Source organism: Alligator mississippiensis, chromosome 4, assembly GCF_030867095.1.
Source record: "Alligator mississippiensis isolate rAllMis1 chromosome 4, rAllMis1, whole genome shotgun sequence".
Classification (NCBI taxonomy): Eukaryota; Metazoa; Chordata; order Crocodylia; family Alligatoridae; genus Alligator; species Alligator mississippiensis.
In genome coordinates, this window is record NC_081827.1 from 30,816,501 (window position 1) to 30,888,589 (window position 72,089).

The 72,089-nt window shown below is 45.5% G+C and overlaps 1 protein-coding gene across 2 annotated transcripts; it reads right to left on the reverse strand.

Moving 5' to 3' along the window:
• Positions 1-9,409: 9,409 nt before the first annotated feature.
• On the reverse strand, positions 9,410-43,535 carry LOC132249976 (uncharacterized). 2 transcript variants are annotated; one of them, XM_059725894.1, is made up of 5 exons: positions 38,532-43,535; positions 37,853-37,979; positions 37,692-37,761; positions 37,275-37,433; positions 9,410-9,935 (listed from the first exon to the last, which is right to left on the reverse strand). In XM_059725894.1, exon 1 carries the CDS (start codon positions 42,441-42,443, stop codon positions 39,783-39,785), a length of 2,661 nt encoding a protein of 886 aa, XP_059581877.1. In that variant the 5' UTR covers positions 42,444-43,535; the 3' UTR covers positions 9,410-9,935; positions 37,275-37,433; positions 37,692-37,761; positions 37,853-37,979; positions 38,532-39,782. The 2 variants fall into 2 exon arrangements, with proteins under 2 accessions (XP_059581877.1, XP_059581876.1); XM_059725893.1 differs by lacking the exon at positions 9,410-9,935 and adding an exon at positions 27,105-30,366.
• Between the last annotated feature and the right edge of the window lie 28,554 nt (positions 43,536-72,089).

Consider the following 72,089-nt stretch of genomic DNA (forward strand, 5'->3'; position numbering starts at 1 on the left):
ACCCCAATACTGAAGCCCTTGGCCCACATTGGCAGTGGCTGGCATGGAGGAGACTGACTGGTGCTGGGAGTTCTGGCACGGGAAAGTGGATCCCCCTCTTCCACATCACCTCGTCTCTGTCCTTCTGCCTCCCTGACTCTGTTGACCACCACCTGCATCCATTGATCAAGGGTTTTGGTGCTGCCAGTGCACATGCTCCCCTTCACCCTTGTGTCACACATGCCCGCCAGCATGTGGACTGGACTGCAAAGGAACCAGTCGTTTCCTGATGCCCTCCTTCAGCCGCCTTACCAGTGCCTGCATGTCTGGTGACAGTGGCTTGCCTCAGCCAGGAACATCTTCCCCCTCCCCCCCGGAACTTCTCAAGTTCCCTCATTACAGGGATTACCTGGTTAAGGAGGGCGTCACCAGCGCTAAGGGTCTTGGTGGCCTTGAGGAAGGGCTTGAAGACCACCAAGATCTGGGAGATGGTTTCCCACTCAGTTCTGTTAAGGGAACTGCTGACCCAATCTCCCCAAGCAAGGTCATCTCATGGATGGCTTTCTGTTGTTCCATCAGCCTTTGGAGCATCAGGTATGTCGAGTTTCACTGAGTCTCCACATCCTGCATGATTTTGTGCTACAGAATGCTCAACTCTGCCTTTTTCTCCCACAGCATCTTGCCCCCGCTTGACGCTGCAGTGGAAGTAGCCTACCACCTTCCTGCATTTGGAAATGAGCTAGGTGGTACTGACGGTGCCATCACCGGTAGCCCTGTCCCCCTCCAAGGCATCCGCAACTATGAGGTGCAGCTTGTGTGCCACACAGTGGATGCCAACAAAGTTACCATCATGGATGGCCTTGACCATATTGGCCCTGTTGTTGGTGACCATGAACCTATGGGTGAGTTTGCCTTGCCCAATAAGCCATCCCTGTACCATGTGGTTCATGACCACAATGATCTCCCTTGCTGTGTGGGACTCATCCATCACCTCGGCTTGAAGGAGAGCCCACCGATGGCCTAACTGATCACACCAGTGCCCTGTGAGGGAGAGGTAGGTGTGATCTCCACTCCGGCTGCTCCAGATGTCAAAAGTGAAGTTCAAGGCTACCTGCAGCCCTGCCTTACACAGCTCCTCCCTCAAATACTCCCTGCATGCCTCATACAGGGAGGACATCACCGTCCTGCTAAAGGTGGTGCATGCAGGCACTTGGTAGGATGGGGCCACAAGCACCATGAGATGCTTGAACCCTGGCCACTCAGCTAAGGAGGAGGGCTGGCCATCCAGAGACAACATCTCCCCAATGCTCTGGGTGACCTTGCTCACCCTTGCAATGTGCCCCCTCTTTGTCTGAGGCTTTCCACCACTGCTCCAGGGTGGCCTGCCTCTGCTTTGGGGGGATGGGGACTTTGGAGTGAGCGGGGGACTTCCCTTTGGGCACACTCCCATTGGTGCCAGGCTGAGAAGGAAGAAGGGCAAGGGGGTGCTGCTTCCTGAGATGCAGCAGCATTAACATGGTGGTGAAGTGTTTCACCTCCTTTCCCTGGCTGATCTGCCTTCGGCAGTGCTGGCAGATAGCATACTTGGGATCATCTGCCACCTCAAAATGATCCTATACTACACTATTCTCCCGCTTCTGGTTTGAGGGTTGTGATTCTGCATTATCCCCCTCCTCAGAAGGCAGAGGCACAACAAGAGGAGGAGCTGACTCAGCTGAGCTACTTGCCTCCACAACCTCCTTTGCGATGTCTTCCTGACAAGATGTCCTGGGTCTAGGGGAACTTTGACTTTGAGGGGTGTGGAGCACAAACTTAGATTCCCCCTCAGTCCCCAGAATTTCTTCAGCTAGGGTGCTCAGGTCCCCTGGTTCTAAATGCAGGTCTTCCTCTAGCAGTGGGAGGCTTATGCTGGGAGATGAAATTGGGGTGGAGGAGACTGGTCATTCTGTTGCTGGTGCCTATTTCTGGGGTTAGGGGAGGTGGTGCAGGTGCAGGGACAGGTACTGCTCCCACCTCCTTGCTTCCACTGGTAGCAGAAGACTCATGGCTGCCAGGAATGAGGATGCATCTATGTTTGTGTGGAAGGGGGAACTTCTAGCTCTAACTCTCCCCCTACCCCCTCTAGCCCCTCTCCCTCCCCTGCCAGAAGACCTGGCACATGCCTTTCCAGCACACTTCATATTAATTTTTCCTGTGCTAGAAAATGTGTCTGTGTGTGTAACTAACTAATAATATAATATATGTTGTTGTATTTTTCTCTGATGTACGGCTGTGTCTGACTTCTTGTTCTGTGTTGCGTGTGTAACTAAAATAATATCTCTTCTCCTATGACTCTGACTTCTGTGTTGTGTTAATCTGAATCTCTGTCTGACTTCTGTGTTATCTTTAGTCTGTATGTAACTAACTATACCCAATAATATTAATAACTATATATAATATCTTCTTTTTCTATGAAAGTTTGACTTCTCCTGTGTTGTAATAATAATCTAATTTCTTCTGTGATGTGTGTGCAATGTATGCGCTTCCCTGCACAGTGAAAGGAAAACACAGATTTCTTTTTAAAAAGTGTTGGGGAAAAAAAAGCAAGAACAAATACAAATTGAAAGAAATGGATTGGATACAGATAAGTAGAGGGATTCTAGTTAGTAAGCTGTATCCAGTCCTTTCAAAGAACAGAAACTGGCAGGAGACTGACTAGGTAGGAAGCCAAGCGAGTCCAGTGCCTTTCAGATGCTGTTGCTCAGGCAGACAGCTCACGAAAGGCACAGAAAGCCTGCAGACAGAGGCTTATAATGCTGTTTCTACGTCACTCCCCCAGAGCACTGTGATTGGAAGGGGACTTAGGGAAAGATCACAGTCACTGGCCAACTAGAGATGTCAGTCTTTCCTCCTCTGCTCCCCATCCCTCTTCTCAGTTTCTGTGCCCCTGAAAGACTGCCTTCCAAATCACTGAATCTTTTCTGAATCAATTCAGACTCTTTTTTCCTTCTCCTGATTTGATTCATATTTGGTGATTTTGGCCTCCAAATTGGGCTGAATCTTCTGCAAATTGAATCGTGGACCGAAGCTTTGCACATCCCTAGTGTTCGTGCCCAATAGAGGCTTGCAAAGTGTGATCAGGTGCTGAGCATAAGTCCAGAGTTTTATAAAATGTGCAGAAATGTTACCTTGCAGTGACATAGCCTAGGAATTTCTATTCAAACATGCAGGGCAGCAGCACAGACCAAACTCTGCAGCAAGAACTTGCACAGGCATTAGAATGACAACATGTGGGCACAAGAAGTGGCCATATTTATTCACATGTTTAAATTTAAAGCACTAAAGCAGTGGTTTCTAGACTGCTCCATGGGCCATGAGGCTATGCTGAGTAATTTCCTGCTGGTAACAGATCTTGCCAGTCCCCTACTTTTTTCAATAAAAAAAACTTTAGGGTCAAGGGTGCACAGTGGTCTGTGAGAAATTCTGAGTTAATAGAGGTCCATTGGTCAAAAACCTTCAGGAACCACTGCACTAAATTAATTTGGTCTCTGCAATAACCTTTGAGTTACTATAGCAGAACTCAGAATAGCTAAATGAGGTGCAAATAAATAGACCCTGCCCTTGATCCACTCATCCTGTAGTTTCCTGAGGGAAAAAATAGGGTCACACATCAAGCTAAGGGCAGAACACCCCCTAGACTCATTACAATATTCTAAATGGTTCAACACATCCTGTATCTGTAGCATTTGAGCTTCTTTGCCACACTAGTGAAACCTCTTTGTATGTCAAAAGTGACTTTTCCAAAATGTTTCCATTTTGAAGTTAGAGAGACCCTCTTGAGCATGCTCAGTGGGGAAATGAAGATGGTGTACCACTGAGGCTGAGGGAAGTACCCCTATCCTAGCAAACAGGTTGGTGTATGTCTGACAGTTGAGGCCCAGAGGGGCGTTCTGAGAAGTCTCTGTGAACACGTGCAGGGTCTGGCTGATTGAAACAGACCCTCCTTCTCAAAACACTGACTGGTCAGGGTTGCATGGGCCCTTGCTCCTGCTGGCTAACAGGTGGAAAATCTGTCCAGCATCCTAGGAACTGGAGGAGGTTGAAGTGAATTTGGATGTTTTCTCATCCAAAGAAACACATGGCCTACTCTGAGCACCTGCTGGGAAGAAGAAATAACACAGTTGCACTGGATCCATCCAGAGGCTCCAGAGCAGATGGATTCAATTGGTGGCTAACTGGACTGAGAATATGAGGAGGATTAGGAACAGTGAGGCTGGTTAGCAGCTTATTCACCACTGAGGAGTAATATTAAGTATATGTATATATTTATACAGATGCACCCATATATAGTGATGTTCAGAGTTTTCTTTGTAAGGTTTTCATTTGTTGTTTGTTTGTTATCCATTTATAATTGTACCTGTTACTGTAGTAAAAAAAATTGGACTTTTTTATTCTTTACTATTCACTGAGATAAATTTAAATTTTATACACATACACGGCCGTGTGTGTGTATACGTGTGTACATATACACGTGTGTAGAGAGAGAACCCAGAGAGATTTGTTCACTTAATGCATAATTCTTACAATAGTGTAGTGGAGCTGTCAAAGCTTTCCCATGAGCTCTAACATCTGTAGAAGAAATATTCTCCGCAATATTCTTTTCCTGTCCTAGTTGCATAAGCCTCCTGCACTGCTGTGTAACCCTCACTAAAATATTATTTTCCACTTCTATAGCTTCTCCACCCTAAGATCTCAAAGTCTTTTACATACATGAGAGAATTAAGCATCTCAGTACCTCATGCACGCCATTGCTATCAAGTCCCATTTTATAGATGATGAAACTGAGACTCAGGCTGGCCAAGTCACACATGAATTTTATAAAAGAGCTAAGAATACAGTCCAAATATCTTGACATGCTTTCACCATGGGATCCTCCTTCCTCTGTATACAGACAAAGGAGAGTGTGGTAGGTCCCTGCCATGGAGTATCATGCTTAGTGGAGTTACCTTGCAAACCTCTCTACAGCTGAGAAGCTTAAAGAAAATAAATTGATGGTTAAAAATCTTCCCTTTCTCATGGTGCGATAACAGCAGAGACAGAGAACTTGGAGCAGAGAATTGACTGCCGTCTGACTACATTGGTTAAACTAGCGACTTGCTGACTTATTTTCTAGAGTCCAGATCCTTAAAGAAGGGTTTCTTAGTGGCCCACTGAGTAACTTAGGGATTTCTGACCCATTTCCTAAGACCTCTATGAAAGTGCCTGACTCCAGTACTCAGAGGAGTCTGAGGCCAGGGCGGGAACTGATGACTCATGATACAATAAGTAAAACGAGCATCAGATTAGTCCAGGAGACAGAATCTCCTGCCTGCCGGGTTTCTTTTGGGGGTTCTTGTCATTTTTTATGAAAGCTATAAACAATGCTGACAGCAGTGACACAGATTCTGTTCCTGTGGGCTCCCCTCCAGAGCTGCTTTTCTCCACTGAAATATAAAGTCATTTTAAATAACTCCCTAGCAGCAATAGTACACAAGTTATGTGATTAGGGCCCAGACTTACCCAACTATATTGCTTCATATTACATTTCAGATGGCAAATGCATTCTCTCTCTTGGAATCACCCGTCTTAGCTGCTCCAGGTGCCTAGGCCTTTTATAGTACTATATGAATCCATCACTGAGCCACTATAGCAACAACTTCACTCATTCGTGTCCCCCCTGTGCCACTAGCAAAAGAGATCCCTTAAGATATGCACGTCTCTGGGGAAAAAAATATGTGGCCATTTGTATGAAGATTTGTTGTTTCAGTCACAGAAATAACTTCCCAGACACCTGCATCCTTATTTTAAAAATGTGCTTAAGCCACAAGCAGTGATCAAGGAGATACTGCAAAATGGAAATGAGTCTTCAGTAGGGAACAACTGCAGCTAAGAGAGGCTCCATGCCAGTTACAGAAATCAGCCTTTGATATGAATAATGCTGAGTGGAGACTAAAACAATTAGGTCACATGTTCTGTTTGTCACTACGGACAATTTTTTCACAGTCAATAAATACTCTGGACTTAGTGGCAGTTGCGAAACAGAAATTTGCCTTTTAATCCGTACATATTGGCACTGGTGGTTTCAAGTAATCCATCTAAAGTAAACTTTAAACAAAGCCCCCCTGAGAACTGGTCAAACCTTTTGCCCTTACAGGATGATTGATTGTGTTTCTTTCTGCAGTGAAACGGACCTTAAACTGGTGCCTGTTCAGCTCAAGAGACTGTGCTCTTTTCCAATATTGCTGGGAAGAAACCAGCCTCATCCTTGCAACACTTGTCCTTCCTACAAGAGATCCTGTATAGTTCTATGCGGTCTTCATTAATAATCTGAAAGCCCTTTTAAGCAAACTGATGCCACAAAAATGAGATTACTAAAGACTGCACATTTGCTGTTCAACCATAATCTGTGCTTGAAGTGGTTTGACTCTGCATCAATGACTGCATTTTTTGTTAAGTAAAAGAAATAGGTAGTATAGCAAACTGCTTGTGGAGGTTTTCTGACTGTTGTGCTATTTGCTGATGCCTGGGCTCTTACTTACACACATTTACAGGAGAGGGTCTTTTTTTTTTTCCTCTTTCTCCTAGCTACAGCTTGTTAGCATAATTAAGATAACCTTAAATGTGCTACATTGTCCTTTTCAGGATAACAATTCCATGTGCGTTAATGATTATTTGATTGTCTTGAACAATTGTTTCCCTCTGTTAAACATGAAAATTATAAGGTAACATGAACATTTTTCACGAACTGATGAAATTTTTTATGCCGTACATAATGATGCCAGTGGGTCTCTTCCAATTGGATGTTGATGATAATGGATTGATTAATTATTTGGCTATGCAGGAACCGTCCTTATATTTTATTGCCTGATTTAAAGGTCTATGGTGTGACTTCCACATAACTCTTGTGATAGCAAGTGACATGTATGGATTTTATGGAGGAAAGTCTTTTCAATTCACCACCATGTATAATTTTCCCTAAAAGTTTGATGCCCGTTGACACTTACAGTAAATAAGGAAGAGTAGCACTGTTTGCAAGGAGGTAGAATGAGTTATTTAGAATTGCAATTTTTTGTAAGCTTTGTGATGTAAAAACAATGTTCCCCCTTCTGGTGATGTTATTCTGTGAGCCTAAACAAATTTTAGTTTTATTAATATGCCAATCTCATAGTATCTGTATGCCAGACAAAAATAAAAAATTCTAGCAGGCAGATGAAAAGACATTTTTCTCTATTATATTTTGGTTACTGTTGTCTAATAGGTAGCTGTGAGTTTATCCTTTTATTCCTACAATAACATGGGAAACCAAAGAGGGGCAGTTACCTCCCTAGGGGAGATTGTCTCCACTTACAAATGACATACAGGTTATGTTCCTTCCTCTTACAATTGTAAGGAAATAATATAATTTCTGCTACTTTCCTCCAAAGGCCTTCACCCAGAGCTACCTTAGTGAAGACCTAAAATCTGAGTCGATCTTCTGCTCACTCCTAGAGAAATCATGCAAGATAATGGTTTAGAACTGGCCCCAACTACAACTTTTGGCACATCACCCATCTGAGGATTCAGATAGAAGAGGAATCTGATTCAGACCACCCCTGGTTTGGGCTTCATAAACTAATCCCAGGCCTAAGTGTCATCCCTCTGCAGTTGTTGTTCTGGGCACTAAAATGTTAACTGGTATTTCAGGGGACTGTATTTGCTGAGAGTAATCAGATATTACCATTGTATATTTTTTTTTATCATGGTACTTAGGAGTCTGAGTCATGGACTAGGACTCCTGAGCACATGATGCTATATACATATAGGACAACAGCCAGTCACTGCCCCAAATGGCTTACTGTGGAAAAGTGGGGGCTCTCTGACTAGCCACAGTACTAGTTTCCCCACTTGCTTTTGGGCATGCCACCCACCTGACTTTCCTGCCATGCCTTGTTCTTAATTAATTACAATGTTAATTAAGGCGGGAGGCTGCCCATTCTTGCCCCAATGCCAGGGGGCACTATCTGTGGCTCCGATCCTCCCCTACACCACAGCCCAAGTCTCGCAGATGGCATCCAGATGACAGAGTGCTCCCAGCCTAGAGCCAGCCCAAGTTTAGGCTTTGTTTCAGGCCTCAGACACACTCACATTCATACCGCCTTCCTCTCACGAGGGCCTCACACTCCACCCTCTCTCACAGGGTCTCTTTCCCACATCGACGACTTATGCTACCTTGCTCCCTCTTGGAGCAGACCCCTTAGGCCATAGGCTTAGCTAGTTCATACCTTGGGTGGTGGACATACTGTCTTTTGGGCCTCTTCCATGACCCTCACCGGGGTAGTGGCCAGCCAATTACCCAACCAGGTCTAAGTTTGCTCTGGCCCCTTCTGGGATCAACTCTCTCTATACATATACATATAGCTCTCAGCCCTCTGGTTTCCCCCCCTCTTCACTGGGGCTCCTCATCTCTGCCCCCCTCTCTGCAGCTACCCCCTCTCTTGGGTCCTCATTTCCGCCCCCTCACTTGGGGCCACAGGGCTTCCCTCCCTGGTGGGCTCAGGTGGCCATAGCCATGCCTGGCCCCAACTACCTTTCCTCAGGGTCCTACACCCCACAGGGCTCAGGTGGCTGCAGCCTTGCCTAACCCAACTCTCACTCCTCAGGGTCTTGTACCCCAGAGGGCTCAGGTGGCCACACCTATGCCTGGTCCCCACTACCTCCAATGTTATTAGACCCACCTGAAGGTGAGGGCTAAGGTTAAGGCACCCCTACCTGCCTTTCACCAGGGTGATAACTGGCCTAGCATTTCCTGGGGGCTCCCGCACCACTGAGAGCCCCACCAGGTCACCCACTCCCAGCAGGGTGCAGTTTTAGGTCATGCCCAGGACCAGGAACCTCAAAACCATCCCCTACAGCTCCTGCCCTTACCTCCAGGATGATACATGAAGCCTTGCAACCAGACGGTGTTACTAACTGGCTCGCCAGCAGCGAACTGCCCTATTTATATGGGCGACCAGAGATCTAAAATGGCTGTCACAATCAAGCACCTGCTGGCTGGTTGGCTCCAGTCTTAAAGTGGCAGGCACCAACAGTGCCCTACCACACTTACCATCCAGGCAGGTGATTTCATTTTTTTAGCAAATGACTGTGAGCCATAGCTCTGCATATTTGGGAGAGTAAAAGAGTAGATACTTTCTACAGAATACTAAGGTTTCCATTTCCTGCAATAAAGAAGTGTAACCCTGGGCGTGACACTACATGCGCCCTCACCTGAATAATGGGATCCTGGGGTACCCAGTAGCCAGTCGCCCTGCCCAGCCCCCCTGGGAAGCTGCTGCAGTGCCCCGATGGGAGAGCCTCCCCTTACAATCAAGCACCCTCGCAGACAGTTCTCAAACTATTTACAAGATTTAATTATTTACATCATAATAAACAATCATTAAATAAGCACGTGGATATACTGTCTAATAAACCCTCAAGAACTTATTTACACAGTCTCTCACTTGCACACAGTGTACTGGGGATCCCATGTGCACTGCCCCTGGCGGGGTGTCTCAGGAAGCGAGACTGTCTGTGTCCCTGCACGTGGTCTGTGGACACTCCCTGGCGCTGGTGTCCGTCTCCGTGCTCCTGGGGTCTCTGGACAGCAAGCAGCGACTCCTCTGCAGTTCCTGCAAGACAGCCTTCCCCTGCCTTTGACCCCCTTCCCTGGCTCTGCTGGGAGCAGTGTCTGGGCTGCAGGCTGTAGCAACCCTCCTGCCCCACACAGCCTCACAGCCCTGGCAAATGCTTTGCCTGCCCCTGGGGCCCCTCACCCACCAGGGAAACTAGGGCAGACTCTGGCAGTCCCCGCCCCGCCCGGCTCTGCTGTGCTCACCCGGCCACCTCGGCTGCAGTCAGGTCTCTCCAGACTTGGATTCTCCACACCAGCAGTCCCTGCCTGCTCCTGCCACCGCAGTCTCCTGGGCGGAGAGAAGAACTGTTACTCCAGTTGCAGCTTCTCCACTGCTTCTCCTGCAGGCCTCTCTCAGGGGCTCTTCGAAGGACCACTGCACTGAGACTCTGAATCTTGTTCCCTCCCGCTGGAAAAACTGCTCCCCCTTTTATCCAAGCCTTTCAGCCAATCCCAGCTCAGGGCCCTTCCTGGGCTTTTGCTAATGGCTCTCTTTCAAAACTTTGCTGGGGTTACATCACCCCTCCCACTCCCAACAGGGCTGCTCCCAAAACAGCTTCACTTGCCCTCAGAGCCTACAGTGTCCCCTCTGGGACAAACTCTCTCTCTGCCAAGCAGCCCTTCCCATTCTGTTCAGGTGGGTCCATTTTTTAAAGGTTGCTACAGAAGGTTGCTTTTTTAAGGCAAACATTTTTTTCCAGAGCTTTATGCTCCATAAGGGAGGAAAGATTTATTCCTAATCATTACAATTTTTATACCAGAACCAGTTCCAGTAGGAAGTTAGCTTAAAGCAGTACATCTCAATCTCTTTTTCATAGAAAGACCCCTCTTTAAGCAACAGTAAGCTTGATTGCAAGCCTGTGACACCCATTTTGGACTTTCAAGTTGATGCTTTTAGGAACAAAGTTGGATTGATGGTTTGAGCAAGCGTCTTCATCTGTGAACCACTACTTGTATTTTTACTTTTTACTGTGTACCATAACATTTAAAGAAACTTGTAGTTGGCTGCTGATCACAGTTTAATACTGTATTTATTTTGTGGTTGCAATGGGAACATGAAGTTATTAATTCATTCCCTTTACTTAATTGTCCAAACATTTAAGGACAGTAGCCAAGGAAATATAAAATGAATATCTGTGTTCAGGCCTTTCCTGAATCTTTAGTTGCTCATTGGCTAGCAACAAAGTTAAAAGTTCACCTCATTCAAGAAAGCAGTCATGATGAGTCTAGACAGATGGAAACCAGAGTCATTTCAGAGAGAAATGAGTTATGTTTAATTTGTGCATTTGGGGCATTATGGGTGTGATAAGTGTTCCAATGCACATTTTACAATGCTGTAATTCAAAGTACTTCTTATAGCACTATAAAGTTACAGCTGTCTTAAACATGACAGAAGTGCAGTGTTTGGTGGGGTGAACTTTCCAGGCTAGGAGGCAGGAGGCATTCTGCCGCCTCCTGGGCCTTCTCCACTGGTTAGAAATTTGACCAGCGTACGTAAGTCATTTAAAGTGCTGTAGGTTGCTAAACTGTTGTAAGATACAGCACTTCAAATTTAATAGCTCATTTAACAAGGATTACAGTGCTGTACCCATTTTTAAAGTGCTGTAAAGCTGTGCGCTTCTCTTAAGTCTCTGCAATAAAATGTTTAAATGGTGAAAAAAGCACTTCTGTGCACACCTTATTACTATAGTGCAGGGGAGGGCAATTATTTCAGATGGAGGGCCACTTACGGAGTTTTAGCAAGCTGTTGAGGGCCACATGGGTAGCTCCACCCCTTCACAGGTGCCCCGCCCCCTGGTCATCACCTTGTGACTGGAAGTCCTGCCCCCTAACCCCTGACCTTTGCTTCCGGAAGTCCCTCCCTTTGCCCCCAGAAGTACTCCTTTCAACAAGGGGTTTTGCCATCTTGGAACCAAAAAAATACCAAATTATATTCTAAAAAATGAACATCTACAACACCCTGCAACATCTACAACATACATTCATTTGATTTCAAAAAATATTTTTGTCCTTATTTACATGTCTTTGTGCAGTGCAAATAGAGTTCATTGCACAATAGCTTAAAATTAAGTCTTACTCTTGTATATTGTGAGGGGGTGGGTATAGGTTTGTGGGGGGGCTGTGGGTATGTGGGGTGAGGAAGCATGTGGATGTGTGTGTGGATATGTGGAGTGTGGGTGGGCATGGGGTTTGTAGGGGGCTGTGTGTGGGGGAAAAGGGTGTGTGGGGGGCCTGGGGTGTGTGAGGAGGTGTGGGGGTCTGCATGTATGGCAGTGCAGAGGGGGTGTCAGTGTATGTATATGGTGGGGTGTGAGTATGGGACTCACCCTAAACACACACACACACACACACACACACACGTACTGGCGGGGCCCCGTGCTCCCTGGTCCAGCAATGTAGCCAGGGGCCATGTGGTGCTGGAGCAGGGTGGGGGCAGGAAGCAGGGAAATGGCTGGAGGCGGGATGGGGCTGGGCTCCTGTCTCCTGCTGCCAGCTCCCCCTGGGTCCTAATGCCCCTGGCTCCTGTCATCTTTGACAGGCAGCCAGGAGCAAGTAAATATGAATTAACTAAATTTTTAAGGTGCGCCGTGGGTTGGATAGAACGGCTTGGTGGGCCGGGTACAGCCCAAGGGGTGTATTTTGCCTGCCTCAGATATAGTGGCAAATACAATGAAAAATGCTTTGATGGGGTTGTTTTTTCCCCCTAAATACATCAAATGGATCACAGTAAGCTTGGAAAGTTACAAAGAGAATACAGGGTCACAGAAACTAGACAGAGAGGAGATATAATACTAGGACATATAGTTGAGCCCTCTGCATCTGTAGGAACAATTCCTGAGCAGTCTTCCCTTCACTACATCTAAAAATAGAAAATATAAGTGGAGAAATACAACACTTGATTTTGCTTTGCTGTGTGAATGTGTGGGATGCAGTTGGCTTTCAGAGTGGAAATATTAAGAGCAATGATTTTGCCAGTGGTAAGCTTCTATTGACTGGTCAAAATGATTAGCCAGAGGGGGAAGACAGGAAGCACTGGCTCCCTCATTAAAATTGATCAGTTAGTTTAGTGCAGGGAAATGACAGAAAGGTAGCAGACTGTCCCTTACACTTTAAAGTTTCTTGATATTAAATGTTTACCATTCAAGCCTAGTGGCTCACATTTGATATACAAATGTTTTTTCATCCATTAGAGTATAGCAGCTTCCTTTCCATTGCCTTTTAAGAAAGCATGCATTTGCCTGACTCTCCTGAAATCCCAACATGAGCCATTCTATTCAGCTCTTGCCAGCAGACCACCCTGGTGGGGATGTGCCTTTGACAGTGAGCTGTCAAATGGGTTTCCCTACAGGCAAACTCTCTTTTTAAAATTCCTGACAGAAATGGTTTCTGAACACTTTCATTTTGTAAGTGTGTTTCATTTGCTCCCACACTGAAACCTTATGAAAGCTGGATTAGCCTCCTCTCAACGCCTCCGGTGGGTGTTCTTACACCCAAAAAGGGACTCTGGTTCTACAATCTGATTAGATGCATAATTGAAATTCAGCAGACATCTGGTAAACATGTCTGCAGATCTACAGTACGTGACATCTCAAAATAGCTGGAGTAGACTCCTCAGTGTTAATTAGGAATTACGTACATGTCCAAAAAATATGTAAATAAAGTACAACAAGCTAAGAACACTAAAGATCACAAAGACTGAAGGTACTCAGCACAGCCTAATTAAAAATGTGAGGAGACTGCCAGTGTATCTAATTAATGAATCTTCCGTTTCAAGACGATCCTTTCAATAGACAGGGCTTTAAAATGTGAGTTATTCACATTTGATGGAGATCACGTGCCAAAGAAGCTCTTTCAGTTTGGGGAATGAAATAAATAGAACTTACATTGTGAACAAGCCTAGCCTGGTTAGCTGGAACAAAGCTATTGAAGGGTCACAGCCTGCCTTTCACTAGTACAGTGAACTAGTGCCCATACCGAAGCTGGCCCTGAAATGTGCTGTACAGCTGTTTCCTTAAAGCTTACAAAGCTAACATAGATTCTGTCCTAAATAGGTGCTTTGAAGTGGCCAAGCACCTTTGGCCTTTCCTTGTCTGTCTTGCTGGGATTTCGGTTCTTTTATTTTTTTAACAAAAAGAATCAACTGCAAACAACACAAGGCTTGGTAGAATATCTCTGTAAGGCAGACCCAGAACTGTAATAAAGTGCAGTTGAGGTGCCCTGTCTGTTGAATGCTTCAAACAGCCTCCGAACTGACTCTCAATTTCCTGAACAAATCACCGACACAAGAGCAGGAGGCAGCCTTGAGAATGTCTGTAAAGACCCTCACTTAGGAAGAAAAAGATGTGGCACATCATCCACTGGCCATCATTACTGGAACACAAATGGCTTTGAAGGCATATCTTCTGTAAGTGGGGCCTGTGGGACCAGGCAGCATTTTTTTCAAGTGTACAAGAGTATTCAGAGGCAGGAGAAGATCCCAGAATGAGATGCATTTACTTCATTTAAAAATGATGAACATATGCCCGTGACTTCAACATATGAAAGGGTGCATGAGTATGTATGAGAAGATCCAATCCTGTACATGCCACCCCCCCACTCCCCTCCTCCAGCAAACACCTAATTTCAGGATCAGTCCTTTAATTTGTTGTGCTTTAAACTGAAAGAGGATTGCAGGGATCAGTGCAGTCTGCACACAAGAATACACCAGATCAAGCCTAACATACTGCTATATAAATCCAAAACATTTGCTGCAAGAAACTTTCCTCAGTGAAAGCTATTTGCAAGCTGATTTATAGAGAAATTTCTTTTTGGAAGCAAGGGAAGGGAAATGATGTTCTGCAGGGTTGTTTTTTTTATTAGATAAAAATGTTAGTGCTGAGATTTGTGTGCAGCATCCTGTGTGTGTGGCTCATTGTACAATCAGTTGCTAAATCTTGTTCATGGCTTTGCCAGTGAGTGGTGCTAGCTACACAGTTTTGTAGGTCTTCTATGTAAGTTGCTGTGCTATATACGCAGTGGATCCCATTTTAAAGGGTTACATTTTTAGGTAAAAATATGTGAATATGAACTGTTTGAACTCTAACATGGGAAAGCATCCTTTGATTAGTTTAGGGCTAAGGAAGCTGTGTTTGAATGTGCAGTCCCTTGAGATGAGTAGAATTGCACGCACACACACACACTACAAAAATGGGAGCCTAATGGTAACGAATGCAGTCCCTATTAGATAGAAAACGGTTTGGCTCTTTTTGCAGCTTTACCCTTCTGGGCAGGATTTTTACTATATTTCAGTAAGGTAGGGAGGGGGCTGCCTTTGTCAGTTGTTTCTACTGAAGGACCTGTAGTTGCTAATGCCTGTAACTGTGACAGGTTGTTCTTGGGATTGGCACCTTGGAGTTATGTACAACAATAAAATTAGATGCATGCACCCTGTGTTAGTGAGGGCTGAAGGACAAAATCCTCTTGGGAAAATGGTATTTAGCATGAAAAGAGATGGATGAGTGCAGTTCAGAATGTACATATGACAAAAATAGAGCAGCATTTAGCTCAGAGGTGGACGGTTATTTGGGCTGGAGGGCCACTTACGTTTTGGTGAGCTGTTGATGGCTGGGGAGATCCCAACTGAACCTATCAGGCCTGCCCATCACCACTATGAACTTGAGGAGAGAGGGCTGTGCCCTGAGCTGCTCTGCTTTGCATGGCTGGGGCTGTACCTGGGCAAACAGTACGCAGACTCCTCTGCCCTCCCTCCCCGCCCACCCCTGCATCCATCCTCAGCCACTCAGCTTTTTGGTGCAGCTACACAGTCCTGTCACTGCAGCTGCCAAGTAGCCATCCCACCTGCTGCGATGAGTTGCTGCTACTGTGCTGCACCCAGCAAGTCAGGGGCAGCTGCCCCAGGTGGAGCCTCCCCCCCCCACCAGTACAGACTCACCTTCTAGCGGTGCCACGGTGGCAGCAGCTCATTATAGTGGGCGGGTGTGTGGGTGGGCAGGCAGGACAGCTACTCAACATGCTGCATCATGTCTCTCAGCATCAACAGGAAGCTGGATTGGGGAGAGTGGATATGCAGGGGGTGGAGGAGTCTGTGTGGCCTGGCCCAGCCCTGGCTGTAGCAAAGTAAAGTGGCGCGATGCACAACCCCCCCTCTCAGGCTCCCAGTGGCAGCTGGTAGGTTGGATAGGATCAATTGGCAGGCCAGATATGGCCCATAGGCCATATTTTGCTGACCCCTGATTTAGCTAATAGATTGCGTAGGACTTATTAACAGAGATTCACCTAAGAAGAGTTTCTACCTTTGCCTTGTTCAAAGGAGGGTGAAGATATACCCGGTGACTTGTGTGAAGATCCAGGAAGCTCATCAGTAAAGCAAAATAAAATTGATGCCCTACTACAGGAGGGGAGGAAATGAATGCTGGCGCAATTATGGCTCTTTCTGAAATGTTTATGTGCAGCTTTTTTTAGCAAGTGTAGATTAAGGGGGTGGGTAAGAGGTCTATTGTTAGCTTGACTGTCAAAACAGAGCAACTCTGTAATGAGCTAGATTTCAGCTGCCACCTCCTGTGCTGCAAAGGGTACAGGCTTGTGTTCTGCATTATTCTGTCTTCTCTAAAATGGGAAACGTAAGGGAAGAGCTGATAATGTTATTGATCCAAGAGGCAGCAATTCAGGGGGATCCCTCTTGATAAAAGATCCTCAGGCACTAGACTACCCTTGAACCCCATGCAGATAGACTATCTATAGAGAATTCAGGTAGTCCTCACTAACACTAGACAGAGAGTGTCATACAAATGTGGGAGGGTAGCAAAAGACTGAGCTTTATAGCTTAGCCCCAGTCACCTGACCTGTGTTAGGATTATAAAGGTCAAAACTCATCTCACCTGACTGGGTATTAGTCTTTACTTATATTAGGAGTTGGTTAGAGATCCTTTAGTCTAACAAGGGTTTTATGAGGTAAAGGAGCATTAATAGGATCAGCCTTTATGCATTTAAACCTAAGAGTTCTGGGCACACATTCCCTGCTAATGGAAGTTCTATGTCTGTTTTGCTGAATACATAGGAGAGGGGATGTCTGAGAAGAGGAATAAACATCTTTTAATATTTGCAAAAGCAACTCCATTTCCATCTATGCCCACCATTTGTTGTGGGGCCTTAAGTAGTACTAGAAAGATGATTAGTAATGGAGTTTTCTCTTATACACAGGCTGCCATGAATCATGTCAATGCTGACAGGTTAGTCTCTACATTGGATGCTAAAGCCAGTTTAGACTTCATGCTACCCTCTGAGCACAGGTGCATTTATTAGGTTACTAGCAGCTGAAAAGATATAGGGCACAAAGTACCTGGGGTGGGTAGGAGAAACTCTTGAACACTAGTTAGTAGTGGAGGGAGACATTCCCCTTCAGGGAGGTTCTTTCTGCACTGCAGTTGCTGGACTTGGGTTCCCAAAACTAAGATCTGTACTGCTGGCTACCTGTCCCCTGATGAGCAATCACATGGAAGCTGCCTGTAAAAGGCTTAGTGCCAGAAAGGTGAGAGCAGTCCTCACAGCAGGAGAGAGTTTTTAATTAGAGCTGCTTTTGCAGAGGAAGAGGAGATGGTAGGGAGCAGGTGGAATAAGCCCCTTAAACACTGCAATTGAACTGCTTTAATCAGAACATCTGCTAAATCCCTGGAGGATTAGTTGGTGCATCTGAACATAAGGGAAAAGATTATCTCTTCCTTGCTGAGGCAGGGCTGTTGTTTCTTCCAGCTGCTTAAGTTGAAAGGTGGCCAGGTATCTGGCAAGCCTGATGCCGGGCACTTTGCTTGCTTTCATTGAGATGGAGGAAGTAATTTGTAGCTTGCAGACAGAGGCAAGGGTGCATCTGCTCAGCAGCAGCAACAAAACCTGAAAGTTGACCTAGGAAAGGACAGAACAACTGAGCAGATAAAGTGCAATGTATTTAAGGACTTAACCCTGGAAATCTCAGTTGTACTAACTACTGCTTGCAGAAGAAATACTTTAAGTTGCGCAGCCTACTTTGGAGAAGAGGATGTAGAAAAGCCACTGCTGGGGATGGTATGGGACTTCACTGCAATCACGTACCCTGGTATTTCAGAGCCAGTGTTCTGGACCAGGTGTATTTCTATGATCTTCAGGATGTGGGTCAGCAAAAATGACTGAAAATTGGCAGTAGCAAAGTCATCAACAGTAGTCCTCCTTATGGTAACATATGTTGGCACAAAAACAATCACAGCACTTTCAAGATGGATCACATCAGACAGGCTGCCACCACCTGGTATGTTAAAATACACTGCATCATAAATGCCAGCATTAGCGCTCAGGGCTTCTCCAAATGTCAAGGTGGTGAGCAGTGTTAATTTGCACTGACTTCAGACTGCTTCCTCATCTCCTGGCTGCTGTCAAAAGCCCCAGTCACTTTGTATTGCATCCAGTGTGGATACCAAATGCAGGGAAGGCATGAACTTGTGCAAAGCCATCAGCTATTAAACCAGCAGCAGTCAGTCACTGTGGGAGGGTCAGGGTAGTGGGAGTGGCAGTAAAAGGCAAAAGTACAATTCCCTTTAAGCAGTCTGAAGGCTGTAGCATCCCTTTCTCTTCCCTCATCTCCAAAAGAATGGTGTGAATCCTCTTGAGAGAGAGGAAAATCAACTCTGCCCTAAGTTTTCAATTAAAAACCAGGATGACTTTATAATGAACTCCACTGCTATCTAGCAACCAAGCTTGAATCCTAGTAGTGGCATCAGAAACTTGAAACTGGTATTTGAGCACTATCTGAAAAAGTTCAGTATTTTGAGTGAGAGATTTTTTCAGCCTTCAGAGCCTAAAAGGGTTCAGCTTAGGTAGTTTGTTGATGCACCGTTTCTGGGGCTGTTGGCTAGCTGAGGATAGGATTTTAATTTCCATTACTGTAACTCCAAAATTGGCCAGCAAGATTGATGTAAACAGTTTTATTTGGCTGTGCCTAGGGGATGCTTGAAAACATTACCATATCTGTGAAATTAAAGTTAGCCAGAACTGTTCAATAGCTCAGTCTTAAATACATTGGCAAGGCTCCCTGGTCCTTTGTGTGTTCGAGGGTGTGTATATATTACTGTGAGTGTAGTTTAAGTGGGATAGCCAGAATCTGCAGCAAAACAGCCCAACTCTACTTTTTGCTTCCAGCATCCAGTTAATATAACCTTTGCCAGACAATGCTTAGAACGAATCTGAGGGCACTGTGTCAACTGATCTGTGAACAATTTAACCGATTTTTCATTAACCAACAGCTTATGGAGAAGTTGCTAAATTTTATGGGCCATTAGCAGCTTCTGACGCTGCAAATGACTATGAAATTCAGTGTCTTGCAGTTTTGAATCCTGCATGTTTGATAAATTGCCTCATTGTGACTAGCATTTTGAAGAATGTAGCCAGTCAGTATTACCTACTTTAAACTAGTAGTTGAAGGCTAGTAAAACAGTCTACCAGGTGAGAGGTGAAATGGCCATACCTGCATAAAACAATCCATTCCTAAAGCAGTGCTTTTTTCTTAGTTGACTTTGAAGGCCCTATATTTTAAAAGTTTGTATTTCACAGAAGTTTATAGCTAGGAAGGGATAAAGCAGAACAGATATTTATGTGGCAATTAAGGTGTATGACAGTCAAAAGAAGAAATTAGTAAATACATACTCCACTCATTCACATATATTAAAGCAATTTTTAAAGTGTCGTTATCCCCAGTTTGCAGTTGGGGAAACTGAAGGTTAGGAAGGTAAAGTGAGGCTTGACTGATATTTGCACAGCAGGGTAGTAGCAGAACTAGGACTAGAACCAGATCTCTAAATGTTCATCCCTTCTTCTTTTGTATGGCATCAGATTTCAAATTCCAAATCTATGAGCCACTGTCTGGTCTTATCACACAAAGGGTAGATGGAATCCACACAATCTGGGCGTTTGTATAGATTGCAGCTTTCGATTAAGTGTCGTGCTGTTTGTTGGATACCACATTCACACAGGGGACTGTCCAAGATATTCATCTTGTGAAATCTTGCTTTGAAGCATCTGTAGCTATATCTCAATCTGTTCAGCTTGACCCATGCTTCTTTGTCAAGGTTGTGTCCAATGGGGGACTCATTTGGTGTTGGTATAACACCAGGAATAGGCCCGACTTTTCCCAGTGGTTGGCCCATTCTGTTGCTGCCCATAGGTTTGGTTCAGCATCCCCAATCTCTTCCAGGAGCTTGTGGGCTTCATGTACAAATAGTTTATGACTTTTAAGCCTCTGAAGTCTTCATCTGTTTGGTTCTTCAGTTAACAGCTGATGGAGCAAGTGATTTTCATCATCTGTTGCCAGTAATGATGTTAGGGTTTGTCTTTTTATATCACTTGGTCTAATGCCCAAGAGTACAGGGAGTACATCTGTATATGTTGTGCAACCTGTTATGAGTCTCAGTGCACTAAGTACAGTGTTGAGCTTTCTAGTGTGAACATTTCTGGACCATACAAGGGCACAGTATTCTGCTGGGGCATGTACCATTGGAAGTGCTGTGGTTCTGAGCACTTCGAAGTTGGCACCCCATGTCATGCTGGCTAAACATTTTAAGGCAGCTACCCATACAGAGACTTAACTGATGACCTTCTGAATGTGAGGTTTATAGGTGAGGAACAGTCTAATGTGACTCCTGGGTAGGTTGGGGTATGCTCATGGGGAAGAATGTTGTTGCCTACTCTGATATTCAGTGTGCTTTTCGCTCAATGATTGTCCAGGTGGAAGAGTGGTGATACTGATTTATTGATGCTCCATTTTAAATAGCACTTGTGGAGATAGCAATGTGTTCCATGTCATTACTATTCCATCCAGGAAGAGCACACACCAACTGCAGATGATTCTTCAGTTTGACTAAGGGTATTTATACCAAAAAGCTTGCTAAGAAGAATTTTTTTTCAATTATTTGAGTTGGTCTAATAAAAAATATCAGATTCACCCGAAGAACCTTGTTTGCCTATGTCATTACTCAGTGTCTTTTCCAGTTCTGTTATGTGTATTCCTTGAGTTACTATGGTGATATTGTCAGCATACATGTATCACTTAGATGTATGTGGGAAGTCTGAGGTATATACAAGGAAAAGTATTGGTGCTAGCACTAACCCTTGGGGGACTCCATTCTTCAGCATTTGTACAGGTTTCCTTCACTTTATGCTGTACATGTCTTCCTTGAAAATGGCACATAACTCGAATTTACATAAAGGGAACCCACTTTACAATGCAACATATAGAGATATGTTCCAACACCTTAACTGTACTGACCCCCAGACCCATTTCTACCACTTTTGCAAGACAATTTTGGTACTCACCAACAGCAGACAGTACACACAAGCACAGGGCACTATCATAATGGGGATAGCAACTACAGAAACAGGTGTCGCAGGCAATGAGTGAAGAGCACAGATCCACACAGGAGACTATATTTTGGTGTGAGTCACTCCCATAATGCACCATGCAAAGCAGCTGAATGCAGGTTTCCACCACACCGATTGCATAAGAGTGAATTTACCTTGCACATAACACATTTTTGTTATAAAAAGGGTCATCCCATAAGATCAAATTCACACATACAGAAGCGAGGGATGCCTGTACTCTTTTTTTTTTCTCCTTGGCTGGTAGTGAGTATGACTGATTTGTTGGAGATCGTGTTCATGATGAAAGCACATAGCTTGTAGTCGGGTATCATAGAGTGCAGTTTACATTTGAGGCCTTGATATCATATGGTGCCATATGCATGTGTGAGGTCGATAAAGATCACACCCATTTTTTGTCTCATTTCAAATACATTTTCTATGTTAGATGTAAGTAATGCAATCTGATCAGTGGTACACTGCTTGTTCTGAAAGTTAGTTTGTCCTTTTGGGAGCTGGGGATCAATTATGTTCTCTGTTCTATTCAGAATCATGCACTCTGTGGGCTTGTATGTAACACAGGGTAATGAGATGGGTCAGTAGCTCTTTGGATCCTCTGGTGGTTTACCGGGTTTCAGGATAGCAATGATGTCAGATTTTCTCCAGCTTTTTGGAAGTCTGTTACTTTCTAGACATTTAGACATGAATTTCTGAAGCCATCTTTTCGTTGTGGTTCTAAGCATAGGCGATGCATAAGAGGGGTACTGGGAGGGGGGGCATGTGCCCCCCCCCAGATTGGTTGCAGCCGACACCACTGCCAGTTTCTGCAGACAGTCACTGCTTGCCACCTTACCCCACCCTTGCTGCCAACACCGTTGTCAGCATCTGCGGGCATCCCCACCTGCCATGCCCCCCTCCCTCCGCTGCTGATGCTACCACCAGTGTCTGCGGGTGGTCACACCTCACTGCTTGCTGCTGCTGCCACTATCACCAGCGTCTGTAGGTGGTCCCTGCTTACCACCCCCCCCTTGCCAATGACATCACCACTGGTATCTGCAGGCAGCCCCTGCTCGCCACTTACTGTCAATACTGCCACCTACAAATGGTGCCCCCCCCCCAAGTCTCAGGAGGCACCCGTCGTTCATGGTTCCAAACTTGGTAACAAATTCTGGGACTATCTCATCTGGTCTACAAGCCTTGCCAGTCTTAGTCACTTTAATAGCTGTGTAGAACTCATTGTCAGAAATGGTTGCAGTAGGGTGATTTAAGTTGTTCATGAGTCAGATGTCAAACCTTTTCTGTGTATTGCTTGCTTGGGTTACTGTACTTGCTGTTGTTGCACAGTATTTTCCCGTTGGAGTTTGCTGACATAGGGCAATGTCATTTTTTGGTGCCTTTGCCTGTAAGGAGGTTAATGATGCTTCATGTTTGTTTGCCTGAGAGGGTAATATCCAATACTTCTATGGTAGTGAGTCATCTCTCCTTTTTCATATTGTTCAATGTGGTAGTCAGCTGTTCTGTAGTTCTTTTTATGGTTGCAGGGTCATTGCATATCTTGATGATGTTAAAGAGCTGTTCGCACTGCTCATCCCAGCATGGCATATAGTAGCTTCTATAGTCACTAGGTACACAGAGTCTGGCTATTTCAATTAAGCAGTTTGTAAATGTACTGTAGCCTTGATCAATGTTGGTTTCTGATGGATTCTCTAGCTGGTTTGCTTTTTTGTTGCTCAGCCTTTGGTATTTCAGCTGAGCTGCCTTCCAAAAGTTCCATCTTGGAGCTGGTCTGGATGGTGTGGGCTGAAAAATCATATTGTAAATACTGATGAGTGAGGGTCTGTGCTGGGATGATGGAAACTTGTCAAGTATTTTTCTTATCTGGATTTTACTTGAGTTGTTCTTCCATCAGCCAAGATCTGAGTTTGTCTGAATGTTCCATCATCCAGAGTGGAAGGTACGTGGCTCCTTCGGGTCATACTTGTGCCTTCTCTGTATTGCCTGTATTGTCATACTTTTGTCTAGACTGTATTGCCTTGTCCCAGTGTCAGTACAGTGGTGCTAACTACATTGGTTTCTGAGCTAGAGGTTGATATAATTTTTCTAGCTTCCAAAAGTATATTGGGTACTTTACAGCAGAAAAATAGACAATATCCCTAGCTTGAAGAGATTACAATGTAATTTGTTAGCAAAAAGATGGAACGACAAAATCTAAATCTGGAAATGAATTTCAGAGGCAAGTTAGAGATGGGGAGTTCAGATTTAGGTTTTTTTGGTCAAAGCTCTGTATCTAATTTAAACATAATTATTGCCAGCAGAGCAATTTTCTTGAGCTGTGTAAACAGGGAACATTGCCTAAGAACTGCATTATAAAACTACATTATATAATCATCTGCTTCTTCAGGGGGAGGCAGATGAAAAAGTTACATACATATTGGTCAGGGGCAACAATACTAGATTGATGAGGAAGCCACCCAGTCGCTAACATGACTGTGCTCCCAGTATTGACTAGTATTTCAGACCTACCAACAAAGTCAAAACAATTGTTAGCCTTGGTGGTTCAAACCAGTTGAAGCTGAAGTGAATTTTGAGAGAGATCTGTTAACCCCAGATAAGCTATATAATGGCTGAAGTTTAAAAACATGTATTATCTTTGCTGTCTACCTGGTTGCAAAAGCATTACTGTGTAATCAGGTTATAATAGCCCTATTAATTAGCCCTATCCCCATAAATTGGCTAAACTCATGGTATAGACTTCCTAGGCCAGACCCCAACTGAGCAATCATTCTAAGAATCAGAAATTCTGCTTTTGGTGGGTAAAAAGCCATATGCCAGTGAGGAGACTATATTTTTGTCCTAAAAAGAACAAAAATGGTGATCATAAGCCTTTCTATAAGGTTCAGGTTCCAGTGTTTGACTGACATCTCAGAGTAGTCACTAGAGCCAATGTGGTCTCCAGAACTTGCAGTCCTGCTAATACCACCCACAAAGTAGACATTTTTAAAAATCCCATTCAGCAGACTCAGAACAAGCGTTGAACTGCAATTCATACACAATAAAGAGAGAGGCTGCTTCACAGAGTAGTATTAGAGCTGAATTTCAGTGAGAATCCCACTGAAGAAATATGACAGCAGTTCTAAGAAAAACCTGTGGTAGAAGGAAGATTGGCTCGGGATACTGGATTAGTAAGATAGTTCAGATGGAGATGTTTTATGAAAAATCTTTGCAGATGTTGGGAGATTTACTGACCTAAATAAACAGATTTTGGCACTTTTTGGAAGAGAGGAAGTGGAAGAGAAGTCATGTAGATGTACCCATGCAAGGAAATGAAAAGCAAGGATTGACCCTGCTACAGATGAGTGCAATAGACAGGATTTGAACTTTCACATTGATGGAAGCTGCTTGAATACACCCAACAACCCTGTAGTGCCCCACCCACATCAAATGAAAGCAGATACACAACATACGCTAACCGTCACTGTACCTGTAGAAAATGTTCCTAGGTAATTGCAAGAAATACTCGAGCGTGGATGTGCAGACATGGTCAAAATGCATAAGAGTATTGAAAGGAGGTGAATAAGTTTTTTTAAAGCTCACCTCACACTGCACTGACTTTGATGTTGCCATGTTTGGATCTTGTCCTCGTGTACTCTGGTAGAGCAGGCCTCAGGCAGGGTCCAAAAGCAGGACTGATAATCATGATAAAGGGTCTTTGCAGTCCTGCTGTTTTCCTCTGGCTGTCCAGTGTTGGTAGCCGGGTGCCTAAGCAAAGGAAAAGCCCCTTTGCTGACTCTTGGAACTGGAAGATCAAACCTTACACCAACATAATCTTTCCTGGGCTGATCAAACCATTTTCTTGCATGTTTGTGCCATTTGTACAGTGCAAACTGGCTTCCCCAGACTGGTTCCTATTGTAGGAGATCAGATGAGAAGCATCTTGCTGCACTGATCCTATATACAAAAGGTACCCTAAGCTATCTAGTAATATAGGAAGAAGAACTGCAGTATTTGTGAAGTATAATCACATTTTCTTTTTAATACCTCTGGCTAGCTATGAACTGAAGTTCTTACAGGGAAAAAAATGAGAAACAGTTAAACTTTTCCGAAGTCTGTGCCTCAATCGATTTGCAAACTCTTAGGAGGAAGAATCAAAAATTCATATCATGCAGCCTCTTCAAGCAAATTTACGTAGTTTCAGAGAGCTTTACTGCCAGTGATACTGGAACACACAGTGCGAAAAAAGGAGGCTTAGCTAGAGCTGGAACAGTCAAATACAAGGAGTGTAGAAGACCTTGCGTCTCTGCAGGAAACTTCAGGTGCGGAGGTACTGAACAGTTGCACAATAGCTGTGATAATAAGGTATTACATGAGTACCCAGCAAATCAGTTCTAGCATTTCTAAATCCAGTGAAGAGAGGGATAACAAACCTTGTTGGCTATTGTAGAATTAATAGGAATTGAAAAAGAATGGACTGTCAACACTGGGAGTCACACAGACACAACTGGTTTTAGCTGTAAGACTGAGTGACGCCAGTCTGCTCGCAAACAAATCAAGTTTCCAGGGGTTGTAATGAGCTGGAAATGAAGCAAGAGAGAGAACTAAAAATAAAACAGATATTTAAATAGACAAAAGTCAGAGTTGGCAGCAGAGTGATTATGGATGCATAGGACGTTGGTAATGGAAGGTGGAGCCTTTTACTTAATATCCAGCCCTATTGCCATCTTATGGGTCTTGAGTAGCATAAGTTAAATTAGCTAATGCTTTCAGCAGATAGAGACTCCTGTCACAAAAGATGCCTTCAAAATTTTAATACCTGTTGGCCATCCTGGATGAGAAGCCAATGAGTGAGTAAATTAACAACTCAACCTGCATGCTTAGCATCATGGGAGAACTTGTTCCAGTGAGGTCATGCTGTATTTGTTTTAAAATTATTTCAGTTCCTAGTGCAATTTGGGATCTTTCAAGAGTATTTAGTGAAAATATTGGACCTGAAAAATCAGCTAAAAGTGTTAGACGATGACAAAAATATATATTTGAGAGAGAGGGTCTTCAGAGAAAAGATACAATTTGACAACCTGAAAGTACATGTTAGTTCTACTTAGCCAAGGCCCCAGTGGTAACACTTGGATCCCACATGGGGTGTACATTAGAACAACGAAAGATCAATCAAGATAAAATGAGACACTTCCCTGTGCACCTTTGATCTGCTTTTCTTTTAAGGGTTCACATATTACAATAATTCAAGTGTAGGTTTTTCCTCTGCACATTGGTACTCTTGTGTCTGGACACAGCTGGGTACACACAGGTCTATGACAGGCAAGTAAACCCTCTATACACTTGTGTATTTTTATAGGCTACCATCATTAAAAGGTGACCAAGCCCTATTCTAGGTCATCTGGCCTTTGCCAGGCCTATCCTAATCCTTGGCAACGGTTCTCTTCCCTACTTTGGGGAGGGAGAGAGCAGTGTCTTGATCAGTAACTCTTTTCCAAGAAGCTATGTATTTTTTTCTGTGACTCCTTAATAATTAAAGTGCTTCAGTCATACTACACTGAGGACCTAGGAGCCGTCTCCTGCTGGCGTTTCAGGTACCCAAACCCACAAAAACAAGAGTCTTTATTAGTATTTTAGACAAATATGATTCTAAGTAGAGAGAAAATGCACCTAAATACTACAGAAAGCATCCCTGGCCTGGCATCTAGCATGGATACAGTGTACTGGAACGGTACCTAATCCTATAGTAATGGTTTTTTGGGGGAATTGCACATAATTTTGTAAAAGATTAATGATAAACACCAGCATTTATTTGATGGCAACCCTCCTGTCTTTGGCAACAGTATATTCAACTAATATATAGAGACTGTACTATTATATGGAAAATAAAGCAGACAATTAAACTTGAGAAATTACCCTTCATTTACCATAGTAGAGTCCATTTTGGTAACTTCAAAAATTAATTCAGAGAAACCAGTGTTAAAAGTCACCTTAAACAATAGTTCATATTATCTTTCCACCCACATCTCTCTCTATAAAGACAGTGTTTTATGTATGTTTTATATAGATATAAATTCAAGTAAATTACCCATTTTGTATGAGCAGTTCCTTTTCACTCTTTATTCTTAATAAAATGAAAAACATTTGATTACTAAACCATACTTGCATAGTTTCAATAGATCATTTTCTGTATCATACCAGTCACAAGTTGAAAGGCAATTTACTGGATGAGAGAGCATAATTTTTTGAGTAGATCCAAAGTCCCCCTGCAAGAAGTATCAAAACTCCATGACTCCCTGAGCTGCTAGGTTTTTGCTTTTTATGAAACGTCACATAGGCTGCCAACTCTCTCTCGACAGTACATGTAAGAGAGCTCATGTACGTTGCACGTTCCATCTAGTGTGCAAAACAGCCAAAGTTCCTGAAGTTTTCTGCAGTTTCTTGAAGGACAGCAGCATGCTGGCACAGTTCCAGTTGTAAGCTGCTGCTAACCCCTCATATGCAAATACTGTACATTTTATTGTCACTTGCCACTGCTGATCCACAGATAGCATCAAGCTCTCAATTAGGGAGATAAAGCAGCATTTGGGCAACATTTATGTTCTGTTAGATACTGTCATCGCTTTTCCCAGTGACCAGTCATCATATGGATGATTTGTTCCGTCTGCGATATTTGGCAACTCTAAGAGCATCATCTCATATTTCATTGCTAGCTTTTCAAAAGTCACAGACATTAGTAAATGACATGGAGTTAAACTTAAACAACAATGCAGTTGTCTTTTTAGTTTATCTTTTCACCATGCAATATTAATAAGCCAGCTCCAGCCCGGCTGCTAGCTACAGCTGTATGAAATACTTTTATATCATCAGAGCAGTATAATTTACAAAATTCTTGTCTCCTGAGAAGTGCCTCAGAAGAAGGTGCACTGTATTTTTCTCATATTTTCAAGGCGACGTGGCATGGAATTTTTATTACTTGCATTTCCCAATTTCTTCCTTGTTTTGTCTCCACTATTCTTTCCTTGTAAACTTCTCTTCATTACTGTGTATTAGGGAAGTGCATTAGGTGGGTTTAATTTTCCACCATGAACTGGCATGGTTCTGAGCTGCCTGACAGTCTTCTTGGGATGCAGACTCATTTAGATTATGTGCAATGAAATCTCACTGAGCTCTATTAACCCATAAAGCTAGAAAACAAATAATCTGAAATGCTCATTTATTCTGCATCAGACGTGAAATATGGTACCCTGTTTTAATTGACAATATAGATACATGTGCCATGTCTCTGGTGAGACTAACCATGTGGTATATTGCTTTTTATCTTTTGCCTTTGACTGTCACACCTGTGCTCTGCCAGCTACGTGCATTAAAGGCAGGACTACTTTTGAGATTCTGAAGTAGAAACTTGGCCCAGTGGAAATCAGTGAGAAAATTTTTCTTGATTTTCATTGAGGTCAGGATTGCAACTTAAGTCTCTGAGCTGGCACTAGCAGCTGCCATACTTGAGTCTCCTTGTGGTGCCCGAGGGTGGCCATGACACCCCTCTGGTGGCTACCCTAGTTCTGCCTGGCTTTCACTCTGGCCTCTCAGGGTCTCACCCTAGTGCCTCGTTTGCCATGCCTTGATGGTATTAATAAAGAGAGGGCGCTGCCCTTAGAGCCTGGTGAGCTCTGGGTACTCTTCTCAGTCCTCCGCTCCTTTGTGGGCTTGACTTGGCCTGCTTGATTTGGGAGCTCAGACCCTGACACACACCACGTTCTCGCGTGCATGCTCTCTCTTTCTCTTGGCCTGGGGCTTCTCTGGCCCTAATTGCCTTAAGGGCTGAATTTGTGGCCTCTGTCCTCCCTCCCTCTGTCCTCCAGCCAGGCCCACGCCTTATGGATGTCACTCTGTCACCATTTGTCTTCCTGTATATGCCTCAACCTCCTTAGCCTGAGTCTACAGGCTATGGACTGGTAGCCTAGCCCCACTATCTGTAGCCTGGCCTTTCAGTTCCAGCCTCTCATTGGCCACTGGCCATCTGTATTGCCCCTTCTGGGCTCAGCCTCTGACCCTCTTCCCCTCAGCCTGCCTTGGTCATGCCCTCTGGGCTCAGGCCACTTCTGTCTCATGACCGGGCCTTGGGGTGGGAAGGGGGACAAAAATCTGGCATGCCCCTCAGGCACTCCATGGCTCTCTTTCCACTCCTACAGCCACACCGATATAAAATTGGTATAAAAACTGACATGACCTGCAGCTTGCACTCCTCACCAGCCTGAGCTGGCAAGAGCTTTTTTCCCTACAGAGCTCAGGGCTGCACTGCCCCTCTGCCTCTGGGACCCAAGCTTATATCTCCTGGGCTTCTCCCCTTCCAGTCAGGTGCTCTCCTGACCGGCTGCAGGTATGTCTCCTCAGCCTCCAAAGCAGCTTACTGCTATTTTTCTGGCCAAACTGTAGCAGTGCCCTTGCTGCCCAACCAGGACACTGCCCTATAGTTGTCTTGTTAGTCTTCTGACCCCACAATACGCAGCCTGTGGGCCCCTGGCTGCCTACTGTCCTGCAGCTAGCCCAAAATCTGCTGTCTTCCCTCCACCTGTGGACGTACCTGCTGTGGCCTCTCTTCTAATGTAACAGGAGCCCCTGGTGCCCTGTCGCACTCCTATGTTCTGCCACCCAGCACTGAGTTCCCTTTTACTCCCTTCCCCGTTCTCAGGTCTGAGATGCACCTCAAGAAGTGTTCAGTCCTGTTCAAGTAATGATCTGGATAGTCAATATCTCACACTATTACTGCTAGGAACAGGTACCTTTCGGAAAAGGGTGATTTCTAGATGCCCGGTGGGAACCAGCACTTATTACTAAACTTAGTAGGTTTTGAGAGAACCTTAACATCTTGGCATTATTTGTAGAAAATCTTTTTTTAGATAACATTAGCTGTTTCTAAAATAGATGGGTTATTTTTCTCTTCAAACCTTATATTTAGCCTCTATCACCATGGTATCTCAGCTCTATACATGTGCTATGATGTACACAGAACTCATGATGGTGTGGTATTAAGATTTTTATTTGTTTTTATATATCCTAAAGTGATCTGCATAGCTCATGAATGGTTATTTTTAAGTGCTGAAAAATAAATGCTTTAAACTCATGCTGGTAAAAATATTGACAACAACACACTCATTTGTACCTTTTTACTTTCTCATTTGTATCCTTTGTATTCAGTCATGAGGAGCAGCATCAACCTAAGCTAATGTACCAAGCACACACTATAATAAGGGACTGCATAAATGGTATCATTAATGTCAGCATCCTATTTAGTTTTCTGAGTTTTGGATCAAGCCTGCAGTACTCAGCCTTGCTCCCATTGCAATTCAAACCTAAAAAGAAGAAAAATAATTTAAAGTAACTGAAGTAGTGCTGGGCCAATAATTTCCAATGAAATGATTGACAGTGTGATTTTGCTCAAAATTATCTATACCAAAAATGATTGAGAGCTTTGCTTAACATTTTCAGATGTAGCATAGGAACAAATACTTTTGGAGACATCGCCTCAAATCATGGTGATTTTGTGCGATTCAGAAGCCATCTGCGACTTTTTTTTTCTTACTGAAGAACAATTCTCCTTTTTTGGAGTAAATGTGGTAATTTCCAAACTCTTCATAAATGTTACGAGAGTTTAACTGTAGCTATAGAAAACTTAAAACATCTCCATTATAATGGAACTATTCTGGGCTGGCAAAAGGCCAGATTGGGTGAATAGCCATCTTTGCTTCCAGTTGCTGGAATGCTGTTTATTTTCTATTGCCTGTTAAAAAATTTAGTCAAAATTTTAGCTAAAAATTAGAAACCTCCAATGAAGGAGATTTCCCTCCCCCCCCAACTTCCCTGGGCAGTGCATTCCATTGCATCCAAATCATTAATAAGCATACTAGGCAGCAGCAGACCCAGGACAGACCCCTGCAGAACTCCACTCGAACCATTCTGCCCGTGATCCATTTATAATTCCCCTTATCTTGAAGTTATTGAGTCACTGGCATATTTATCTAACAGTAATTTTATCAAGACCAGATCTCTCCAGTTTATTTATGAGAATGTCATGTGGGGCTCTATCTAAAGCCTTACTAAAGTGCAAGTATACTATGTCACTACATTGCTTTCATCCACCCAGCTAGTTAGCCTGTCAAAGGAGATCAAGTTGGTTTGGTTTGATTTGTCCTTTAACAAATCCATGCTGCCTGCTAGCCATCGCCCTTTCCTTCTCCAGATGTTTACAAATGGACTTTTAAATAATTTTCTCCAATGTCTCCAGTATTAAAGGCAGGCTGACTTGTCTATAATTCCCCAGGTCCTCCCATCCCCCTCTCATTTTTTTAAGATAGGCTTTATTAGCCCTTTTCCAGTCCTATGGAGCTTTGCATGTGTCCCAGAAGCTGGTAAAAGCTATTGCCTGTGAAGATCCCTTCAGCCAATTTCTTCAGCATTTTGGGGTGAATTTACTCAGGCTCTGACAACTTAAATTCATTCAAATTAATCAAAAGATCTCCGATGCCTTTTTAGTTGTCAGGATCCACAGCCTTTCTCCTTCTTTGCCTATAATATTTTGTTGTCATCTTTGCTGTGCTCTTGACTTTGGCCAATATTCTGCTCTAAATAGTACTACCTATCCATAATTAAGAAAATGCAATTATGTCACTACTTGCAGTTTTGAGGTGATAATACAGTAGTTTTTGAATGCAAATCTCTAATCCTTTTGCCTTCAACTGAAGTAGGAGACCTGCAGCACTGCCAGAGATGTTTGCACTGGTTAAGTCTAACACTGCTTAATGACAATTCCTTTGTTTACTTTGATCTTTAGCAGTTATTTCAAATGAAGTTTTTTCTCCTAAATCTTAAAAGTATTTAAACTGTAATAGAAAAGAACCCCTATGGAGTAATTATTATCACTTCTCAAGACATCTTATAATTCACTATTATCTCTTCCCTGGAGTATGATTTAATTACAGCTATATTGTATTGTATTTTATCTAAAGTGAAACAACTAGTGTTGATGAACATGCATCATTTTGAAGCTGATAATGAATTAGGCATTCTAAATCTCACCTAAACTGAGTCTAGAAATCAACTCTGATGGTGGTGATTAACTGTGTTTATTACATATCTATAAATAAAATCCCCCTACTTAATTGTTGTCATATTGCAGAATGTGTTTTCACTACATCATTTGGATTTGGAATAATCAGTGCTTTTTCTGAAGTGTAGGAAAGCAATTTGCAAAGTTGCTGGATCAGAAGCAGTATGTGGTACCTTGGAGGGGAGTATAAGCATCCGTGTTTTGAGAAGATAAATTTGTTTCACACCTACCTCCAGTGCAGTTTGCAGACTATCAGAATTGAAGTTTGCATCTCTTTGGGGGTAAAGAATAGGAACTTCGTTTGCAAAAATAATATTTTACTGTGTGCCACAAGGATTAATATTCAAGATGACAAAGGTACTGAGATGGAGGCACTTGCTGCCAGTTGAACTTTAGGAAATGAAAGATTTGAACAAATACCTCAGGCACTGATGACCTGGTATCTTAATCCAGCTGCCATTTGTTATTAGAAAACAAAAATCATTCCTTGTCATGACTCTTCCTCCTTATTCTCAAGAAGGTTTTATTTAGAATTTTTTTTTTACCAGTGTCACAGCTGCTTCTATTCCTCTCTAGCTTGCAAGTCAAAATATTTTTATTTTCTCTTATCTTGGAAGAGGGGGGGGGGAGGGGGGGAACCCCCAGAAGCACAGAAATCACAGCTCCTGTTAGCCAGACAACAATTCTGTCCCAAATAAAGAAACAAAAAAATCAAACAGCTAATAAAGCTAAGGAGGTGAATATTTAGGATGTTGCATTTATAATCTCCTGAGAGCTTCACCTGGAGAATATATTCCAACATGCTTTACCAGAGCTGTAATAGTGCCCTTTTTCATAACTGCAATTTTTTAAAATAACAGTTATTGCTATACTGGGTAGAATATCTCCTTTGTTTGCCATGAACAAACAGGTAAAACATGTTCAGTCTTATGAATGGTGTTTGATGTGAAGGAAGAGGTTGAATGAGTGAATTGCTCAAGAAGGATTTTAGCACAGTTTTTCAGTGTTTTGTGACAAGCTCGCTCAATTACTGGAAAAAAAATTCTCCATTCTGATGAATATACAAGTGTTATCATTTGAGTCAGTAGTGAGACTAGCACAGGTATTTTAAAGTACTTTTTATAACTTTTTGTGACCCTTGGAATTGTCTCCACTATAGTTCCATGACTCTTGAGTGATAATATGGTTAGTTTTAAGTCAGCATTATTATCCCTTTTTTAGATGTGTAGGGCATCTACACATGTGCTTTACTGCCAAGTTGACTAATTAGCTCCACAGTAAAGTGTCTACATGTGCAGTGCTATTAGGTTGTAGTAAACTAATTCACTTTACTGTAGGATAGAACTTACCGACACAAGTACAATACTATGGCAGAGTTATTTACTCTGTGCACAAAGGAGGGCTCTCACCAAAGGCGACCCAGCTATTTTGGGCCAGATGATTGCCTCAATTTTGCTGTATTTAGTCAGTCTCTTGTATTTGCTACCTTGTCTGGGAGCTTTCCCCTTTCTTTCTCAGTCTGTTTTCTATACCAAGACAGTCTTTTCACTTCAGCCGCCTGGCTGAAGCCTGCCACAATATCCTGCTGGAACATTTCCACATGCCTACGATCTTTTGGGCCATGACTTGTTGTTATGGGAGAAAAGAAATGCCTGGACATGCGGTTTTTTAACGTTATTGGTCTTGAGGTCTGTCTCAGTGTAGTGAGGGCTCCACCAACCCTTATACCCTTGCCCTTCCACCCGGTCTTAATGCAGCAGTCCATGCAGTCTGCCTCAGAGCAGTCTAAACACTTTGTATATCTCTGATTTGACCAATCAATAACCCTGCTGAGCCTGGTTATCCTTCACCAGGCTTGGAGCAACACAATGACCTGACATGTATTTAACCATTTTTTTTTTTCCTGGCCTATTGTCCGGACAGTCACCACACACTATCCCTGATATCTCTGGGAGGAATCTTCTCCCACTCCAAAGAAAACAGAAAAGAAAACAAACTGGGTCTTCTTCCTGCCCTTATAGATTCATTCATAGATTCATAGATGTTAGGGTCAGAAGGGACCTCAATAGATCATTGAGTCCGACCCCCTGCATAGGCAGGAAAGAGTGCTAGGTCTAGATGACCCCAGCTAGATGCCTATCTAACCTCCTCTTGAAGACCCCCAGGGTAGGGGAGAGCACCACCTCCCTTGGGAGCCCGTTCCAGACCTTGGCCACTCAAACTGTGAAGAAGTTCTTCCTAATGTCTAGTCTAAATCTGCTCTCTGCTAGCTTGTAGCCATTATTTCTTGTAACCCCTGGGGGCACCTTGGTGAATAAAACCTCACCAATTCCCTTCTGCGCCCCTGTGATGAACTTATAGGCAGCCACAAGGTCGCCTCTCAACCTTCTCTTGCGGAGGCTGAAAAGGTCCAGTTTCTCTAGTCTCTCCTTGTAGGGCTTGGTCTGCAAGCCCTTAACCATATGAGTGGCCCTTCTCTGGACCCTCTACAGGTTATCCGCATCCCTCTTGAAGTGCAGTGCCCAGAATTGCACTCAGTACTCCAACTGCGGTCTGACCAGCGCCCGATAGAGGGGAAGTATCACCTCTTTGGATCTATTCATCATGCATCTGCTCATGCATGATAAAGTGCCACTAGCTTTTCTGATGGCTTCATCACACTGCCGGCTCATGTTCATCTTGGAGTCCACTAGGACTCCAAGATCCCTTTCCACTTCCATGCCACCCAGCAGGTCATTTCCTAGGCAGTAGGTGTGCTGGCCATTTTTCCTCCCTAGGTGCAGCACTTTGCATTTCTCCTTGTTGAACTGCATCCTGTTGTTTTCTGCCCACTTGTCCAACCTATCCAGGTCTGCCTGCAGCTGTTCCCTGCCCTCCGGTGTGTCCACTTCTCCCCACAGTTTTGTGTCATCTGCAAACTTGGACAGAGTACATTTCACTCCCTTGTCCAAGTCGCTGATGAAGACATTAAAGATTATCGGTCCAAGGACTGAGCCCCGCGGGACCCCACTGCCCACACCCTTCCAGTTCGAAACCGAGCCATCCACCAAAACTCTCTGGGTGCGACCCTCTAGCCAATTCGCCACCCACCGGACTGTGTAGTCATCCAAGTCACAGCCTCTTAACTTGTTCACTAGTATGGGGTGGGATACCGTATCGAAGGCCTTCCTGAAGTCTAAGTATACGACATCTACCCCTACTCCTGTGTCCAGGCATTTCGTAACCTGGTCATAAAAAGAGACTAGATTGGTCAGGCACGATCTACCCGCCACAAACCCGTGCTGGTTTCCCCTCAGCATAATTTGTCGTGCCGGGCTCTCGCAAATGTGAGCCTTGATAATTTTTTCAAAGACTTTGCCAAGGATGGAGGTGAGACTGACTGGCCTATAGTTGCCCGGGTCCTCCTTCCTCCCCTTCTTGAAAATGGGGACCACATTGGCCCTTTTCCAGTCCTCCGGGACTTGGCCCGTGCGCCACGAGCTATCAAATATTCCTGCCAGTGGCTGTGCAATGATGTCGGCCAGTGCCTTCAGTACCCTCGGATGGAGCTCATCCGGGCCTGCCGACTTAAAGGCATCCAGTTCTTCCAAGTTACTCTGCACCATCTCAGGGTCTACGCATGGTAGTCTGGTGCCTTGCTGCTGCCTCTCTACAACCCCAGTGAGACACTTGTCTTGCCCCCCTCTTAGGAACACTGAGACAAAGAACTCATTGAGGAGTTCAGCCTTGTCCCCCCTGTCCATCACCAATTGCTTCTGCCCATTTAGTAGGGGTCCTATTCCTTCCTGGGCCTTCCTTTTAGTCCCTATATATCTAAAGAACAATTTCTTGTTATCCTTTACTTGGGATGCCATCCTCCGCTCCATGGTAGCTTTGGCCCGTCTAACTGCCTCTCTACAAGTGCGAGCAGAGGAGGTATACTCCTCTTTGGTGATCTCTCCCTGTTTTCACTTTTTATGTGCTCCCCTTTTGGCCCGTAGGCTGCCCTGGATTTCTCTGGTCAGCCATGGAAGCCTCCTGGCCCCTTTCCCTCTTTTTCCTCCCATCGGGATTGTCTCCCTTTGTGCCCGAAGGATCATTTCCTTAAGGCACAGCCACCCTTCTTGGGCTTCCATCACTTCAAAACTCCTACTCTGCAGTGTGTCCTTGACTAATCGCCTGAGTTCATTGAAATCAGCTTTCCTAAAGTCTAGCACTTTCACCCTACTAGTTACCTTACCCACTCGACGTCTTAGGAAGAATTCTATTATTAGGTGATCACTGTCCCCCAGATGGCTACCGATCTGTAGGTCCCCTACCATGTCATCCCCCATTGCCAATACCAGATCCAGTATGGCATTCCCCCTAGTGGGACCGTGTACCTCCTGTGTCAGGTGGAGGTCCTGTACACAGGTTAGAAACCTGCGTGAACGGTGGGACTTTACCGTCTGCGTCTCCCAGCAGATGTCTGCGTAGTTTAGGTCCCCCATGACTACCGCCTCCTTAGCTTTTATGGTCTCCAAGAGCTGCCTCAGGAGCCCCGAATCTAGTTCTTCCCCTTGGTGTGGGGGTCTGTAGCAGACCCCTACCACCAAATCCCTTTCTCCTTGCCCCCCATGTAACCTAACCCACAATCCTTCTACTTCCTCATCCTTCGATTCTGTCTTGATGAGGGTCGATGTATGTTGCTCATTGACATAGAGTGCAACCCCTCCCCCTTTCTTCCCCACCCTGTCCTTTATGTACAGCCTATAACCCTCAATATGTACCGCCTAGTCGTGGGACAAATCCCACCAGGTTTCTGTTAGCCCTGCTAAGTCATAGGTGTTTTCTGCAAGCAGGAGCGCTAGTTCATCCTGCTTGCTCCCCATGCTGCTAGCATTAGTATATAGGCACTTGAGCCCTGTAACCGGTGTCTTTGCTGCCCCCCAACTCTGAATCCCAAGAGGCCCCTTATTTCTTACCTGCTTATTGCTTACCTGTGCTGTAGTGCTGGCCACCCCATGGCTTGCAGGTTCCCAATGTTCTCCTTCTTCAGGCTGGGCTGTCCTTGTGGGTGCCACATGGTTTAGTGGTCCACAGCTTCCCCCACCCTCATCTTCCCCTCCCCCCGACGAGCCTAATTTAAAGCCCACTGCAGGAGATCCGCCAACCTAGAAGAAAACACACTCTTACCTTTGGGGGACAGGTGAAGCCCATCCCAACTGAGCATGTCCTTCGTCATGATGTGCTGGTCATTGTCCAGAAAGCCAAAGCCTGCCTCGAGACACCACTGCCGAAGCCACCAGTTGGTCCCTCTAATGCAGTTCTCATGCCGTCTTCCACGTCCGTTCACTGGTAGGATGGAAGAGAATACCACCTGTGCACCGAACTCCCTCAGCACGCTGCCCAGAGCACTGTAGTCCGCCATCAGGTGATCGGGGGCTCTCCTGGCCGCATCATTAGTACCCACATGGATTAGGACCATGGGGTAGTAATCGGTGGGCTTAATCCTGGCCTGGATTACTTCTGTCACGTCCCGAATCTTCGCTCCGGGCACACAGTAGACCTCTCGTGTTGAGGGGTCCTGGTGACAGATGGGCCATTCCGTACCTCTCAGGATGGAGTCGCCTATGATGAGCACTCATCGCCTCCTCCTCTGGGTCCGCTTGGATCTCTTGACCTGTTTGGAGTGTGGAGAATGTGGTGTTGCTTCCTGCTCAAGGGTTTCCTCCTCTCCTTCTATCTCCTGCAGGGTCGCCAGGGCTGCATACCTGTTCTCCAGTTGGACTGGTGGAACTGGTACCAGTTCGCTGCGAGCAGCTCCGGTCCTGGAGGTGACCGTCTGCCACTCTGCTGTGGAGGGCACCTCCCGGGATGCTTCTTTCTTAGGTGCCTGGTCTGGCAGGGAAAGAAAATAACTGTTAATTTCATCCTCCGCCTCCCTGATCCCCCTCAGCCTGCTAACCTCCTCCCGGAGCTCCCTCACCTGTGCCTCCAGAGCCCTAAGACGGGCTCCTGCTGGACAGGTGTGGGGGCCCCCAATCTCTGCCCCCCCGACCCTGCTGGGGATCCCCCGCAGGCCAGGAGGTAGGGGGACATCAGCTCCCCCATGGGCTCGGTCTGGGTGGACGCCTCAGACCAGCCCCGGGTAGGCTTGGCCCCCTGGGCAGAGACCCTAGCAGCATTCCTCGTCGACACGATTCTATAAGCTGCTGTTTGTAGATCTGTCTGGTGTCTACGCTCTACCCTTACAGGAGTCTCTCTCCTGGCCCTTCCTGCCCGCCCACCAGCGTGAACGCCTGCGCAAACACCGGCGCGCTCTTACAGAGCATGCCTGTTTGCGCGCTCTGTTCGTGCTGCGCAGCTCCCTACCGGCTCAGCTATATGGGACCCGGGGGGCTTCCCCTCTGGATCCAGCTCAGCTGTGCCGGGTCCCTCCACCCCACTTACCTTCGGGGGATCAGCTGTTAGTGCCCCCGCTGCTGATTCCTCTGCTGCTGCTGCTGCTGCTGCTGCTTCCGCCTCCGGTCAGTGAGTTAGTTAGGGGACACACGTGTGCCTGGATCCTCTCCTTCCCGCTGCTGGTTCCCGAGTGCTGGGAACTGTCTCGGACGGCCAAAGCTGACTTGAGGTGATTTAATAATTGCTCATTCGTCGGGGCGGGCTGGTGAATAGAGAGACCGAGAAAGCTTTATGGTTGTAAAACTTTACTTATGTCGCTTGCGGTTGCGACAAAAACGGTCCGGTCATTTGAACAACTACGTTAGTTGTTCCAGCTGGCAGGGCTCAGGCCAGCACGTCCGTCCACAAACCAAGCCGGCAAGGAAAAGGATACGTCTGGGATTGTGCTTGGCGACGGGGAGAAGAATCAATAGGTGATCAGTCTATCGATCAGCTCAGCCACGAGTCAGATCTCTTCAGAGGCACTCTGCAGTATGCTCAAAGTTCTCCAACTTGGGCAGAAGTCATGCGAAATTTTAAATGGCTAGCAAGCCAATTACTAGCCTCCACGTAGGAATAATTTAGAGCTGGCCAATAGCGGGACACAAATTTGAATTCTAATGGCAGGAACTCTCTTGCACCGGGGGTTTTCTGCTGCAACAGAAAGCCTTTACTTTGCAAGAGGCTCTCATGCGGTGGGAAAATTCCACCGTGCCGAGGCACCAAAATCACTGGGTTGTGACATGCCCCCTTGCCAACGGCACAACTGGAATTTTAGACACATGAGCACATCATACAGCATCTTTGTTTTGGGACTCACTGACCTGGCAAAGTTTTAACAACCAGTAATATATGTATATATATATATATAAACAAACAACTTGATAGGCCGGTCTTTTCAACAAATTACAAAATACAATAACTTTGAACATATAACAACAACTGTTGATCATCGTCTGATTGGAGAACATCTGCTTGGGACTTCCTTCGTCTGGTAGTTAGCCCGTCCTCTCCTACTAATAGACAGTGTCAATAAAATACTTAATAAAATGAGAGTGAATAGTGTTATAGTAAGTCCTGAGCAAATGGACGTTCGCCGTCTCAGTGTCTCCTTCACAACCATCACTATTGATTTGAACGAACTGCAGTCTGGTGCTCGATGAATCTCACAATCGGGCAGTTGTGGATTATTGCTTTTCTGGGGTTAGACCTGTGAAGAAAGAAAACAACAACACAAAACAAAAAGACTCATAATTGGATTTACTGTAAGGATACTGGGGGAACATTGGAACGGTGGGTCATCCAGTTGTGATGAACGATAATAGGAGGACGATCGGGCTTTTCTTCTAATTGGACAGAATAGGTATTAGGATACTGTCCCGACCGCTGAACGGTCCCTTTGTGAACCTGTGGATGAGACTGATGGGGGTGCGGTATTGAAATCCACACTAACTTGTCTGGTTGGAACTTGGGCTCCCAAGGTGGAGGTTTCTGGACATTAGCTTCGTCCCATAACAGTTTAGCAGTGTTTAGTGAAATAAGGACATCATGATTAAATTTAGTCCAATTTTTAAACGTTCCTCCTCCTCTAAGGCGAAGTTGTTCTTTGTACAGACCTATGTGTCTTTCGACAACACTGTTGGACTGCGGGTGGTACGGCAAATGAAGATGCCAGGCTACATTATGAAGATGAGCGAATTTGTCCAGAGCGTTTGAATTAAACGGGGGTCCTTCATCAGACTGAATCTCATGAGGGGGTTGCCAGGTAGCAAATATAGCAGTCAAAGCATAAATGACAGCAGTAGCATTGCTCCTTCGCAGGGGGATAACCTGTAACTGTCTTGTTCCCAAATCGACAACAACTAATCCTTTATTTGGTGGCTTAGACCCTGGGAGGGGTCCCAGTAAATCTACCTGCCAAACTTTTCCTGCCTGAAACTGTGAAGAATCGAAAGCTCCGAGTTGGTGCTTGGTTCTATGGCACTTTTCTTTAGCACATATCTCACAGGCCTGAGCTACCTTTTCCCAATCACGCCGAGCTCCGTATGAGGCTGGCTCCGTAAGGGTTCGGCACCAACGTTGATGGCAAGCTCGTGGTCCCAGGTGACCCCAATTCTCATGAAGCCATGCGAGGCATGGACCGGAGGTAGTCTTGCCTATCACATCTATGTTGGTCCGGAGTGGATCTTCTAAAAGCTTATCAATTACCTCATGCACTGGATCGGTATCTGGACGATGGGACTTAGTGTGCCTAATCAATGGGAGGCGCACAAATTTAGTTAACGTTTCCCAAATATCTTGCCAATCATTCAAATATTCAGAGGGAAAAGCTGTGCCCGTAAGAATTTTATAAATGTATTGTGAATCGATTGCGATGATCGGAACTGGGAGTGTATTGTTATGATGTGTCAGACAATGTTCTAGTACCTTGAGGAATCCTAATAATTCACATCTTTGGGCCCAATTATCATCTGGGTCGGCTTGAAAGATTTTCTTATCGTTACAAGCTTTGCAATAATACCCATAGCCTCCACCATGCCGGGAGTTTCCATCTGAGGCCATCCACACTGGGGCTGAAGTTCCATACAATGTAGGGAGCTTCTCCTCATCTTCTGGGCTTGGATCAGGTACCGTGTCTTCCAACCTCCAACAATGCCAGTTGTAATGGTGGGTAAGCACTAGCGTATTCCAGGTCTTAGATTCTCCCTGAAAATGTGGGTCAACACTGTCTGCATCCAGCAAGGGTAACAATGTGGCACCGGGAGCGCGTAACGTCCCATGCCCCCTTGCTAAAGACTCCACCAGTTGTTCAGCTAGGAGGATTTTTCCTACAGCTCCATATCGATGTTGTGCCGCTTGAAGCGTTTTATGGGCTATATATACTAGCTCATTGTGAGGGTTATGTGCGACAGCCCACACATGGTTGGTGGTGAACCCGAGGGTTACGGTTAGTGACTCACGCAGATCGATGGCATGGAGTTGTGTATCTTTAACCATAGCTAGCAGGCAAAGCAGGTTCTGCTGATCTCCTTTTGTCCAGGGCGTGGACTTTCGAGACTTATCACGGATCTGTCGCTGCAATTTAGTGAGGAGGGCCAAATCACTAGGTCCAATATAATGTCGATACCAATTCAAATGACCCAACAGCTGTTGAAAGTGCCTCTTAGTTGTAGGGAAGAATGTTTTCAATGGATCGATGTTAGGACCCTCACGCGAGATTCCGTGGCGGATGGAACCGATGTATCGGGTACCGAGGAAAGTAATGTCATTTACAGGTTCTAAACACGACTTTTCCTCATTGATTGTCCATCCCTCACTCTGAAGGTGAGTGACTAGTTGATTGACTATACTAGTAACTACGGAACTATTGCGACCCATGATGGCGATATCATCGACGTAACTCCAAATCTTTAGTTCCTTCTCTGGGGGAAGAGAGTATGAAGCTCGAAAATTCTTTAGGGTGTTATTCATGGCACCAGTGGCTAGTGATGGAGTGTTACGATATCCTTGTGGACAGACCGTCCACCTATACATGATGCCATCAATACACATGTTTAGTATTCCTTCCGGGTCATTTATCGGGATGGAAAAGAACATATTTTTAAGATCCAATGTGACTCCAACCCACTTATTTTGTTGGAACCGTGCCATCTCAAACATACATTGTGGCAGAGTAGATGGATTAGGTAGTTGAAGTACCTGACACCTTTTGTTGACTTCTCTGTAGTCCACAACCAACTGGGCTTCATTAGGCTTTCCAGGTTTCGCTACCCCCCATCCTGATGACAGGTGGGTGCTGGCTGTTACAGTCTTAATACAGCCTCGTCGCTCAAGTCGCCTCAGGAGGTCAATAAGGGACTGCTTTAGAGAACCCTTAGTCGGGATTGGTCGATATCGCCAGGTGGAGTTGTTACGAAGCATTGGTCGATGCCAATCCTGTTCTGGGATAATGACAGGTAATGCCTGTAGCACTTGTTCTTTAAGGTCAAGCGCTTTTATCCCCGGGATCCCTAAAATGTTGATGCCCCCTAGGACAGCCTTTAGGGGGTATCAGTGGCCTTGGACCCAAAATTTGACCTTCGTTGTGACAGTGATAGCATTAAGCCCTTGTACCTTGATTGTTTTGGTGGTCTTTTGATGAGGTATCATTGAGGTAATCACATTGGTTTGAGCTCCAGTATCGAGAAGGAAGAATGCTTGTTGTTGGTCATCCAGATCGGTAGGGTTGTAAACAGTGAGTTCGGCGTATGGTCGAGAATCAGTAGGGTCAGGTTTGAACTGGAGAAGGCCGCCGGCAGAGCCGCCGGCCATTACTCGTTTTTTGATGGGTCCTCGAATTTAAATCCTAATGCTTCGGCTATACGATATTGGGTTCGTTCTCCCAAAATTTGTAGCTGTGCCTTTGTAAGTCCGGTGCGGGAGAGAAGAAAATCAAACATAGTTCTTTCCTTCAGGGTTCTTTTCTTCGGGGTTCCTGGAGGTGACCACCCTTGCTCTCATCGAGGGATAAATTTTCTTGCCGTCTGGGTCTCAGTGTTCCGGCTGGGTATGCCGAAGGTCGGTCCCTTATAGTATCAGAAACTTCTTCACCTTGTTGCATAAGTGCCTGTAGACGTGGGAGGTGGCCTAAGAGATTTCCCACCGGTTGACCTGCCATTGGGTTCAGGAAGAGTCGGAGTGTAACAGCATTTGCTCCTCCATATACCTCCACGCAGGCATCTATAGCTTCCAAGGGCGTTGGGATTGCCCCAGGGTCCGATAGGTGGCGATGGGCCCATCTCTCTTTTCGTTGCGCGGCAGTTAGTCCCATTGGATTTGTTCTTGGGCTCCATGAGAGATATGACACCCCAACTATAGCCAGGAGGAGTTGCTCCGCAGTAGCCTTCTATGGACGACCTTCGTGCCAGGTGTGAAATTTGTGGGTTACCTGTCCCACTACGAGCGCCAGGATCGGGATGGGCCAGTGGGCACTGTCTGTGACCGCATTCAAGTCGGTAGCATGCTCACCACTCCATGCCGCCTGTCAGGTTAAGGCACTCGCTTCTTCTTTGTCCAAGGTGTCAGATCCTAATTCCACTATTAACTGTCCTAACCACATTGCCAAGGTCTCTTCTGATCTTATTTTAGATTCCTTGCAAAGCTCTTGAATTTCTGGTTGAGTGCGTGTGCGTGAGATGACAGTGGTACGTGTAGTACCATCTTCATCCGCAACATGCTTCATCACAGCTATCGGGTGAGCTGCGGTAGAGAAAGAGTTAAATTCTTCGTCTGGGAGTGTTGGGTACATCCCTCCTCCCATTGCCCCCTCCCCTTGGCAAGGAGGCGGGGCCATTGGGAGCGATGTCACTTCAGGGGGCGGAGGTGCTAGGCGGATCCCCGCCAGGTCTTCTGAAACTCCGCCCCTCCTTTCCAGGCTTCCCGGATGGCTCGCGCTTCTTTCAGTGCCATTTTCTGCTAGCGGTATCATGCGGCCGGTGCTTCTGACAAGCGCCGCTCCGGAGCTTTCTGCTGTTCGCTCCAGCGACTCCTTACCCGCCGTATGCATCTGTGCCTCTAAATTTGTGTATTCCCTTAATAGACCCGCTACTGTACGGAACAGCACATTCATCATTTTTCCCTTCTTCCATTTGGTTAGACCCCATCTCAACACATGACGGCCCTTAGTTTCCAAATCGTCCCGGAGCTGAACGAGGAACTCATGACCCCGCGACACCGGCACCAAATCCGGACAGTTAAACCAGTCCGTGGGGGTGGGTTCCCCTCCTTCCCTTAAGTATCGAATGCATTGAGCGAACTCTTGAGCTGGGGTCAGCTTCTCTGCCTTCCGCGCTTTCACCCCGGCTAAGGATATGTTTGAGGTTTCCTCCGGGGGTCGGTAATAGACCTGGTCGCTCCCCATTATGCATCCGAACTCCCCAAGGGATAGCTTAGTTCTCCATTCCTTCACTACGGCTTCTTCTCTCTTTATGGAGAAGTAACCACCAATATTTCTTTCATCCCCTTCTACCGCCTGATGGTAAGCGATATGCGCCCATAGATCGTTGGCATTCTCTATGTGGCGGGTCCCGGTGTGCCGGGGCAGCACCTGATTAGGTTCTTCTCTATCACCGTGCCCTTAAATCCCATCCTCGTCACCATGTCTCGGACGGCCAAAGCCGACTCGAGGTGATTTAATAATTGCTCGTTCGTCGGGGCGGGCTGGTGAATAGAGAGGCCGAGAAAGCTTTATGGTTGTAAAACTTTACTTATGTCGCTTGCGGTTGCGACAAAAATGGTCCGGTCGTCTGAACAACTACGTTAGTTGTTCCAGCTGGCAGGGCTTAGGCCAGCACGTCCGTCCACAAATCAAGCCGGCAGGGAAAAGGATACATCTGGGATTGCACTCGGCGACAGGGAGAAGAATCGATAAGTGATCAGTCTATCGATCAGCTCAGCCACGAGTCAGATCTCTTCAGAAGCACTCTGCAGCGTGCTCAAAGTTCTCCGACTTGGGCGGAAGTCACGCGAAATTTTAAATGGCTAGCAAGCCAATTACTAGCTGCCACATAGGAATAATTTAGAGCTGGCCAATAGCGGGACACAAATTTGCATTTGAATGGCGGGAACTCTCTTGCACCGGGGGTTTTCTGCTGCAACAGAAAGCCTTTACTTTGCAAGAGGCTCTCATGTGGCAGGAAAATTCCACCATGCCGAGGCACCAAAATCACTGGGTTGTGACAGGAACTATGTCACCCCGCGGCTTTTAAAGCCCGCAGTTTGAATTTTCTGCCCCTGCCCCAACAGCCAATCAGGCGCCCTGGTCTACCCGGAAGTGCCTGCCGGCAGTTCTGCCCCCTACGCTATAGTCCAGTCTTTATGGTAACTCTTCTCAGACCTGCTATTAGGATCTTTATGGTACCTTCTTCCCTGCTTGTTTCTCAGGACTGCCCCACTGCAGTTGCAGTTTCCCTGAGAGCTGCTCCTTCAGGGTTTTCTTCTCTGGCAACTCCCTCAACAGAGCTGTCTCTCTGAAACCCAGTCCTAGTTACTCCCTCTGTACCTTCAGTTGTCCCTGCTGCCTCTCTGGCTGAGCCAGCAACTTCCAGTTCCCAGTGTTCCCCCTTTGCCTGCTCCAGGTCTCTTTTTATCTTGGAGTTCAGGCATACTCCCCGTCCCCTCCGGAAGCACCGGGAGAAGAAGGAACCCTGCATCGTTCTTTGCAGCCTCAGGGTTGCTGCTTGCAATTCTGGTGAGTTAATCTTAGTCCCCTGTGGCTCTTCTCTTTCCTCACACTCTGCCACAACACACATGTAAACACTGATTTGGGCTGCCTGGAGCATGAGGGTGCTGCAGTGCAGGAGCTGCCTGTCTGCTAGCCCCACACTGGAGCACCATTGTGCCCCAGCCAGCCCCTCTGCAGCACACTGAACCAGGGCAGAGCAGCTCTGGGGTAGCAGGCTGACCCCCTGGACACTTTCTGTCTCTCAGTGGACACATCTACACATGCAATCAGTTCATGCCAGAGTTTATGGTTCCTGGGAGCAGCAATTTACGCTGTGGCACAGAAAGGTTGAGTGACTTAGTCATGATAACAGACCTAGTTATTGGCAGAGTCAAGAATACCACCGAGGTCTTTGACTTATGCCATACTATATCCCATACCATACTGAACTTGCCATCTCTTTTTAACATGGAAAAAAAAAACAATTCTCCACCATGCTCCTGAATTAAAGAGGAGCAGGAATCAGAATTACAATCCTGGGGTGCATCTACATGTGCAGTTAATACATCTGAATAAACTCTGGCACGATTTGCGCTGGAGTTCATTGCTCCCAAGTGTATCATTCACGGGTGCATCCAGACAAGTGCGGTATGTGGTGTCGCAAACATGTTTGCAGCACCACATACTGCACAGTCCGGTGTTTTCCGTGGTGCAAGGGTGCGCTGCCCATGCATGTGCTGCTCCAAATATCCAGGGGTCAAAAAATGCAGGAAAAAAAACAAAACGGAGCAGTATACACTTGGGCAGTGTGTGCTGGTGAAAAGTAGAGCCAGGCCACTTGGAGCCATGCTGCGGCTGCTGGCCAGGCTCTGCCCAGCCGGATCACCATGGCTGGAGCCAGGCAAGTTACCCCAGGTAAGGCTGCTGGGCCCTCCGCTACCACCCCTGGGGTAACTTGCTGTGCACCAAAACGTGCATGGCATGGGCATTCCCTGAGGACAAATGGCTGCGGCGCAAGGTGCACCACTGCTAATTGTTCCTGGGGAACCAAACATCCAGTACATGTGCACCCAGGACTAAAGCATGTTGAACTGGGGTGGTGCAGCCCTGGCTGGCAGGGGCTCTGAGGGTCAGTCTGCCAGCCTAGAGCTGCTCTGCCCCAGCTGAATGCGCTGCAGAGGGGCTGGCTGGGGCACGACATTGCTCCGGTGCAGGGCTAGCCGGCAGGCAGCCCCCATACTGGAGGACCCTCGTGCACCAGCCAGCCCTGGTCACTGTCTATACATGTATTGTGGCAGAGTAGATAACTCCACCATAGGCTAGGACTTGCGTCAGGCAGTATAGCACAAGTTAATTAGTTTTTTCCATTCTAATAGTGCTACCCATGTAGATGGTGACTCTTTACTGCAGAGCTAATAAGTCAACTCCACAGTAAAGTGCACATGTATATGCATCCTTGTATTTTCATCTGGTGACCCATAATGAGAAGGTCAACAAGAACAAAAAAAGAATTGCAGAGACGATGCACAGCCCATTGTCCTTAATGTGATTTATATCAGTTTGGCAGTCCAGCACAGTTTTAGCCCTGATTTTTTAAAGGTATTTCTACAGCAATTCTGACTGAATTGCCCTAGGGTAGAACAGTATGTCACATCTGCCTCTATTTTATGCTGGTGCAAACTTGATTATATTGGTAAAAAATGTTATGTTCTGGACCCATGGTAGGTAGCAAAGCTTTGTACTCCTTTTTTTCCTTCTGTCATATTCTTTCCTGTCAGGGTCACTGAAATGATTAATTGATAACACCTGCAAGGCATAGGCTTAGCCGTAGAGGGGAGGCCATGAATAGCCTTAACATTACAAGTGCCCTGGGGGCATGGACAGGGCAAGAGGGCTCAGTTAATGCTCAACGGACAGGATTGAAACCAGTGGGGTCTAGGAGAGACCTGCTGGCCATGCGCCCTGCATGATCTGGGATTTGAGGGCAGCCTTTTTTATTGCCCATCAACCACATCAAGGTATAGCAGGAGGGAGAAAAAGGAGAGGGTGCCCAGGAAGCCAGAATAGAGCAGGAGCTGAGTGGCCCACCAGGGGGCACCACAATCCTGTTACACTCATTTCATGGAAAGGTGAAGCTACTTTGATGCATTTACCCTGGCTCTCACTTTACTATGAACATATTACAAACATATTTCACCTGGACTCTACCACTGTCTAACTGCCTATACATTCCTGGGTAAAATATGTCTAAGGTCTCTTGTATTTCAAAAACTGTCTTTGTCTGGGCCCTGCCACATCATCTGCCTCTGGTAGGAATCCTTGGCACTTGACCCAAGGGCAAAGTTCAGTTCAGTGTCAAACTTTTCCTTCTAATTCATTCCTGCCAGGTAGATATTATTGTCTAAGCAATTCTAGCCCTGTTCATGTTAACTACTCTGTGTCCTCATTTACATCTGTGTGTGTGCAGGGGTCAGCCCACATAAAGAAAATTGCGCAATGCATTGAATATAATGCTTCTCTTTGTCCAGCTCCTGAAATCTCTTAGCCCATAGAATCATAGAAAATTAGGGTTGAAAGAAACCTCAGGAGGTCATCTAGTCCAACCCCTTGCTCAAAGCAGGACCATCCCCAACTACACTTTCCCAGCCAAAGCTTTGTCTCGCCAGGTTTTGAAAACCTCCAAGGATGGAGATTCCACCACCTCTCTGGGTAACCTGTTCCAGTGTTTCAGTACCCTCCTAGTGAGAAAACTCTTCCTAATATCTAACCTAAGCTTCCCTTGCTGCAACTTGAGACCATTACTCCTTGTTCTGTCATTTGCAACCACTGAGAACAGTCTAGCTCCATCCTCTTTCTTACCCCACTTCAGGTAGTTGAAGGCTGCTATTAAATCACTTCTCAGTCTCCTCTTCTCTTGAATAAATAAGCCCAGTTCCCTCAGTCTTTCCTCAGAAGTCATGTGTCCCAGCCCCCTCACCATTTTTGTTGCCCTCTGCCTGGACTCTCTCCAATTTGTCCACATCCTTTCTGTAGTGGGGCCCCAAAACTGAACACAGTACTCCAGATGTGGCCTCAGCAATGCTGAATAGAGGGGCATAATCACCTCCCTTGACCTCCTGGCAACACACCTACCAGTGTAGCCCAATATGCCGTTAGCCTTCTTGGCAACAAGGGCACACTGCTGCTAGTATTCAGCTTATTGCCCAGTGTACCCCTGTAAGCGGGGTTGTTAATTTAATTAGATTGTCTGCTTATGTAACTGTCTGGATATGGTGCATGCTAGTTCTTAGGTCAAAGCTGATCTTCTAATTAAGGTTTTAGTCAGCACATCCACCCTATCTCGCCTGCTGTGACTAGTTGTATCAAAGAAAAAAGAGGGAGGCTTGCTGTTCTCAATTGCTGTTGACCTTTGGCTGATTAGGATTTTTTCCCCATGCTTGGCTCCATTTTCTGACGGCACTGCTATACCAAGGCTGCTGGTTATCTATCCCTGTTTTTACTCCGTGATTGTCTTGAAGATAGAGAGCCGGTGGTGGCACGAACCGAACATGGGCAAGAACTGAGTAAAGAAAAGAGGGAACTGCACTTCTGAAGCAGCTGCTCAATGCAGCTGGAGCATCACCAGAAGAAGAGGGAAGAGGAGAGGTCCCCAGATGACAAGGGAGAGAGAGGCATGGCATGAGGGAATGAAGAGTGAGCTGATTGGAAAGGCAGGGGCAGAGAAGAGTCAGCTGTCAGTTGGCTAGAAAAGATGGGAGACAGCGTCAAGCTGAGAGAGAAGGAATCACTTAGAGGAATGCAATCCTGGAGTCAGCGCGACATCGAAGAACCAAGGATCAGCTGAGGAGAGATGGCAGAGCCCCACAGTGTCAAATAAAACTTTTCTTAAATCCTTTGTTTACAAAGTTGGGTCAGGTTGGAGCACCATTGTAAAGGAAAAACCTGAAAATACAACAAGCCCAACACCATTTAAAGGGGAAGTCACCCTGTTTTGTGACACATATTTTAGAAGAAAAAAAAAAGTAGGGAACTCATCAATCTCAATTTTCCAGCTTTGCAGGTTCCTGAGCTAGAGCCCCCATCGTTCTGCTGGATCCCACTGATCGCATCTTCTAGTTTTTGTGTCCAGGTAAGTATAGAGACCCCTCTGAGCCTCAAAAGGAGAGAGTTTCCTTCTCTCCTTCTTTACCCCTCCCGGGGCATTGTCTCTTCCTCATTTTTTTTAATATTCCGTCCGATCCTCTCTCTGTCTCTCTCTCCCTCCTTGTGGTTGTTGCTGGGTGCAGTTTTTAGTTGCTTTCGGTCCCATGCCCAGCCAACCAGAACTGACAGGAACTAATGAATCTTGGCATCTTTGATCTTTCTGCATCCTGTTCTCTTACTTCTTGGCTGTCGCAAGGTAAGGGTCTGTGCTTGGAGCAATGTCTTCAGCACTCCTTATAATCTTTGGGGCCCTTCTCTCAGGTCCCTGGGACATCTTTAGAGTGGGCAGCATGATCCTTGCTGCCACAATCCCCCAGGTCCTTTCCTGCAGAGCTGCTGCACAGTCAGTCCCCAGCCTGTACTGGTGCATGGGATCGTTCTGTTCTAAGTGCAGGACTTTGCACTTGTCCTTATTGAAGCTCATGAGACTCCTTTTGGTCCAATCCTCCAATTTGCCTAGGTCACTCTGAATCCTAGTTCTACCCTCCAGCATATTTACTACTTCCCTCAGCTTGGTGTCATCTGTAAGCTTGCTTAGGGTGCACTCTATGCCATTTTCCAGGTTGTTTATTGAATAAAACTGGCCCCAGGACTGACCCACTGGGGCACTCCACTTGATAACTTGCCAACTAGACATCGAGCCATTGATTACTAGTCTCTGAGCCCGATGTTCCAGCCAGTTTTCTTTCCACCTTCCAGTCCATTCATCCAGCTCATACTTCCTTAGCTTGCCTGTAAGAATGTTGTGAGACAGGGGATGTCAACCGGGGGTACACATACCCCTGGGGGCACTATGAAAGGTCCCAGGGGGTACATGGGGGTGGGTGGGGATGGAACGCTGCCACCCCAGGCTGCTGCCTCACAGGAGCAGAGCCGGGGTGGGGCGAGAGCAGGGCTGCACAGATGCTGCGCTGCCGCTGCTCTGCTAGCCACCATGCCCCTGCTCTGAATCCAGCTGCTTGCCACCCCCCAGCCCCCATGCAGCATCCTGCTGCTCGCCACCCCAACCCCCACCCTGTTCCACATCTGACTACTTACCCTGCCTCCCCAGGGGTACACTTATTAAAAAGGGGGCTGCTGGAGGTACACTTACTAAAAAGGTTGAAAACCCCTGTTGTGGAAGACCATATCAAAAGCCTTGCTAAAGCCAAGGTACACCACATCCATCAGTCTCCTTGAATCCACAGAGCCAGGCATCTCATCATAGAAGGCAATCAAGTTGGTCAGGCATGATTTGCCCCTAGTGAATCCATGCTAACTGTTCTTAATCACCTTTTTCTTCACCAAGTGCTTAGTAATGTATTCCTTCAGGACTTGCTGCATGGCTTTTCCAGGGACTGAGATGAGGCTGACCAGTCTGTAGTTCCCTGGATCCTCCTTCTTTCCTTTCTTAAATATGGGTACTACGTTTGCCCTGTTCCAATCATCCGGGACCTCTCCTGATCACCATGAATCACCATAGTGTGCTGGCATTTCTTTTTCAAGCCTCTGTTAAAATGACCTAATTTTGTACTGTGTTGAGAGATGAAGATTTTGATCTGAATTCCGTAAAATAATGATAGCCATCATTTTGTGTGATTCCCAAAGAGGCAAAAAAATAGTGACCCACACATACTAATTCATACTAAAGCATAATCCAGCTGCCCTTAGTAGCCAGCACTTCTTTCCTCTGGACCTTGACAACTCTTTTCCCCTAGTACCTTTCTGCTTATCAGAAGGAGCCTGTTCCAAAAAAGCTCCAAATATCTATCATTATGAGGAAATGTAATGTTATAAATATGAAACTAAAATAAAAGCAAGAAAAGGACATCAAGGAGAAAAAATATTTGCAGCATAAGTTTGAGGCTCTTTTCTGCCATAATTTAAAAAAAATAGAGAAACCTTAGGATCATAGGAAGGTAGGGATAGAAGGAAATTCCCCCCCCTCAAGGCAGGATTGCCTCTGACTAAACCATCCTAGACAAGCGTCTGTTCAATCTACCCTTGAAAATTTCCAATTATAGAGATTTCACAACTTTTTGAGGTAGCCTGTTCTAATGCCTGACCACCCTCATAGTTAGAAAGTTCTTCCAGCCTCAATTTCCCTTCTTGCAGCTTGAGTTCATTGCTCCTGGTCCTGTTCCCATGTCCATAGAGAAAATCCCATCTCTATCCTGTATTTGAAGACTATCAAATCCTCCCTCAGTCTTCTCTTCTTCAGACTAAATAACCTTATTTCTTTCAGCCTTTCCCCAGAAGTCATGCTTCCCAGGGCTCTAATAATTTTTGCTGCTCTTTGCCAGACTTTTTCTGGTCTTCCCACATACTTCTTGAAGCATGGGGCCCAACACTGGACATGGTACTAAGTAAAGCCTCACCACTGCTGGACAGAGCAGAAGAATCACTTCCCTTAATTTACAAGTGATATTCCTATTGATACAGCTTGGCATGCTGTTGACTTCTTTTTTCAACAAGCATACATTGTTGGCTCCTATTCAGCTTATGGTCTACTGAAACTCCCAGGTCCTTCTCTGCAATATTGCAGTTTAGCCAGTCATTCCTCAGTCTGTATTAGGTGCATGTAATTATTCTGTCCCAAGTGAAGGACTTTGCACTTATCCTTGCTGAATCTCATCTGATTAATGTAGGCCATTTCTCCAGTCTGTTCAGGTTACTCTAGATCCTAGCTCTGCTCTCCAGGGTATCTACAACTCCACTCACCTTGGCAGCTACTTCATTGAGGTGAACACCTCAGAATTTACAAAAAAAAAATATCCATTTTGGGGCCTTTAACTGTCCACATTTTAAGCTCAACTGTGAAGGTTTACTATTTCATCTGAAATAGCTAGATGCCATTGAGGTACTATCATTAACAACAATTTAAAATGCAAATGAATTTAGGAATTATTCTGCTCTTAACATCTGCTCATAATGGTCATTTAAATAAATTGATGAGCAAAGACACAGAAACACCTTTTCCAACTCCTCCCTCCATTGCCTTTAAAATCAAGATAATATTTCACTAGAATCCCGATTGCTTCAAGTTGCCCTGAAATGTATTTGAAAGCTTTACAGTCTCAGACTGATTTTCTAGAAGGTCATATTATAAAGAGTAGTTTATCTTGAATAGCATGGTCTAGACTCTGAACTCATACTTGATTTATACTAAAAGTACTAAGTCTAGTCAAATGAAGAGAATTACAGTATTGGAATATCACTGTAGGTGAGGGCAGTCAGTTCTTATAATGTTACCATGGCTGTGGTGGTACATTATAAAAAAATTATTCCACTAATTTCAGTGGTAGTTAGACTGGGTTTCAGTGATAGGGGGAGGGATGCACACAACGAAAGTCAGATACATTTGGACTTCTGCTTTCACAGGGCATATCTACACGTGAGCATTTCATGCACATTAGCTCTCTTTAAAGCACGTTAAGGGCATGTGTCTACATATGCGTGACTTCAATACTCCTTGAAATGGTGATTTTAGGCTAATCATGCCTAAATTTGATACCCGCATAAAGATATCAGGAGGTCAGGCTAGATATCAGGAGGCACTACTTCACAGTCAGGGCAGCTAGGATCTGGAACCAACTTCCAAGGGAAGTAGTGCTCGCTCCTACCCTGGGGGTCTTCAAAAGGAGGCTAGATAGACACCTAGCCGGGGTCATTTGACCCCAGCATTCTTTCCTGCCCATGGCAGGGGGTTGGACTTGATGATCTGCTCAGGTCCCTTCTGACCCTACCAACTATGAAAGTATTACATTTATGTGCAATTAGTTAAAGCCCCTTAATGTATGTGTAGATGCGTTAATGTGGTTTAACGCAGAGAGTTCAGTGCTGGGTCTGTCCAGCCACTAGGGGGTAGGCCAGAGCCCAGCCCCAGGGCTCCTGGCTGTCCGCTTCTCCTCCCCTAGGGCTGGTCTGCTCTCTGGCAGCCCCTAGCCTCAGGCTATAAAGCCTCCAGGCATTTTGCCTTGGGGCATACTGCACAGGGAGCCCATGCTGCCTGCAGGAGCCCACCAGGCCCTGTATTCCCCTGCTGGACAGGATACAGACAGTCTCTGCTGCATCCCTTGCCCAGCCCTGAGATCCCCCTGTACCCAGGGCTGCTGGTCCTGCTCCCTGCTCCTGCTTAACCCGAGCTCTGTCTCTTTGCAGGTGCTATGGTGAAGCACCTCTGCCATGCGGCTCCCTGTCCTTGGCTGTTCCCCTGTCCTGGGTGCTGCTGACAGCCCTCTGGTGTTGGCATTGCAGGGACAGTTATCCAAGGGTCCAGAGAACTGGCACAGGGAACATATCCAGCAGCACATCATCCCTATCGAGCCCTGGGTCCACCCATGTGCCCACACCCATCCTGAGTGCTTGGGACCCTAACTGGATCTGGGAGGAGGTGCATGATCTTGTGGCACTATGGGGTGAGGCCAACATCCAGAGGCAATTCATGTGGGGCTGGTGCTTGAATGCCCACATTTATGAGGCTATTTCAGCTGGGATGCGTGTGTGGGGCCACTCCTAGATGGTGCAGCAGTGCTGTGTGAAGGCCAAGGTCTTGTGGGCACAGTGGGTGGCCATGACTGACTTCAATCTTTGGGTCGGCTGTGCCCAGAAGACTATGCCAGGGGCAGGTCCTGCCAGGGCAGGGGGTCAGACACGATGATCCATTGGGTCCCTTCCAACTCTATAATCTATGAATCTATGTCCTTCATGCAGGAGCTGACCTCCATTTTGGTACCTTAGGAGACAGGCTGCACCCCTGTGTGTGCCACCAGCAGGGGCGGCCTGCCATTGCCCACATCCTGCCCTGGCACCTCCACTGACGTGTCACTGTAGAAGGAGACCTTGGGCCTTCAGCACCCCACCCCAACCACCTCCCTAGCTGCTGCATCCACTGGCAGCTTGGGGAGCTCTGCCCAGCTGTTGCCTCGCAATTGGCTCAGCCCCACACCCCAGACCAAGAAGTGACCAGCCACTTCACCACTGGCTGCCAGCAAAGCTAGCTCCTTCTGGGGGGGGAGGGGGAAGGAGGGTTGACTGGTTGCTGACCTGCCGCTTACCACAGACACTGGGCACAGCTGGACCCCATTGCTGATGGGGAGCCCCGCATGTGAACTGCCAGCCTCACCAGCCCTAGAGACATGGTAAATCCTGCACTGGGGGAGAACTCTCCCACTCTCTGGCCCTGCCCTTGCCCCAGCCCCTGCTCCCACTTCCTGCCCAGCTCACCCACACCCTGGCCTCAAGTCTCCCCCCCACCCCCGAGTGTATAGAGAGGTGGGACACAGTTCACAACTTTCAGTAGCCCGTGTCCCTGCAGCTAGGTGGGCACAGGCCTCTCACACTAAGGAAGGCATGAATGCTGGTGGCGATGTCCTCCTTGGCAATGGGGAGCAGGGATGTGTAGCATTGTGACAGGTAGACCTCCAGGTGGTGGTGGAGATTGTGGGGCAACCACAGGGGCCAGGACCCTGTGCCTGCCCCACAGGGTCCTGAACCAGGAGTGCAGGTGTGCCTGGTGCAGCAGCAGGATCATCATCAGCAGGGCATAATGGTTCAGGTAGCCCTCCACCTGCATAAACAGCTCATTGCACACTGCCCAGGGCACATGCAGTAAGGGCATGCTTGGGATACAGCAGCAGTGCAGTGTGGGGGCTGGAGCTGGTGCAGCAGGTCTTTAAAGATGGCCAGGACATCCAGAACATGTTGACCCACTGATCATCATCCCATTCCTGCAGCATGATGTGCTGCCACAAGTGCTGGCTGGTGCACCAGGCCCAGAGGCAGCGGGGATGGTAGGACAAAAGGGTGTCAGCAATCCTGACAGTGGTGTCCTGGAGCCCGTGGTCACCGGGGCTGGTGGGAGCAGCTGTGCAGCAGCGGGGGCCCCCGAATGCAATATACCAGTCATCCAGCAGTTGGCTCGAGTGGGTGGGGAAGTTGAGTTGACTGTCAGGCCCACAGAATGGGGGCAGGTGAGTAGGACAGCTGTGGCAGCCTTGAGGAGTGGGGGACCCTATCCCTGAGTGCCAGGGCCAGGTGCTGGCCCAGCCAGGGCTGAGAAGCACAGCTACAGCAGGAGCAGAGCAGGTACATTCCGTCTGTGTGTCTGCCACATTGGTGCTCTGATACAGGAAGCATCAGCACAGAGGTCACAATGTGGAGAGTGTGCTTTTAAGATGCCTGCCAAGTGCTGGCAGCTGGCTCTGGCTTCAGCATGGCTGCCAAGTGCTGGCAGCCATGTGGCCAGAGGCTGGAGCTCTCCTCAGTGGCCACAGGGGCACATGGCAGGGCTGAACTGACCTAAAGTTAGTCCCAAGTCCCACCACGTGTAGACACCTGCCAAATACTGCTTAATGCAAATAGTGTATATTTAACTGGATGAAGTGACTGATAACCCATGTGCTGTGAATTTGTTCTGCCAAATATTTGAGCAGAGCATAAAGAAATACTCATTTTTATTTGTAATTGCATGTCCTTACCCATTTAATACAATCTCATTCATACCCAAAAGCATTATATCAAATTTCAAACTGTATTTTAACAAAATAGCAGCACTTTCTGCTCTTCTGGACAATGATCTGGGTAAGTTTTTTCCTATCAGGAAAATAAACCAGGGAGAATTCTCCCAGATTATGCGAATGTGTATACATATCCAGGCTCTGTCTGTACAGTGCCTACCACAATGAGACCCTGATCTCAGTTGGCCTTTGAGCACTTGAGTAACCCACAGGATGATGAAATTATTGTAACCTTTGTTTAGAAATGCTGAATAACAATGTAAGCAGGCAACTCCTATAAAGCTTTGTAGAAACAATTCTTGATGGAATGTGTTAGACCAGCCTTGGAGCAGTTTTAGCATCCAGGTATGTAGCAGGCTTTTGGCATAATTTCTCATTTAGAAGTGAATAAACATCCTGTTCACATTTGAATAAAGCTATTGTTTAGTTATCAGCTTCTTTTGTCCCCTCTTCTTGTTATGTTCCCTTGAGGTCTAGAAAGTGATTACACAAAGGAAAAGAAGAAATATGAAATATTAAAAGCAGCCACTCTACCAGCACCTACTCTCTCACTCTGAGTAAAGCATGTTCTTTTGAAGAAAAATAGGAGAGGAAATGGAGGTGACTTTAAAATGAAGGTGTAACAGATTTTATTGATTCCATGGAGATCAGCTGGAAAAATACCAAAAGGCTTTTTTCTGTGGTACTGTGCTGATCTGCCTCAATTGAGAAATTACTATTTATAAGTATAAATCCTAAAATAATATTAGGACATATAGATGGCACTCTTTACAGGATTTTTATAAACATCATTCTGAAATCTGTCACCAGAAGGGCAGACAATTTAGTTAAAAATTGATTAATATATAGTGATTAGAGCAGCAGACTAACAGTATAGGACAGATTCTGATGTCAAATAATTTTCAGCAAAGCTGAATTGATAAAACCAGTTGAGAATCTGGCTGTCTGACTTCTGGACTTCTTTCATGGCTCAACTGCTACGTATCTAGGTGCCCTTGGACAAGGAACAAGTCACTTAACTTTTACTACTTAGCTTAGGCAAACATTTCCCCCCACCCCTAAACATTTCCTACCCCACCCCCACCACACCATTTTCAGATTGGTGCAGCTCCATCAATGGAATTAGCAACATATGTGAATGAAAGCACCACTGGCCACTGATGTTGTAATCACTGTCAGCTAGATTGGATCTGGGCAGGATTAAACCTGGATAGGAAGAACACTCATGATTATGCACTGAGTCCAAAGCGTGAAGTAAGGTACAGCTAGCAAATGATATAAGACAACAACAGAACATACTATATATATGTAAAAAGTAGGAAGAAGGCCAAGAAAAATGTAGGTACCTTACTCAATGGAGAGGGGATTCTAATAATTGATGTTTTGGAGAAAGCTGAAGAACTTAATACCTTTAACTCAGTCTTCACAAAAAAGTTGGCTAATGAATGACAAGTACATTTTTCAGGGAAAAATAATGATAATTGATGTTTTGGCAAATTACAGCCCAAGATACAAAAAACTTTAGTTTAATTCTCAATGCATATATTCCTGAAAATAAATGGGTCTTGTTTTTTAAAAGTAAGTTTAACAACTTACTCATAGATGCTGAAGGGAATAATGGCTTCTTGTTGAAGGAAATTTCATCTGTTAAGCTACAAAGCAGATCATTATCTCACCTCTGAATCTCAAGTCAGATCATATATAGCTTTACTGAAAAATGGGAAGTCCCCCAACCTTGATTTTCTTTTCCCACAAAATTCACTGACTGATGATGTCCAATTTTGACTAACATTATTAGTTATTTAATTACTTCAGAAGGTGTTTATCCAAAGCATTGGAATGAAAACATTATAGTCCCAATTTTTAAAAATGGCAGTGAGAAATCTTGCATCATATTACTTGTTAGTTTTATGTATACTCTAGCCTAAATATTCGGGTGGCATTTCCTTTTTCATCTTGGATTTCTGAAAATATTTTACTTTGGGTGAATAGCCTTCTCTGAAACCATCCTGCTCTTCTTGCATGGTGTTGCATCTAAATATACAAAAAGGCAAAATCATTTGTATGTAGTCTTCATAGATCTAAATGGAACTTTTGACCCCATGGACAGATTTAAAATTGTGGAAACAACTGGCAATTACATCAATGCATGAATCTGTCTTACCATTAATTGTTCTTACTCTTCAAATACAGCCTCTGGGGTGTGTTACAGGATTGGTGGAGTCTTGCCCAATAGGTTCCTAAGACAGGGCTGTGACAAGAATATTTACTTTCTCCACTATTTTTTTTATTTATTCTTGAATGATCTTAAACAGGTGCTAACAGGAAACCAAGTCCATGAACCTATAATGCTGAATTACCCTATCCCTTTCTTGCTTTGTGCAGATGAGGCACTATTAATATCACAACCTGAAATAGGCCTCCAAAGGTTATTAGATGCAGTATTGGGCCTCAAATAGGTTGGAAATCAACACAGTTAAATCCAAGGTATTGGTTTTTGGGAATAGAAGGAGGAAACGAGTTTGGTTTTATAGGAAAAGAAACTAGAGGTTATGTCATTTTTAAAATCTCTTAGAATCTATTTGCATAAAAATCTGAGCTGGAATAAGCAGGTTGAAAATGTAACCACTTACAAGCAAGCTTTGGGTGGAGTTTTATCCTTTTACAATAAGGCGGTCAGAGGAGGGGCTCTAGCAGAACTGAAGGTCTACAGATCTAAAGGACAGCCCATTTTATTGTATGGAGCAGAACTCCGGGGTGCTCCATTATTACTTATTTTTGAAGAAATAAGAGGAAAACGGAGCTCTCCATTAATGGGAAAATTGAAATACTGGGTTAATAAACAAAAAACAATCTGGTTTCTCTTTAACAACTCGGAGACTGTCCTATATTCCTTGGGTGTATTTGAGTTACTTGCACAAAAATTAAGGGCCAAAATCAAATAAAATCCCATTTTATTTTATTGTCCACTGGCTCATTTGATCTCTTTTTGCTTTGAGTTGGATTAGATAACTTTGTGAGGTCCAGCCCTATTTTTTCTATGATTTTTATTAACTTCAACCTCTCTGGAAAGTGTATTTTTGTCAGTGTTCATCTGTTCTCATCCTAGTTCTGTGCTGTACCTGTCATTCAAAAAGCTTGGCCTAAGGTAATAAAACATTTCTGAGTAATAGCTAGAGTACTTCATCCAAAGACCCTAATAACTCATGGATTAACTTTTCTGTTGCTTCTCACCTTTCTTCATATCTTACTGTGGAAGGAAGCATTGTATTTGTGCTCTTTTATGTTCTAGCTAATGTATCTTTGTCAGCTACCCAGCCTTGTTTCTGGCTATCCACTGTCCACTTGAAATTTGCTTTTGCATTTGACTGTATGGAGTTTCACCAGGGCACAAGACCTCAGAAAGGTGAGGACACTAAAGAGTTATTTCAAAATATACCCATCTCCATTCCATTTTCTTTCATACCATGCCCACCACCCATCCAGCAGTACGGTGAATGATGGAACTCTTCTCAGTTACATATGGGTTTCCTTGTCTTTCTCTCATATTTCACTTGCTTTATGGTAGCAAGTTTGTCAGGGCTGTATGTGATTTAAATGTTTTCCAGATCATCTCACCCTCATTTATATAGATTACCAGACCTTCTCTGGTTCCCTAGATCTGCGCTGCCTTATCTGAAATTAAGATATATGTACATTTTGCTATAAGTTACACAGCTCTACAGGGCAGTTTGCACCAGTGTATTGCTTAATATCCCAGGTTGGATCAATATGGAGTGGAGTTTAGGGTTTCTTTAAGACTATAAAGATAGAGGATTGAAACTGTAAAATGAAATGAAAAGCAGCTCACATAAGAGCAGTTGTTACAGACTGAATAATGAAAAGAGAGCAAGCGAAACTATGTGGGCTGAAAACTGAACAGAACATAAAGATTGCTTTTTAGAATCCACATGAGTGATGTTTTTGTGATATTTGATAATTAATATCAAGTGGCTCTTAAAGCTGTAATAGTAGGAGCTACAAATATTCTAACTAGAAGTTGATTGGAACAATTTATAAATCCCATGCTTTTGTCCACTCGATTCACTCTAAAAATAGAATAAACCACTTCCTGAGTGTAAAATTAATGTACTTGGCTCCTTTAAGTCATTATCATTATGGTTATTGTGATGTTAGGGGTATATATCTAACTTAAGGTCTTACTGCAGATGTAGGAGGTATGATTTTGCATATGTCATGTCACATACTTTTATATCCAACCATTCATTTGTACACTAGAGGCTGAAATTCATCCTTGGACAGAAGCTATCATGAGGCCTGTGTACCTTAGGACTGTAATAGTGAAACAGCTTTTTGCTAGCAACCTATCCTGAAGTGAATTTCTCCCACAGCACATAAATTCTTAATAGCTAGCATATAATATAATAACATCTGGATTTTAGTTTCAGTCAAAACTCATTTAGGAAAAAACTGTAAAAAAGGTAAAACCCTTATAAGCATAAGCATGTCCATTCATGCTACTTAAAATATGATCCAGGTGAGACTATTAGTATCCATTCAACAAAGCACTTATAGACGTGCTTAATGGGAACTGCTATAATTAAACTGTGCACAGCGTCTCATGTATTCAGCATCCCGCATTTCAAAATGGCAGTGGGGACACCTTAACTAAAGCTTGCTCATTAGTTAAAATGCAGCTGCCACCATTTTGAAACCTGGGGTGCTGCAGCACACTGGAGTGGTCTGATTAGACCACTCCAGCAGACTCAATTAATCAAATCTGCTCCAACACTTTCTAATCAGAATGCATTGGAGCATGTGTAAAAGTGCCTGCTGAGTTTAGTGGGCCTGAGGTACATATTTCAGTACTTTGTTGAATTATGTTCATTAATCTGTCAACTTTTGTCCACAAAAATGATTTTATACATATTTTTTGTTTGGGGCGGAGGGGGTTGTGAGAATTTTTAAACTATCTTGAATGTGCAAAAACCCTGTACGAACTGTATAAATGAATGTGTTATTTATTGCATGGGAAGAAGTGCCCTTCTGAAAATCAGGATATTTTAACTACCTCAGGTTGAGCAATGACAAAAAGAGATATTCAACATCATGAATTACTTTTGAAAAGCTTAAGTCTGTTAGTGTATCAGTGGTGATCTCTCCACTCCAAACACTTTAAGAATAAGAGCCATAATTAAAGAAAAATATGTGTCGTAATTTCTCATCAATTTGAGATGGCAGCAGCTCCCCTGGCCAGTCCCAGTAAGCCATCCTTCTGCATTTTTAATAGAGATACATATGATGATGAATGTGATAAAATGTAATAATTGTCTCTCTTGATTCATCTTTTCTAGCCTCAGTCAGAGGCCAAACTGATAATTGCTATTGTTCCTAGTAGAATGGTGGAGGCTTCTATAGTCTCATTCCTACTGCCATCACAACAGCCTCAAATAATAGTGACAGAGAATTGTAAACTTTGCTCAAATGTTATTAGACTGGGCTTGGGACTTTTACTTTTTATGATGATGCAAATAGGGAAAAGTAGGCATTCTAAAAGAATTTGCCTTAAAAGTCTGAACCAATTTGAAGTAATTCTAGTCAAGTAACATGATGGTATATTTAGTGGAAATATACCAAAAAGTCTACTTTGTATGCCTACCTAACCTTTTTCAGCCCCTCCCAGGAATTTAGATGGGACTAAAGTAGCCTGTATTTCATTTATCTGTTGTGCAATATGAATATCATGTGTATAACAGTAGAAGGAACCAAGGAGCAGTCTGTAGAGCTATGCTAACTGTTAATTTGGTCTACAACTCCCAGAAACCCCCAGGAGCTAGGATGGGGGGGAACCATGGCAGGGACAAGGGAAAAAAGAAGAGGAAGCTTGAGGCTGGAGTAAGGGAAAGCGTGAGCAGTGTGCAGGTGGAACCTGGTCAGCCCTATGTAGGGGAGCACACAGTAGATCTCACTGGCTTGGTCCACCAGGACAGTGGACTGAAGGAGCCGGACTCAGACTTGGGGGGGCAGCTGGAGGGAGGCTGCTGTTTGAGGGTGCCGGGGACTAAAGACTTGTTTGGGGATACCTGCAGAGGTGTGGGATGGAAATTAAGGTGCCGAGTATATGTTACCATGGTTATGATGTTTCTTTACCTTTTAGCTGTTCCTTTTGGCCTGTTGGTTTGTGATCCTAACCCCTGTGATTTTCTATATAAAAGTGGGAGCTCCCTTTTGCCCTTTTCAGATTCTGGGGCTGCAGGGTAGGCACTGTTGCTTGTTTAGTTTGCAGCACTGTAATTTTATTCTTAAAATGACTCAAGTAGAGTGAGTGAGACAGCCATGCACCTTATATCTACAAAAGATAGGACTTTGGTAGTATTGCCTTATAAAAATAGGATTGGCACTGAAACATTTATAGCCTAAAGGTTCTCTCTCTCTTTCCTGTGAAAATTGAGTTGGTTACTTATGCTCTTTGGCAAACACCACACTAATTAAACTAATAAATTAGTGCACAGATCACACTAAATTGTAAGGTGTTGCAAAACCCCATATGGATAGCAAAATAATAAAAAGGGACCTAGAGAATATAGAAATACAAGCAGATAATAAGATGTGGTTCAATCTAAAAAAATGGAAGTTGTGGAATACTAATGCAAAATGCATGAACTTGATAGGAGAATGGTACTTGGAGAGCAGTAACGCTGACTAAAACATCCAAGGAATGCTGATGTAGCTTTGCTGCTGCAGGAAACACCTGCATCAAAACACTCCATCAAACCTCACTGTGTTTTGGGGCTGTATAAGCAGGTGTTTCATAGAAGGGATACTATCTATATATCTGTTCTTCAAGGTGCCCAGCTCCGTTTTGGGCTCAGCACAAATAAATTCATATTCCTTGGAATATAGGATGAGCGTCGTACAGCTGTAGAGAGATGAGCTATATTTTTGTTGTTGTTTATTGTATCATGCATTGATATGGTGCTTTAAATAAAAAGTTCCTACTCAGAAGAGCTTGCATTTGCAGTAGGACAAATACAAGACCACAGATGACTCCTGCAAGTGAAGTACGTGCAGAGTGAATGGGAAGACACTGGCTCCATTGCTCTGCTTCTCAGTTGTGGAAAGTTAGCTGGAGCTGTGGGTTTTAAACAGAAATTTGAAGGGGAAACAGAAAGGATGTTGAAATCAGAAAAGGCTGAAACAACCAAGTTTTACTTCGGCTCGAGCCCAAGTAGAACATAAGAATTTGCATAGGCCTTGGGCTGGCTAACTGTACAAGGGTAAATTGTGCAGCACAGGCAGATGGTCCAGAGGAGAGGGTCAGCTTAAGGAAAAGCCTGGAGGGTTAAGGGTACACAACCCTTCACAGATGTTGAATGATCAGTTACTTAGGAGATGAGGTGAAGAGTAAGTAGAAATAAGGACTGAGGCACAGAGAGGAGCAAGAGTAGTGCAACATCTTGAAAAAGTAGATTATACATTTCCATTTTACATGGAAAGAGTTGAAAAGATAATGTGGTGATTTATTTTATACATATTATATTTTAATGTGGTATTATTTTATACATGGGAAGAGCAGCATACACACCTCTGGAGAATCTAGAACAAATCTGAATATCAGGAAGATGACCCCTGATGACCATTGGGCAACTTAGTGCAGGTCTATTGATACAATTTTAAGATCCAATTAGCTCAACATGGAAAAGTAAGTGTAACCCAGGTGTACCAGAGTGTAGAAGGGGATGATCAGCAGGGCATACGTGCTGGAGATGGAAACTGCAGCTTGCTCACAGTTTTCCTTCTCCAGTGGCTCTATAGAGGAAAACCAGGACACAGCAGCTGAACTATATACATGGTTTATTCAGGGGCAGAATAAAAGGGGAAGGGATAGAATAACTGGATAGGTGATAAGGATAAATATTTGCATATAATATATTCAAGTCAGCAAATAACGGAATAGGTAAGTATCACAGTCCCCAAGATCCACGAGAGAAACCTTGCCCATGGATCCCCAGAGAGTAGGTATGTGCCAACAATCAAAGGGTAAGTACCCCAAAATATAAAACACAACAAGCAGTCAATAAATACTCCAAAATATATGACAATCCCAAATACCTGCCTCCTCTAGAGAAGTCTCTTTTTCTCTAACATAAACCCCTTCTGATGTATGCACTGTGTCCCTCCCCAGTGGGAAACCCCTAGCCCAAGAACTTGTGCTTCCCGGTAAGTAGGGGTCCAGCAAGGGTTCCCAGTGTTTCATCCCCAGCGAGGCAAGTGGCTCCTGCAGCGGGTGCTGTCTCAGTCCCCTCATGGAGTGCATGGCTTGTTCACACACCCGGATGGCTTGGACTTCTCAGCAGGTTGCGGGCCTGGGCTGCCTCGTGCATGTCCAGGGCCGGGGCTCCAGTACAGGCCCACCGCACTGTGCAGCGTGCACTGCCCACAGCCCCTTGCACCCCAGCAGCGGGAAGTAGGGCCCAAACTGCCCCCTGCCCCCTTCAAGGGCCCTTGGCCCATCAATGACTCACTGTGCAGTGGTGTCTGCACCAGTGCTGGCCTTGTGCTGAGGTTGGAGACCTGAGCCGCTTTGAGCAGCTCCCAAGGTCCCAGTCCCTCTCAGACCCTCTGTGCAACAACGCCTGCACTGGCTCGCCGTGCTCTCTCACAGTGAGGGCTTGGGGATGTGGCCTCCTGCCGTTCCCATCTGACAGTGGAGTCTTTGGGCTCTTCAGGGCAACTGGAAGACCCCGCTGGGTAGCCCTTCCTCAGCCCCAGCTTCTTATTTCTTCCCTGTCCCTTGTCTCTCCCCTCCCCTTCCCCCCCTACCCCCATGTGCTGTGCATGCAGCTCCTTATATACCCTTTTGGGGCTCTCCCAATCAGGGGGAAGATGGCCAGTTGGGGGAGGTGGAGCACAGTTTTCAATTTGGTCCGCTCCTTGTCTCGCTCCGATGTAGGGGCAGGAAGGACTCTACCCAAGGTTTGTCCCTTGATGGTCTCTGATTGGTGGGTTTGCCCCACCAATCACTTTGGCAATTCCCTAAGCCCAAGGAACTGGGCAAATATAGGCAAGTCCACCACATAAGGAAAGTTGTCCCCTTTATTGATCTGTATTAGATTAGAAGTTTTCCATGAAAGAAGTTTGATTTGCACTTGTGTTTTGAATATAAAACATGGCATTGCCCAAATCAGCACAAATAACATGTTCTCCCTTATCTAGTTGATAATAAACACAAATGAATGGAGAAAAAGGTAGTATTCATTCCTAACATCAACTAAGCAATTGCTAAGGATTACTGGAGTATCTTGTTTAATAGATATAGGAAAGCACAATCCACACAGATTATGATGTCTCGACAGTTTGTCATTTTTTTTCATACATAGATAAAAATCATTCCCATAACTGCCTGAGAGGAATCTACTTTTAAAGCTGAGCAATATCCAATTTCACCAAGTTGTTCAGAATTCTGATAAATTTTATCTAGGTCTTCTCTGTTTTATTAAAAAGAAGATTGTGATCCATCTGTCTTTTGGAAGAGAATCATTTTCATTCTCTACATGCTCCAGCACAAGGTATAAGTACATTTCCTCTTTCCTACATAATCTGCTGATCACCAGGGATCCTAGTTTTCTCTGATTTAAAAATTGTAAATTCTCTGATTTAAATCCCCCAAATCCGTGATAAAAATTAACACCCCCAGCCCCCCTGGCACTGCTGGTGCCCCTCAGTCCCCTTACAGCCTCCTTAGCCCTCCTGATGCCCCTCACTCCCCCACAACAGTCCCCCAGCCTCAGACACACGTGCACAAACACTGACATCCAGCCCTGCAGGTATGTCTGTGTGGGTGGAAGGGGCGGGGCAAGAGAAAGGGAAGGTGCTAGGGGGCCAGATCAAGAAGGGGGGGAGGATGCCCCTGTGCCCCTCCCAGGAGCAGGGCCGGGGGCTGAGGGCAGGGGTGCCCCTCTGTGGGCTGCACACACATCGGCTGGCCTGATGGGGTGTTCACACACAGTGGCCGCCACTGCAACTCTGCTGCTGCACCCCACACTGCCTTCCCATAGTCGTCCACACGGCTTTTTGGGCAAGCAGTGTGGAGTGCAGTAGCAGCGGTGCAGTGGTGGCCACTGTGTGTGGGTCACACAGGGGGAGCTTGTATGCGGCAGCCCCCACTGCATCATTACTTGTGTCCTGCAGCCAGCTGTACGGCTTCATGTCAGTGTGGGGTGGTGGCAGTGGTGGATGTGTGCCTTCCAGTGGGTGCAGAAGACATACACACGGTGGCTGCCACTGTTGCTGCTTGCCTGTGGAGCTGTGTTATAGTTTAACAGATTCTAGGGTTGGAAGAGACCTGAACAGATCATCAAGTCCGACCCCCTGCCTTAGGCAGGAACGAGTGCTGGAATCATAATACCTCAGCCAGATATCTATCCAACCTCCTCTTGAAGACCCCGAAGGTAGGGGAGAGCACCACCTCCCCTGCGGGAGCCCATTCCAGAGCCTGGCAGCCCTAACTGTAAAGTAATGTCTCCTGATATCATGCCTGAACCTGCTCTCAATCAATTTGTGGCTGTTATTCCTTGTTATCCCAGGTAATGCCTAGGGGAACAGAGCCTCACCTAGTTTTCTCTGGTCCCCCCTGGTGAGTTTATAGACAGCCACCAGATCCCCTCTCAGTCTTCTCTTGTGGTGGCTGAATAGATTCAGGCCCTTTAGTTTATCTTCGTAGGGCCTGGTGTGCTGCCTCCTGACCATGTGAGTGGCCCTCTTCTGGACCCTCTCGAGGTTAGCCACATCCCTTTTGAAGTGCAGCACCCAGAACTGGATTCAGTACTCCAATTGCAGCCTGACCAGCACCACATAGAGGGGAAGGATCACCTTCCTGGACCTGCTTGTGATGCATCTATAGATGTATGACGATGTGCGGTTAGCCTTACTGACCACTTCCTCGCACTGGCGGCTCATGTCCATCCTGGAGTCAGCAATGACTCCAAGATCCTTTTCAGCCACTGCGTCATTGAGAAGGGTGTTCCTCAGCCTATAGGTATGTTGCAGGTTCCTTCTTCCTAGATGCAGCACCTTACACTTGTCTGCGTTGAATTCCATTCTATTCTCATCCGCCCACCTCTGTAACCTGTCCAGATCTAGTTGGATTCTGTCCCTCCCCTCCAGTGTGCCCACTTCTCCCCACATCTTTGTGTCATCACCGAATTTGGACAGCGTGCTTTCTATGCCCACCTCCAAGTCACTGATAAAGATGTTGAATAGTATAGACCTGAGGACGAGCCCTGGGGAACTCCATTGACCACATCCCTCCAAGTCGAAAATGACCCGTCCACCACCACTCTCTGGGTGTGGCCATTGAGCCAATTTGCCACTCATCTGACTGTGTAGGTATCAATGCCACAGTCACCTCGTTTTTTTATGAACATGGGGTGAGAAACAATGTCAAAGGGCTTCTTGAAGTCCAGGTAGATGACATCTACCTCAACGCCCGCAACTAAGGACTTTGTGACCTGGTCGTAAAAGGAAACAAGGTTAGTCAAGTAGGATCTGCCTGAAAGGAACCCACGTTGGTTGCCCCTGAGCATTACCTCCCATGCTGGGCCCCCGCAGATGTGTTCCTTGATAATTTTCTCAAAGGTCTTCCCAAGGACTGAGATGAGACTAACTGGCCTATAGTTAGCTGGGTCCTCTTTTCTCCCCTTCTTGTAAATGGGGACCACATTGGCCCTTTTCCAGTCCTCTGGGACCTAGCTAGAGTGCCACGAATGTTCATACAGCCATGCCAGGGGCCCCGCTATGACCTCTGCCATTTCCCTCAGTACCCTCCAATGAAGAACATCTGGACCTGCTGATTTAAACATGTTCAGCCCCTCCAGGAGTTCCCTAACTAGAGGCAGCCACCGTGTGCAAGCCCCCACATCCGCAGGCCTGGCTCTGCAGACAAGCAGCAATGGTCATGCAAGGTGGTGGTGGTTGGTGTGTGCAAAATGCCCCATCCCCCCACTGGCTGGGCAGCATGCAGCTGCTACCACCAACATCCCATACCACCGCTGCTGCTTATCTAAGGAACCGTGCCCACAGACTGGGGGGCTTGCATGCGGTGCCTGCAGCCGCCATCATACCACCAGTGTTGCCCCACAGCTGGCCGCACAGCTCCATGGCAGCAATGGCAGTGGCGGCATGGGGAGGTTTCGCATGCAGCAGCTGCCACCATGGGCTTGGCTCCACAGGCAAGTGGCAGCAGTGGCAGCTGCCATGTGTGAGCCCCACAGCCACCATCCCTCACCACCACTGCGGAGCTGTGCCCACAGAGCCATGTGGCTGGCTGCGAGACGGTAGTGGCAGTGCAGTGACAGTCGCTGCATGTGAGCCGCCCCCCTCCCCCCCCCATTGGCTGAGCAGCACTGCTGCCATGCCACTTGCCCATAAAGCTGTGCAGTTGGCCATGAGAAGGCAGTGTGGGGTGCAGCGGCAGACTTGTGGTGGCAGCCATCATGTGTGAATCCCCATCAAGCTGGCTGGCATGTGTGTGGCCCACAGAGGGGCACCCCTGCCTTCACTCCCTGGCCCTGCTCCTAGGAGTGGCTGAGGTGGGGGGCAGGTAGGTACTGCGGTGTGCCACCTGGGGCTGGCAGCACCCCTCCACTCCCCCAGCCCCCTTCCCCCCCCCCCCACTCCACAACCCTGCTTACCTCCAGGCTCCAGGGGTGAAGGATGGAGGGTGAGCCTGAGCCCAGCCTTGGCTGACTCAGACACTCAAGTCCCACCCTTCCCCCTCTTCCTCCTCCTTTGGGCAGGGCTGGGGGTTTCCCGCCCTTTCTACAATCAGCTCTTGCAGGCTAGAACTCTGCCAGCCTGCAAGAGCTCTTTGCAAAAGTAGAGAATCCATGGATTTCTGTGCTAAAAGGGGAAATCTGCATTTTCTCTGATAAAAACAGGGAATCCACGGTTTTCTCTGTTTTTCCGTGGGAAACAGAAAACCTGGATCTCTGCTGATCACATATATGTGGATTATTCACTCTATTTTCAATGATTTTTATGAGTCAAGTTTGAATCTACTAGGTTTGGGCCAAGGGCACCTAAGGGTGGCTGGGAACTATATACCACTTTCCCTATATGTGACTTGTTCATGTCAGTAGAGGTTGTACTCCTCGCACCTTTCTTCAGCCTTTTTCATGCTTACGTTGGAGACCCTCATTGGTTAGGCCTGCTTTGGGTTTGTCTCTGTTTGTGAATAGATACTGCCACACATGATTCCTGATGTGTGATATATCTCATCTCTCTACAGAGAGGCTGCTAGCTGTGTTATTATGAAGCCAGGCAGAAGGCAGAGTAGATTTGCATCTTATAGACTAACTAAATCATAAACATGAGTGCCATGTGCACCTGGAGGCTGACAGGGCACAGCAAGCTCCCACAGGTGGTCATGGTATTGTTGGCGGTATGGGGAGCGGGTGGCAAGTGGTGACCAGTGGTCAGTGACCACCTGTAGATGCCACTGGTGGTGTCGGCAGCTAGAGGTAGGTGGCAAGCGACGATAGCCCACAAGTACTTCCAACAGTGTCGGTGACGCATTTTCACAGGGGGTGCACTGCCATGCTCAGGGGTGCACATGCACCCCCTACGCATTGCCAATGATCAGAAATATATAGAATAAACTTTGAAGAGCCCAAGCTCACTTCATCAGATGCTGTGAAAGGAGAGCCTCTCTACCCTGCTCAGTGACTTTTTGGTGTATTTTGTGCCTGAGCAGTTCCAGGAACACAGACACGTCAATAACCCCAATTTTTCCTAAATAGCAGCTATTTCTTCAAACTTTTCTAACTCCCTAGTGATTTAAAAACTGGGAATGAGCAAAGCTATAGAGATTTACAGCACTAAGCAAATTGAAAGGCAGATGGATTTACTCTTTCTACAATATAATGTTTTAACATTTTCAAATCAGAATGAATTTCTCTCTTAAACTGTTTTAAGGTATCTAAATAAAGTAGTGTAGCAGATCCAGTTAAAAAAAAAGTAATAGCTGTGCTATATGTTGATTTATTAAATATTATAAATAGTAGGTACATATATTGAGACCCGATTTTCAAAAATGTCTGGATTATCTGACAAATAACTAAACAAAAGTTTTTACTCAAAGCTAGAGAGAAAGTGATTGAGTACATCTGAAAATAAAGTATCCCTGCAAATGTAAAATATATCTGCAAAATCCCAAACTACTTTGCAACATAATCTTCAGACATAAAGGCCCAGGTTTAAGATAATTTTTTTGTTTTGTTTTTGGTCAATCAAAATCTGAAAACTTAAAAGTTTTTTTTCCTGGAAAACTTCATTTTTTCTTGAAGTTTCATTTTATTTTGAATAGAGAGGTTTTTGTTTATTACAGTAATACAACCCATGTCTCTCCCTCTTCCCCTAATATTTAAATGAAAAGATATAAACTTTTTGAGTAAGATTCTCATCCCCATTTTGGTCCTCATATATTGAGAGAAAGGATCAGAGTGGCATAGAAGGCTGTTGTGATAGGCACCCATTTGTGTTACGACCCTGGGAATTTTTACTGTAGCTGAGCATTTGGGAGAAATAGTAATAAGCAAGGATCCTGGTCTTCTTTATTAACAAATCCAAAATTCTCTGATTTAAAACCCCCAAAATCCATGTTTTCCCATAATTAAAATGAAATGCCACTATATATATATATATATATATATATATATAGGTATCAGTTGAACACAATGTTTCATTGATATATTTACAATTTTAAAGCAATTTGGAAGCCTACCAGTGCCTCAATCACTATAATAAAAATAAATTCTAAATACCTATAAATTTTGGTATTTGATTTTGGGTTTTTTATCATGGAAAATCAGAGCTTCCCCTGCCCACTTTGCTCACCAGGATGCAGATCCAGCTGTGGCTGTCCCCCCGCTGCTTTGTGGTGCCAAGCAGCCTTGATATGCTTGTGCCCCTCAGTCCCAAGCCACACCCCGCAGTGTCAGCACTGCAGGGCACGGGACTGGCAGCCTGGCCAGACCCAGTGCCTCACAACAGCAGGGTGGCCACAGTGGCACAGAGTTGCCACGTGTTGCCTATCCCGCTCCCCCCCCTCAGATTCCCCATAGATTTACCTGCAGGCAGCTGTGGGAGCTGCTTCCATCAGCCTGCCTTTCTGTACTGCTGCCTTGGGTGTGCGCACACACACCGCACAGCCCCTGCCTCCAGCCACCCTCCCCCACTCCCTCAGCCCCAAGCAGCTCCTTGCAGGCTGGAAGTTTGCCAGCCTGCAAGGGGAAACCTAGTTTCCTGTTTCAAAGGGGAAAATCTAGCTTTCCCTCATTTAAGGGGGAAAATCCATATTTTTTCCATGGGAAACAGAAAACCCAGATCACTGGTAATAAGTAACATGCAGCATAGCCCCTGGCATCTTGATCTGAGTTATAGGCTGTGCTTCACAATGCATATCATCACCCTTCCAGATTCTCTGGAAATCTTTTTTGAAAAGTCCTTTTTTTTTTTTTTTAACCAATCCTAGAGTAGTGAAAATGAGGTCCTTATTCACATACTTGATATCTATTATCTTGGAAAGGATACTGAAAACCACCTGAGAAGAGGTTGGGCCCTTTTTTCAAAGGGGCATAGAACATAATATTTGCAGACATTTGAGTC

Bases quoted from the DNA above. Each gene is read 5' to 3' on its own strand.
- LOC132249976 (XM_059725894.1), bottom strand. From the start codon at position 42,443: ATGCTTCGTAACAACTCCACCTGGCGATATCGACCAATCCCGACTAAG.